At 35.4% G+C, this 72089-nt stretch overlaps 2 protein-coding genes across 2 annotated transcripts; both read left to right on the forward strand.

Moving 5' to 3' along the window:
- The first annotated feature begins 22672 nt into the window (after positions 1 to 22672).
- Positions 22673 to 29580, forward strand: LOC127084877 (uncharacterized). The gene is made up of 9 exons (XM_051025391.1): positions 22673 to 22897; positions 25152 to 25223; positions 25896 to 25985; positions 26529 to 26571; positions 27295 to 27401; positions 28165 to 28260; positions 28687 to 28877; positions 29021 to 29090; positions 29189 to 29580. Exons 1-9 carry the CDS (start codon positions 22703 to 22705, stop codon positions 29297 to 29299), a joined length of 975 nt encoding a protein of 324 aa, XP_050881348.1. The 5' UTR covers positions 22673 to 22702; the 3' UTR covers positions 29300 to 29580.
- Positions 29581 to 41379: 11799 nt separating this feature from the next.
- LOC127084878 (GDP-L-galactose phosphorylase 1) lies at positions 41380 to 44453 on the forward strand. The gene is made up of 7 exons (XM_051025392.1): positions 41380 to 42076; positions 42154 to 42272; positions 42511 to 42570; positions 42703 to 42945; positions 43253 to 43438; positions 43566 to 43814; positions 43933 to 44453. The coding sequence occupies exons 1-7, from the start codon at positions 41968 to 41970 to the stop codon at positions 44269 to 44271; spliced, it is 1305 nt and encodes a 434-aa protein (XP_050881349.1). The 5' UTR covers positions 41380 to 41967; the 3' UTR covers positions 44272 to 44453.
- The last annotated feature ends 27636 nt before the right edge of the window (positions 44454 to 72089 follow it).

Genomic DNA, 72089 nt, shown 5'->3' on the forward strand with positions numbered 1-72089 from the left:
GAATCGAATATCCATCCTTTAACAAGTTTGTGTTTTGGATGATGAGTGTCTTGGCATATATACCAATTCACGTTTTCGGTAGGTCACCTATTATATACCCCGGTATCCCTGGTGTTTCCTTCCATGTGAGTGTATTATCTACGTTCTGACGGTAATAGATAATATATCTCATGCGAGTATACTATCCACGTTCTGACGGTAATGGATATTATATCTCATGCGCTCTTTGGGTTTGTGTCCCTAGCTGAGTAAGATTCGTTTTCCTATTATGGATTCGAATGTCCATCCTGTAAGTCGATTTGCTTTTTCAAGCCCTCCTTTCGGATGATGAGTGTTTTGGCATATATACCAATTCACGCTTTGGTCAGTCACCTATCATATACCCAGTAACCGGTATCCCTGGTGTTCCTTCCTTTCTGCTCCCTATTATGACCTTGGTCCCCTGTGGAGTCAGATTTTCCTGAGTTGATGTACCTTTTTTCAGGTCTTTCTCAGATGTTTGGCTGATTGATATCTCTCACCCTTATACCGGTCTTAGATATTCATTCTTCCTGAGTTTGTTACCCTTATACCGGTAACACCTCATTGTTTATTGCTTCCCCGGGAGAGTCTCTTTGTTAGACACTTTTCCAGTGGAGTTTCCTGTTGTGATTTTTACCCTTTTGTTGTATTGGCATTTTCCCCAATATATGCAATTTTCCCCGGCAGGGAGGTTCTTTGTGAATCATTCCTTGGTCCGAGTCCGGATTTTTATCCGAAGTATCCTTTGTGGATAGTTTGAGTCAGCTTGTGCCTTTCCAATGGATGTGTCTCCCTTTGGAATTTTCTTCTTTTCCCCAGTGTGAGTCCTTCACTTCCCAGTGAGGTCTCTAGTCCAGTCGTGTCTTGTTCACGCAGTGTCAGTTTTGTTCCCCCTAATTCAGAGTCGTGTCCTGCTCGCGCATTTCTTTTTCTTTTTCTTATCCCCATGAGAGTCTTGTTAGAATCTCTGTTCCTGGTGAGTATATTACTCCGACGGATCGTCTTTTCTTCTTTGTGGATCATTATTCCCCACAGAGTGTTTTTCTTTTGCATGCATACATATGCATCATGAGGTCTCTTAGGGACCAAAATTTGTCTCATTACTGTTATTTAAGCTCATTCTACCGCGTCGAGATGAAGATTTCTAAACTTCACTTCTCCGGCTAGAATGACCTTAAATAGGGGCATCTGTAAGACCCCAATTTTGTCCCTAAGATCCCTCATGGCATCATATCATACCATATCATGGCCTCAAGGATCATTGTCCACCTTGCTTGCTTTCTTGTGGGTAGGTCATCTTTTGAGAGTGGTTCTTGATCACCAAGCATGTGTTGCATTTGTATATCTTTGCTTTTCATTTGTTTACTAACCAAAAGTACAAAAATATGTCATCTAACTTTGTTACTTGCAGATGAAGCAATTACAGGTCAAGGCAGTCAATGCATTTCAATGAGCAATAGATGGTGGCTATTCTTGAGAATTTGGACCCCATAATCATTCATAAGAGTTCATATGAGCTATGACATCATTTTGAATCAGAATCCCAAGTGGTAGAGGCTTGAATTTCATCTGAGCATAGCCAGGTCAACTGAAACCCTAGCCAGTCAACTGCTCAGTCAACTGTGGATTTTGGAGATGGGAAGAGCCTAAAAATACTTCATTCATGTTCAAACAAGTCTCATTTGACATTTCAAACATCAACATTGAAGACAATAAAGTCATGTCAAAACTTTCCAAAAATAGAAAGTGACCTATAATTTGAACTTTCCAAAAATGGAAAGGTTTTCATCCAACTTCAACTTCAAATTACATGACCAAAAATGCTTCAAATGAAATTTTGTTGAACATGAAAGTTGTATATCTTTCTCTCCCATTTCCAAAATGTCCAAGAACATCAATTTCTCATTTGTGGTTGAAGAGATATGATCAAAACATGGCAAGGTGTACATGGAGCTTCAAACATGCATAACTTCTCAACCAATGCTCCAAATCATGTGGCTCTTTTTGCTAAATTCTTGTCATGACCTATAATTTCATAATCTTGCATTGCATTGCATCATTTCTCATCACATGAACTTTTGCATTTTCACTTGAATTTTGGAGGGAAATTTCACAATTTAAAATTGGTGAATAATTTGGATATTTTGCAATTGCCAATGATTTTAAAATGTCATTTTAAGTGAAATTAGCTTGCATTCGTGCACTGTTCATGCACCATGCTCATGCATAAGGGTGAATTGCAAATTTGTCCAAACACCTCAAACTTTGCTAATTTCAATTACCATTTGTTAATCTTAATTAAGCATGACTAATTAGGAGTATATAACCTCAAACCCTAACAGAAAATGCTAACCACAATTCACAAATTTTAGATCTACAATTTTTCTCTCAAATTTCTCTCAAATTTTTCTCTCATTTTTCTTCAAGCAACTTGCATTTTCCTTGCCAAATTCATCATCTAGCATCATCATAGATCAAGATGCAAGCAAGAACCACTTGAATTCGTGCAAATTTGGAGCTGCTCAAAGCAAGAACTCAACAATGGTGAAATCTTAAATCTGTGGAATCGTGACCAATTGAACATCCAAACCTCATCCAATCCACTACACAAGCTTGCAAGAGAAAGATCTAAGCACTACAAGGCCAGGAACTCGTGGATTTGAAAGCTGCTCTCTAAGAGGTCAAGAATTCGACTCTCTCTTTTCTCAATTTCATTATGTGATTCTTGTAGATCATGTTTGTGTGAGCATTCTGAGCTAAAAATCATTTAAAACCATACCATATTCATGAAGTTTCGAGGATTTAAAGTTTGCATGTGGAAATTTATTTTGCTCAATCCATGAGATTTATGTTGTTAAATGCTTAATGATTCTTTGATTGATGATCCTTGATGCTTAAGCTACACGATGATATGCTTATTTGTTAATTCTGAGAAAATTGTTCATGTTGTTCTTGCTTTGTTCACTGTTCATATGCGTGTTTGGAGAAGATGGATTGCAGAGGTTTTGGCCACAATTTACTGTTGTTTTACACCACGCAAATCTGTTGCGAAAAGTTTTGCTAAAACCGTTGCCAAATGCTAGGGTTTGATGTTACTGGTTGCATGGGAGCGCCATGCTCGTTTCCTATTGGCTGGGGCGTTTCTAACTGAAACGCCGCGTTTAGTGTGGCGCCAATTTCAGAAATTCAAATTTAATTTCCATTATTCCAATTAATTCATTTTCTATTTCAATTTTTATTTCATTTTTCATTTGCATCTTCAAAAAATCATAATAAATCCAATAATGATCCAAAAAATATGGGGATTTTTGCTATGGTTCTCTCTTTTCCTCTAGTTTTTTATCAGCATGATAATCAAAGTTGTGCCTGGCCTAGATTTAATTTTGCCTAGGATTCTTGTACATGTGTGCATTTTGAACATTGCTTGCCTTTCCCTTTGTGAAATAATGAGTTTTAATCCAATGCTTCTGGAAATTTGCATGATGAAACTACACTCTTTCCTTGACATTTTGGTGTTGAGTTTACATTTTTATCATTTGTGGTTTCTGGTTTGTGAATTTTCTAAGTAGGTGTGACAGTTTGTGTCACACCTTTGCTTGTTCATCTTGTGCTATGTGTTTACCCTATCAAATGATGCTCAATTGTTCTGATTTTTTGCATGCTGATCATATGAGATGTCTTGAATATGCATGAATTTTTCCAGATTTTTGTGAATCATTTCTGATTTAATTGAGATTTTTCATTCTGTTTGGTCACATTTGGACTTTAAAATTGCCTTGAACTTCAATTGATCATAAAATGCATTTGGTAAATGATATTGATGTGAGACTTTTTGCAATGTGTCAATAATTGTTTGAAGTTTCATCATGTCGAATTTCAGCTTCTGTTTTGAATTTTTTCCTCATCTTTGACCCTAGGCTTTGACCTAGTGGTTTGCCTCTCATGTTTGAAGCTTTGTTTTCAGGTTGAACATCCAAGTTACATAGTTGTTGATGCTTCAACACTTGAGCAATTGATGCTTACTTTTGACTACTAACATTGTGTATTTTGTAGGGTTGTTAACTCATTTGAGCTTGACTTGTGGCTTATGCCTTTGCTTATTGGGTTTGACTGTTGATATTAATGTTGTCTGTTTGTCTGAGTTGTGTACTGATTGGTTTGATATTTCCACAGGTACATAAGTTGCTTAAGTTCATTTTGAACTTGCTTTTGCTTGGTTGCTTAACCACTTAGGTATAACCTCTCTTCTTCATGTAGTCTGGAAGACCTGGCCTGTTATGTGGTCAGGCACCTGTCTGAAGTCCTCCTTAAGAGGCAATGCTTGTGATTGTTTACTCTTTGTGCCAAGCAGGAAAAGTCCTTTGATAAGGCAATTGGCAGATAGAAGAGATGTGTAGTCCATCTCCTGCTAGTCAGTGTGTCATCCCTTTGCTCACATTACATGTTGATGCATTGCGGATATTAACCCAAGATCTATAGAGTCATTCACTTGTGAAGAGAGTTCCAAGTTTCTGAACTCCCACACATTCTATTATTTAAAGCTCTCCCAGGCCAGGGATAAGAGCTATGAGGCACACCCCTCATCTCCATTTCATCTGCTTCACCTTAACTCTCAATGTTAAGGTTAAGAGCACAACTTACCCCATTCCAGTTGACTGTAAAGTCTAACCTTGTTTGAGCCTAGTTGCTTGTATATAGTGTGTGCTAACTGAATTGATTGTTCTGCTTACTTGATTCATCTGTGCATATTTGCTTGAGTGTGCCTTAGTGCATTTATCATCATCATTTGTATATCATTTCATAAGCTTTGCTTTATAGCATTTTTTTGCTTTGTCCATGGAGGAGACAAGCATAAGTCCATTACTTGGCAGTTGTTCCAATGATATGGTGTGAGACTAGTGTAAGTCCATTGATTGGCATCTGGTATCATCGTTTGGTTTTAGGAGATTGGTGTAAATCCATTGATTGGTATCCGGTATCCGTGTTTGTTTTGTGAGACTAGTATAAGTCCATTGATTGGCATCCGGTATCATTTGTTTGTTTTAGGAGATTGGTGTAAATCCATTGATTGGTATCCGGTATCCACCTTTGTTTGTGAGATTGGTATAAGTCCATTGATTGGAATCCGGTATCACCTTGCTTTGTTCATTTGCTTACTGGCATTGTTGCCTCATTCCAAAGGACACACTTGAATCATCTACATATGATTTCAAGAGGTGAACATCTGAGAAGTTTTACTTCCTCACCCTCCCACCTTTTGTTTTCAAAACTCCCTTTTCACATGTTAATTCAAAAAAAAACTTTGACAACTATTGTGCAAACATTGTCATCTCTTTTCAAATTAGAAACCTAGGCTTTAGGCCTTTGATTTTTCCAAACTCCATTTCATAATACTTCTTTGAATTGAATTCTAATCATACTTTGACTATCTTTTTGTGAATAAATCCTAATTGGTTAATCCAACTCATTCAATTGTTTTGTGGCTTTGACCATTCTTGATAAGTTTTCATGCATTAGCCATAGGTTTGATTTATCCTAGTTGGTTGATGTTAATCTCACCTTGGTCCTTAGTGATTGAATTGTAAGACTTCCTTGCTTATTATAGGGTTAACCCCTCACTAGCAAGTTGAAGCTATTCTCACGTGGTGGACTCGTTATTTGTATAAGGTTGAGTTTTCTCCCGTGGATAACGAAAGACCTTAGGGCTTTTGTTTAAAATGAACCCACTCATATTTTGGAAATCTTTTAGCCGAACTACGGCGTTTTGATCCTTACCTTCCATGGAAAGGTACGTAGGCAACGGGTTCATCCGTTCAAACACAAAAATAATAACTTGTATATTCTTTTCTCATCCCTTCCATCATTGTTTGCATAATATGTCATAAACAAATAAACTTATTTATACAGCAAGTGTGAAAAGGGCTCCCTAGGAGTACCTAAGACGTTTTGGGTGCCTAACACCTTCCCATTGCGTAATTAACCCCTTACCCAGATTCTCTGATCTTTTCATTAGTTTTCTATGTGTAAAACTTCTTAGGCTTTTGTTCGCTTTTTAGCCATTCCTTTGGATAAATAAAAGTGCGGTGGCGACTCGATTCTTTGTATACTTTGCTTTTGATTTAGTCAATAAATCATAAAGTGACGAATACACCGCTACATGTTGCACTAGGAAGAGATCCTTGTGCCTGAGTACCTACTATTTGTTGTGCTATCTGACCCATATGAACATCTAGATTCTTAATAGTAGTTGTAGTGTTCCTTTGATTGTTCTTTGTCTCTTCTTGGAATTGGGTATTTTTAGCGACCATCTTTTCAATGGCTAATTCCTAATATGCCTTTTCAGAAGCTTGTTGCTGATACTGCTGTTGGAACTGATTCCCGTAGTTTTGTTAAGGTCGATACTTTTATTGGTTCTGATACTGAATATGGCCCTATGTTTGAACATTCCCTTGATAATTTCTCTAGGATAAGTTTGGATGGTTCTTCCACCATGGATTATAAGTATTAGAGTAGGGATTATTTTGCTTCAGAAAATTCACTTCTTCAATTTATTGCACAATTGTAACATAATTCATGGCATAATGAGGTCCACCACATATTTCACAACTTACAACTTGAACTGATTGAACTTGAGCTACCTATTGAGTACCTATATTCATTGCCTTGAGTCTTCTTTCAACTTCTGTAGCAACCTGGTCTTCCATCTTTATACTTAAAGCAATTAGTTTTAAATATATCCTTCCTTCTGACTTACTTACACTCCTATCGTACAACTCTAAGTGTTCATTTGCAGTAATGGCTTCTATTATCTTCTTGATACCATTGGCTGTTGTAAAGTTGGATGAATGATGACAGTTCGTCATTGCATATATTTAGTCAAAGAATCAGAGCAAAACAAGTAAAATTTGAGAAAATATTAAGAAGAATGACAAAAGAATGAGAGAAAAATAGCTAAGTGTGCAAATTGTGGACTTAGTGAAAATTTGAGTGAAAGGGGAGCAACAATGTGCAGCTACTAGAATAATGACGTGCACCATCATACAACATCGCACATGCGATATGGTATTTAAAGCTGCATCGCGCGTATCACACGCACGATGGTCACTTTTCTGGGTTTTTTTCTGACGTGTTCTGGTCCATTCTGACGCCTTTAAAAGAGGATTTTCTGCACTTTCACAAGGGTTACATAATTTGGATATTGGAGCACGATTTTGAGGGCACAAATGACGATTTTTAGAGCATTTGAAGCCATTGGAGGCCATCACTTCAAGGGACTTCTCATGTTATTTTTATTTATCAATTATGGTATTGCTAATTGCACTATGAATACCTAAGCTTCTCCAGGTTAGGTTGTATTATGATGAACCTATTTCTATATTGTTGGATTCTATGTTGATTTGACCATTATATGAACCTATTGATCCATAATCTTATTTAATGGCTTTTTGTTCATAATGTTTTTTATGTGAGATACTCTTTTAATTTGATTTTAGGCACATAAGTAATACTGACCATTCGTGTATATGTTGGACCAAGGGAAATTGTTATACTTACGCTGGGTGAATAAGGATATGAGACTTTGAGTAGTGGCATAGAGAATCAACATTCTATACATCTCCTAACCCTGGTTACGCTGAAGGACTAGGAACAAAAAGCTCCGAGTAGTGGTTAATGAGTTATTTCATGAGGGATTGGCTATAACGGTTTTGTTAATCAGTCGAGAGATTATAATGATTATATCATTCATACAGGGAATCAAACATCAACAATAGAGGAATATGGGATTCTACATCACAACCTGATCACTTTCGTAACATTGTTTACTCATTTATTTACTTTTCACACTGAAACTCAAAAACTCCCCCTTTTTACTAGTTTTTATAAGTTGCACACATTTTGTCTTGCTTGGAGGTAGTCCTTGTGAATTTGATATTTTTTATTACTTCGACACTATCGGTACATTTGCTGAGAAGTCATAAATGCGCCACCAGTAGCTATATCAATCAATTGTTTAGTCTTCAATTTGAGGCCATTAATAAACATTTTCATCTCTTCAGTCTATTATAAGTTGTGAGTATGACAAGCAACCAGTAATCTCTTCAATCTTTTGTTTGCATAATCTAATGATTCTCCCTCCTTCTATTTAGAATTCATGATATCATATCTTTTTCTGAGAAAAGCAGAAGCATGAAAATACTCATTAAGAAAAGTTGTTTCCATTTCTTCCCAAGTAGTAATACTTCTAGCAGGAAGCGAATAAAACCCTTCTTCGGCATCTTCAGCTAGGGTGAACGGAAACATTCTCATATTTTTGGCTTATTCAATGTACCCATTTATCTTCAAAGTAGTACTCATAGTAAGAAAGCTTTGCAGATGTTTATTTGCATCTTCATTAATCTTTTATGTAAAAGGCCTCTTCTCAAGGTGTCCGATGGTGGTCTGGTGTAACTGAAAATTTGCCACACTTACCGGTTGGTTTACTATAGGTAGACGACCACCTCGGGTATTTGATGTCCCATAATCCCCAAGAAGTCTTTCTTCAGTATTCTCAGCCATAACTGGTTCCTCTACTTCTCTGTCTGAGTATGTATCTGATTGGGCCGAGTCGTCTAGCTCTTGCTCAACCAACCTTTCTTGTCTAGCTTGTCTAATTCGAGCGTGCAATGTTTTTTCTGGTTCTGCATCAAAAAGGAAAATCAGCTGAGGGCTTTCCTTGCATACAAATATTAGACATATATTAGTAGTAACAAAATAATAGCTATGAAAATATAAACAAAATGAATAAATATGGGAAAAAATCTGTAAAAGTTGTTATGATTTATTCCTCAGCCTTAGGCTGGTTTACATAATGAAGATACAATTATTACAATTGATTTTCTCCTTAATGGAGAATAAAGGAAAATAAAGGTAGTATTAAATGCAATAATAAAACCAGAAATAATATATTTTCCAACACCCTTCCTCAAGTTGGTGCATAGATATCTATCATGCCCAACTTGTCTATCAAATGCTCAAAAGTAGGTCTTGCCAAACTTTTGGTTAGGATATCCGCAGTTTGCTGACTCGAAGTCACGAAGGGTAAACATGTGATTCCCACATCTAACTTCTCCTTTATAAAGTGTCGATCAATTATAATATGCTTGGTTATGTCATGTTGAACTAGATTATGAGCTATGCTAATAGCAGTTTTACCGTCAGAGTACAATTTCAATGGAATCTCAATTTCCATCTTAAGTTCTTCTATGACTCTAAGGATCCATAATCCTTCACAAATACCTTGATACATATCTCTAAACTCGGCCTTAACATTACTCCTTGCTACAACTCCTTATTTCTTGCTCCTCCATGTCACAAGATTACCCCAAACATAGGTACAATATCCAGAGGTTGATCTTCTATCTGTGACTGAACCTGCCCAATCGACATTGATGAACATATACATATTTCTTTCACTAGTCTTCTTAAAAAATAATCATTTTCCAGTATTTCCCTTAAAACATCTCAGTATCCTATAGACTGCCTCAAGTTGGTCCTTGAGAGAAGAATGCATAAACTAACTCACTACACTAATTGAGAAAGCAATATCAAGTCATGTGTGTGAAAAATAAATCAGTTTCCCAACGAATCTCTTATATCTTCCAGTATCAACAGAAACATCACCTTCTCCCCAAAGTTTAGAATTAGGATCCATAGGGGTATCTGCAGGATGACATCCACTCATTCATGTTTCTTTCAACAAGTCTAGAATGTATTTCTGATGTGAAACCATAATACCATTCTTTGACCAAGCAACCTCCATACCTAGAAAACATCTCATGAATCCCAGTTCATTGATTTCAAAGTCTCTTGCCAATTTCTCTTTTACTTTTGACATTTCCACTGTATCGTCTCCAGTAAGGACAATATAATCAACATAAACAATCAGGACAACAACTTTCCCATCGTGGGAGAACTTTGTGAACAAGGTGTGGTCAGCCTGTCCTTGGATGTACCATTGTTTCTTTATGGACTGAGTGAATTTTTTAAACCAAGCTCTAAGGGACTACTTTAATCCATACAAAGACTTATTTCGTTTGCACACATTTGATCCAAACTTATTTTCAAAGCCAGGAGGAATGTCCATATATACTTCTTCTTCTAGATCGTCATTAAGAAAGGCATTCTTAACATCTAACTGATGCAAAGGCCAATCCATGTTAGCATCAAGAGACAAAAGAATTATGATAGTGTTCAATTTTGCAACAGGAGCAAGTTTCTCTGATTAATCTATACCATAGGTCTGAGTAAAGCCTTTAGCCACCAAGCGAGCCTTATACCTTTCAATTGACCCATCTGAATTATACTTCACAATAAACACCGATTTGCATCTAACTGTCTTCTTGCCATCTAGTAGTGACATAACACTCCAAGTTTTGTTCTTTTAAAGAGCTTTCATCTCCTCAAGTACAACTTCCCTCCACTTTGGAATTTCTAGAGCAACCTGCACACTTTTTGGAATTTCTACACTTGATAATTTTAAGGTGAAGGTAGACATAAATGAAGACAAATTTGAATATGATATAAAATTGGACATGGGATGTTTAGTGCAAGATCTAACAGGTTTTCTAATGGCAACATGATCATCTATATCAGGATACAAAATACGACTCTTAGAAACAGAGATAGACTTATCTTTCCTTTTGTTAGAAAGTTGATTATTCCCCGGTTTAGATTCCTGGTAGTATTGAGATGTGGACTGGTCCTTTCCTTTATGGTGTTTTTTCATAAAAACCTTTCCTTTCCAAGTCTTGTTTCCTAATTCATATTTGTTTTCTTGAAGTAACTCATTATTTTGTGGCATTTCAATTAGATCATCATTATCATCATTTTTAGGATTCTCATTGTTTTCTACAAGAGAAAATGTAGGCTCGGATTCCCAAGGTTCCTTACTCATAACAAGAGTAGGATCAGATAAAGAATCATGTCCATTTTTTGTTGGTGCAAGTGTAAAAGTCTCAGAATTTTGTGATACTGGCAAAGATAAGTTATTTAAAAAAACTCATGTCCTTAATTTGAAACAAGTCTTTGTTTATCTCCCCCCTTGAAGAAGAGTGTCATCAAAAAATTTATTTTCAAAGAATGTAACATCCATAGTGACATACATTTTCTTATTTTTTGGATCAAAACATTTATATCCTTTTTGGGTTGGGGAGTATCCAACAAAGACACATTTTATAGCATGTGGCTCAAGTTTTTCAACATTTTTATGTTCATGAACAAAGGTTGGGCAACCAAAGATTTTTAAAGTCAAATCAATTAAAACATGAGTACTAGGAAAACATTCTTTGAAGACATTAATTAGAATTTGAAAATTGAGAATTTTTTAGGGCATTCTGTTAATTAAATACGCAGCTATTAAACAGTAGAGCTCTAGCAACCTCTAGTAAATGTCTATTTTTCCTTTCAGTCACTCCATTTTGTTGAGGAGTATTAGGACATGAACTTTGATGTAAAATCCCATTTTTTAGAAAAAAATCATCCAGGATAGTGTAAAAATATTCGTTTCCATTATCACTTCTAAAGACTTGGATATTTGTTTGAAATTGGTTCTGCACCATTTTAAAAAAATTCTTTACAGCCTGACAAACATCTAATTTCCCATTTAACAAGTACACCTAACATACTCTTGTATGGTCATCTATAAATGTGATAAACCATTTTTTGAGAGAGAACATACTTGTACGGTTAGGGCCCTAAACATCATTGTGAATAATAGAAAAAGGTTTTGATGGTCTATAAGGTTGTATTGAAAGCTGGGAACGATGATGCTTTGCAAACTTACATGTTTCACATTTAAACGAAGAAAAATTCTTATTGTGAAATATCTTAGGAAGCAAGTGTTTTAAGTAACGAAAACTAGGATGACCTAATCTTAAATGCCATACCATAATGTTGTCATCTTTATTATTCAAAATAGAAAAAGACTCAAAGCAGGAACTTATTGTTTTTAAAGGTAGAGTTGTGATGCAGATCCAATGTCAAGGTAGTAGAGTCCTCCACTCTCCTTAGCACTGCCAATCATCTTCCTCGAGTTTAAATCATGAAAGACACAGTGAGATCGAAAAAAAATAGTTTGACAATTTATATCTTGGGCTAATTTACTAACGGACATTAAATTACAAGATAAATTTGTAACATGAAGGACATTAAATGCCATACCATAATGTACAGTATGTTTAGTTGCTCCGTAGTGAGTGGAAACTAAGACGGAGGGGGTTGCTGCCCTTGATCAGAATTACTAGCCTGAAATGCACAACCACTTTTCTTCTTCCAGTTAGGAGCTTTTCCTTTGAGCTTCCAACAAGTTTCACGTGTATGCCATTCGCGCTTGCAATGATCACATCAAGGAACTTTGTCTGACCTTCTTCCCTCGTCAAGGTTTCTAGTAGCCAGAGTCGAGCCTTCATATTTAGAGCTTCGTGGTGTCTTGCCCATCATAATTCCTTGTCATGCCTCCTCCTTTCGTATTTCTGCAAAAGTTTCATGAAGAGTTGGCAATGGTATTTTTCCTAAAACTCTACCTCTTACGTCATAAAGGTCTTTATTGAGCCCAACGAGAAACATGAATACACAATCATTTTCTTGCCTCTTGAGAAACAAAACACTGTCTTATGTACACCTTCAATTATCATCTTAACAAAGATCTAACTCTTGCCACAGTGTCAACAACTCATTGTAATAAGAAGTTACACTCATGTCACCTTGTTTCGCATGCCATAACTTTGATTTTAAACAAAAAATTTGAGAGGAGTTTTGAATATCAGAGTATGTTTCCTTAACATCTTCCTGTACATCCTTTGCAGAAGGTAAAAACATGTAAGGCTTACTTATTCCAGTTTCAATAGAGCTTACCAGCCACGCAATAATCAAGGAGTTTTCTGACTTCCATTATTTGTAACGAGGGTCTCCTATTGTCGGTTCAGCTACTGCTCCTATTAAGAAACCAAGTTTCCCTTTGGTATCCAATACCAACCAAACGGTTTAAGCTCATTCGTTATAGTTATTCCCATTCACTTTAGGGATATTGACCTTGAGGGAGTATGAGGAACCCTCTTGATCAATACCGTCTATGTTGGAATAACTGTTACCAAAAACAATGTTGTTCCTATTTCCATTGTTGTCGTCATTACTGCCATTATTTATGACCACCGACGGTTCCTCTCATACATCATTTCCACGCCTGACTCCCGACCCAGGTTGTGGTTGTTCGCCACGGTTAGATCCGATGTAGGCTTGTGATGGTGAATGCCACATGTTGTTGTTATTCGCCATATGAGGCTAAATGGGTATGTGAATCGAGTCGGGTAAGAAAGCGGGTCGAACAAAAATAGGTTGAGGAAAGCTTCACGGTAACCCCTAACCTAGTGCTCTGATACCATATTGGAAAAAATAGGTAAAAGCTATTATGATTTATTCCTCAGCCTTAGGCTGGTTTATATAGTGAAGATACAATTATTACAATTGATTTTCTCCTTAATGGAGAATGAAGAAAAATAAAGGTAATATTAAATGCAATAGTAAAACCGAAAATAATATATTTTCCAACAATAAATAAAACTGAAATTAAAGATTTTAGTTGCAAAGCAACAAAATTTTAACTAAAATAAAACTTTGAACTCTATATCACCAAATTAAAGTCATTACAAGGTATAAATTTAGAATTGTATCATAAATCAGAATCAGGGACACCCCATAGCATTGAGGGTTTTAGCTAGGGGTGGCAAACGGGCATGCCCGCCCCGTTTAGGCCCGCCCTGCAAAAGCCCTCAAAAAAACGGGGCGGGGCGGGGCGGTCATAGTTGAGGATGCGGGCCTAAAACTTAGACCCGCCACAAAAAAAAGTGAGGGCGGGATGGGGAAAGCCCGCGGGCACTGCACTCTTTAAGCCTAAAAATGCAAAATTTTATGTAAATACACGTGCCCGTAAAAGTCCGCGAAAAAAACGGGACGGGGCAGGGCGGACACATTTTAGGGTGAGGGCCTAAATCCTTGGCCCGCCCCGCACAAAAGTGCGGGCAAAATGGGCATGCCCAGCGGGCCGAGCCCGTTTTTCCACCCCTAGTTTTAGCTACTCATAACAGTAAAGAAAAACAAAATAGAAAGCATAGACATTACAAATTAATGGAAGAAAAGAGGTCTTCAATTACTAAAGTTCATGAAATCCTTGATCCACCATGAAGTCTTCAGTGCTCCAACCTTCAAAACGCGTTTTCTATACTAAAAAATCGTCTAACCCTTGGAAATTCACGTTTTTCTGCTAAATAGACAAAATTCGGGAGTTTTTCAGATTTGGGCCATACCATACGCATATGGCCTCTACCTATACGCATATGGCTTCTTTTTTCACTGTCTCATACGCGTATAGCCCAGGGTATGGCGTATGGCCCAGTTGAAGCCATATGTGTAAGGCTCTGGCTATGCAAAAGAGGGTCTGGTTGGTTGGCCTCAAACGCGTATGGCCTTCCCATATGCGTATGGGCAAAAGCTTGATTTTTACACCTTTCCTGGTGATACACGTATCCTGGGAGGTGTGGATGAGTGGTCATACGTGTATTAGACCCCTCATACACGTATGGACAGGAAATGTGCAAAATCTTCTTTTTCTCTCATGCTCATGCATCTTTGTCTGGTTTCTTCTCTGATCGATTTCCTCTTGAATTTTCAGACATGTAAATACGTGTAACACCATCTCAAGCACGTCAACTAGCTCATAATCAATAAAAATCTCACCAGATCAATACATGATAAAATTTATCAAAATAAGCTTAAACTACTTCTTGAACTCGCATCAATTCATATGTTTTAGCCATTCAAATGACAATAAAACTAACACAAATGGTGACTGATCAATGATATATATATATCTTGCTTTGTGTTCATGTCTTTTTTACTATTCCATATGTTGATATATGATATATATGATATATATTATGTTGATATCTAAAATATAGAGAACCAGTAGAACTGTCCCACAATGTACACATGAAGATTTTGATGATCAATTACTTTAAAGAAATGTTGTACATGGTGCAAGCACAAAAGGAAGTTTTTAAGTCGTCTCTACCGATAATGAGATCCATAAGAAGTTATTGGCTCCTTCTGGACAATCATATACCAAAATGTTATGTCACCTTATCGACACGGCAAAACTAATTCCTCTAAAGGTAGAACATGATGGAGAGTTAAAGTGTTTCTATGTTGATCCTAAAGATATAAAAGACATCGTCATTAGAAATTAGTGGTCGGACATAAGGTCACTACATGTTTGGTGCACGTAAGTATATATAGCTGAATATCTCATTATGGTTTTATTCATTCACTGGATACTTACTTTTTGAATTCCTCACTTATTTTGTTAATTTTCTTTAACCATTTAGATACATTAACCGTGTTTGTATAAATATAAATAAATAATATATTTATGGATTCTTGGATCTAGTTGACATTTGATTTACAAACAATTATGCAAAAAAATTAAAGAATACATAACATCACACTTAGATGAGAAAAAGTCTGTTACTTAGCACTATTTATCCATGAGTGAGTAATTTTGAAACTGTGGTTTTTCTATTATATATAGTTAGTTTCCACGTTTAACCAAATGCTAATTATATATGTTTGTGTATATTCCGTGAATATTTTCAATTGGTCATCATATATCTTTTGATGAATATGGTAACTACACAATGTTCCTTACACCATCCACCTGAACCTAAGATGAAACAAATTATTAATAGATAACTTTATATTTATGATACTTTTAGTAATATTTTCTTTGACTTTATAATTAGTTTAGCGTGTAATGTTTTTAAATAATTTTTAATATACAGGGTTGTGGAGCGACACTATATTATAAACAATTCTAAAAACAAGCTCACATTTTATACGTCTAAGGTAAGTGGATTACTTGATATATATATATATATATATATATATATATATATATATATATATATATATATATATATATATATATATATATATATATATATTCATGAAATATTTTAATTTATAGACGAGAAGACAAACGGAGGGATACAAGTGTGAGTATTATATAATGAAATACATGTAATGTTTAAACATTGTCTCTGTCAGCATTGTTGATTCTTGGTATCAGGTGTATATTATGTCATGAAATATTTATAATAACATGTTTTTAACTTAAGTTTGCTATTATATTTCAAATCATGCGATATTTTTAATTTTTTTCACTTTTTTTGTAGACATTTAATGACAAGACACCCTTCTCCCCCGATGACTTAAACGATATTCGTAAACGTTGAACTTTTATTTTTAATGCGCTACTTAAAAATGATGCTAATGTATGCCTTTGCCTTTGGTGTTTGTAAATATATGATTTTGGATTAATTTGATGTTTGTAATATATGACAATGATATATACATATTTGTTTGTAAATAATATTTTTGACTTTGATGTAAAAAATATTTAGGTAATATATGTATAAAGTACAAGTACAAAAAAATACAAATTTGTAATATATGGAAAAATAAAATAAAAATATTTCACCACAGTTATTTACAATAAACGTTGTAATGAGTATCACACCAATTAATTAGATACCATACAATCATTGGATTTCAAACCCGTGACCTTTATATATATTGCACAATGATTGTTTATTCTAACTATTGTGATATATAATACACTACCTAGTTTATCACAACGGTCACACGCCCATGATGGACAACAACATACTTACAACCATACTCATTACTATGAAAAATACATACAATCACGGTTGACAAAGATATATAATCACAGAGGACCAGCAGTTGTTAAGTAGTGTGTGGTTGTATATGTGTTACTTACAATCACGGTCTAGTGACTGTTGTAGGAAATTGAAATACGTGCTACCTATCACCACAATTGTGATACATAACCATTGTGAAAAGTTTAAAGGTCCTTACTTCGATTCCCATCAACGTCATTTTTGGGATTTAAACTATTCTAGGTAGCGTTCAACATATAACCACAGTTGGATTTAGAAATCGTGGTGAAATTACTTGCTTTTTATATATATATATATTTCTACTTTTATACATTTTCCCATTTTTTTACCTGTATTTTTGTGAATCATATCAGACCAAAAACAACAACATGCATTTGTGAATCGTATCATACCAAAAATTGTATTACATCAAATTTAAAAATTATATATTACATCAAAACCAAAATGACACAAAACAACCTACAATTTACACATCATTACATCAAATAATCGTATCTTGATGTTTTGATTTCTTGTCTCTCGGTGTCTTGACTTTAAACACCTATAATTTCAAATAATCATACTTGTTAGTAAATAAACTTAGAAATTATAACTTACAGTAAACTATGAGTAAATAATAATATACTTACTTATTAATTTTTCCATATGCCTTCTTTATGATCGTTACGAATAGCATGCGCATCATCTCTATCAACTTCATCATACGAGGTAGGCACTTGTGTTGTGTAAGAAGGAGTGGAAGGAATATCAAAACTTTCATCACTACGAGGAATGAATTTTCCTTGGAGAACAATTGACAAGCTCCCTGATATGTTCGAAGGGTCATTCACATAAAAAACTTATTTTTCTTGAGAAGTCATGATGAATGGTTTGGTCATATAAGTTGTCTTGCCTAAGTCAACCCGGGTGAATCCTAAGTCATCAATTTGTATACCATCATTATTGAGAATCCACTTGCATTTAAATAAAGGCACTTTGAAAATAACATAATCAATATTCCAAATATCCTCAATGATGCCATAGAGCACTCTAGATGCCAATATATGATTCTTATCTTTCGAACTAGAGAAAAACATGAATTTAGCCTCAACCATAACCCCACTATTTTGCATTGTATTACGATCATCTTTTGATTTTGTATAAAAGGAAAAATGACAAATGTCGTAGGTAATCCAAGTTATCACATTAAATTTTGACATGTATGACAACCATTTAATTGTCTCTATTGGATACATCCACCTTAAATAAACTAGACCACACAATAAGATTTCTCTAACTAGATGAACAAGTAAGTGAATCATAATGTCAAAAAAATGATGGAGGAAAATACATCTCCAATTGACACAATATTATGGCAGCCTTATCTTCTAATTCATCTAATTTTTTGAAATAATTTTTTTTATTACATATAGCATTGAAGAATAAGGACAATCTGGTTATAGTTACTCTCATTTTTGGTTGGATGCCACAGATAGCCACTGATAGAAGTTGCTGCTTCGAGACATGACAATCGAAGATTTTAAACCAATTAACTTGAGATATTTCATTGATATAAGTTTATTGATGTTTGATGAGTAACCTTGGTGAACTTTAATACCATGCAAACACTCACAAACCTTGGGTAACCTTTGAGATCTTTCCTTTTTAGATAGAGTGTGACATGTCGGAGGCAAATAAGTTCATTTTCCTGATTCTATTGGAGCCAACTATTTTCGTATACCCATCGCTTCCATATCGAGACGTGAATTATTACTATCTTTAGTCTTTCCTGGAATGTTTAGAAGTATTCCAATCAATCCATAACACACATTTTTCTCCACGTGTATCACATCAAGACAATGTATTACATTGAGACTTGACAAATATGGAAGTTCAAAGAACACATACCTCTTTTTCCATATATTTTCTCAACGGGCCCTTTTTTATTTTTCTCTATTTCCAAAGACAACATTAATGCGTTTTTGTCATTGATAAACTTCATCCCCGGTTAAATGTTTAAGAGCCATATCAAACTCCTTATCTCCATTAAAAGCCTCCCGCAATCTATGATAAGGAAGACCGAGTTTTAGAAGTTTTCGATGCCCAAGGTAAATGATATTTTTCCAAATTCAAGTTGGTGATAACAAGTATTATATTCACATATATGACACACTTTATGTCCTTTGACACTATATCCATCCAAGTTGTTTATATGCAGGAAAGTCGTTAATTGTGCAAAATAACATTGCACACATCTTAAACTTTTCACCGGAATATGCATCATCAACCTCAACACCTTCCTCCTATAAAAGTTATAAATCTTCATTTAATGGACTTAGATAAACATGTATGTTGTTTCTAGGTTGTCGTGATCCAGAAATCATCATGCTTAACAACATATACATGCGCTTCATGCACAACCAATGAGATATGTTATAAATCGTGAGAAGAACATGCCACAAAGAATGGTTAGTACTCAGATTACCAAAGGGGTTCATTCCATTGGTGGAAAGCCCAAGCCTAAGGTTTCTTGGCTCAATGCCAAAATCCATAAATAACGAATCAATTTTCTTCCATTGCAAAGAATCAGCTACACGGCAAATGTTTCCATCGCATTTTATTTCATCTACATGCCATCTAATATACTTTGCATCATTCGCATTAGCAAAAATTCTCTTGAATCTTGAAATTATTGGCAAGTACCATAACACTTTAGCAGGAGGACGCTTCCCACTAACATTGTCATTGTCATCATCATTGTTGTCCTTCAACTTGTAACGCAACACACCACATTCCAGACATTGATCCAAATTTTCATACTCTTTCCTTTATAATATGCAATCATTAGGGCATGCATGTATTTTGATATACTCCAAACCTATTGGACACAATATCTTTTTGGCATCATAACAACGATCTGACAAATTGTTATCTTATGGTAGTATTTGTTTCAGGAAATCAAGCAATTACGTGAAACTTTTATCCGACCACCCATTTTTTGCCTTCCGATTAGACAATTTTAACACCGCAGACAATCATGTAAAACTCTTTCACCCCTTATATAAATGGGTGTCCTTATCACTACATAAAGTATCATAAATATGGACCTTTCTAAAATAAGATTCTCCAATATCACGGAACATATCTTCTAGTCGATCATCCATATCTTCATCTTCATCAACTTCGTGAATTTGTGACTCCATGTTTCGCTTTATATCAGTTTTCATCAAACTATGATCCATAATAAATTTTGAAATTTATATCAAAAGAATAATGTGAATGGCACACCAAAACCTAAACCTAAAGGATATTCATAACAATAACATAACACTAAACCTAAAGCATATGCATATCCATCACAATGATATAATATTTAACAACAAAAACGCAATGCACTATGAAGTAGGAACAATATGAACACTATAATATATATGTTCATTGTGACTGTACTATTCTGACGAAGTTGACAAAGTTAAAAAATGCAATGAAATCAATGAAAATCAATCATGAAAATTAACAATAAAATCAACAAAAAGGAATAAAAGTAGTGAACATCATCCATGAAAAGTAACATACCATCCTTCAAAGAGGAGGAAGAGACCAAATGAATGAAGACGATGAACACAAAATGAAAATGATGAATATTTTTGTTCCAAAAGAATAAAGATGGTGAAGATTTTTGTTCCAAATGAATGAAGATGGTGAAAATGAAGAGTTTGCTATCTTCGTCGTCTGGTTCGCATAGGGCATGTTATAAAAGAAATAAAGAATATGTTTTATTTTAATTTACAATAAAACCTTTCATTACGATTGATAATAACAACCGTAGTAAAATACATAACATGCTACCACGGTGGATAAATAGAACCGTAGTTAAAAAAAATTCAATTTTTGTTTAACTTATGAGTTTAAAGGACACACACTTTTTTTAATAGGAAAAATAATAAAATCTTGCTGATGTGATTCAAAGTTTGTAACACTTAATTTATCACCATAATTGTTACAACCTTAATGAAATATCTTCTAATAAAAAAAATAAAAAGCCAAGTGCTTCCAATTTTAGATATTACAACTGTGGACTGAATGACCGTAGGAAAATAATGTTTTTAAAGATATATTTTGTAGTAGTGACCTTACCTCACAACGGTTGATCAACCATGATGGTATTCCTTTTCCAACCGTCGTGAAATGAGTTTTCTGTAGTAATGAAAGTATCGCATGAGGTACTCCACTTAGAGTTTCAAAGAGGAGCTTAAGACTAAATCATTTCCACTTTACAAGAACTCGTGCTTCAGAGAATATGTATTAGCATATTTGCGAATGATATACAGGAGGCAACTCAAGATGCACTAAGGGCGGACAAATAATATCCATCGCCCATAGCAGGGTTATTAATCGTCTATTTATCATAATGTGCGCCTATTTATCATAACGCGCCCAACCCCGATAAACTCACCCACTTATGAGAACGTGGAAATGACATGTATTTATCCCACAACGACATGAGAGGCAATCGAAGAAGGAAGCCACGTTCTCTAGAATCGTAGAAGAAATAACGACTCCACTTCCCATGCTCTTGAGAGGAAGAGGCGATAACCATCCTTTTAGGCCCCAAGATCCAAGCCTAAGGAATTCCTATAAATACTTCAATCGTTAAGTTGAGGAAAAACATTTAATTTACTTAGCAATCACACACACACACACACACACACACATAAATAATTGTTATTTTTGGTGGATGCAAATAAATGAATATTGACCCAAATATAACAATATACATTACTTTGACTAAATATACAACATATAATATAATACTCTCTCTATTCTTATATATATATATATATATAGATAGATAGATAGATAGATAGATAGATAGATAGATAGATGGATAGATAGATAGAGAGAGAGAGAGAGAGAGAGAGTTTAATTGAAATACACTGACAATGTAAAAAGATTTTACACCGTCAGTTAATCATAGACGCTGGATATTAAAAGAAGTTTGACTTTTATTTTAAAAATCTATAAAGTAATATAAATGGATGATGTTGATGAATCGACGGTGTAAAACTTTGTACACTGACAGTGTATAGTATATATATATATATATATATATATATATATATATATATATATATATATATATATATATATATATATATATATATATATATATATATATATATATATATATATATATATATATATATATAAATTATTTTTAATTGTCTTTTTCAAAATTTAAAATAGTATTAATTTTAATTTTTCAAAAATTTTCCTAATAATCTATTGTAAAAAAAGATTCCTAATAATCTATTGTAAAAAAAGAATAAAATTGAATTAAATAATAAATAATTAAAGATATTATAAGTAAATAATAATTATTGTTTGAAAAATAAAAGTATTTAACTTTTTTGACATATATAAAATGTTAAAAAATAATAATTAAAAGGGATTAATTATTATATAGTGTAAAAAGATTTACACTGTCGATTCATCACCATCACCCGAACGTATTATTTTATAAATTTTTAAAATAAAAGTAAAACTTATTTCAATATCCAACGTTTAGGATTAACTGACGATGTAAGTTTACACTATCAGTGTATTTCAATTAAATTCTAATTAAAAAGAAGAGATTAATTGAAATACATTGTCAGTGTAAAATGGTTTTACACCATAACTTAATTATAAACGTTGAATATTAAAAGAAGTTTGACTTTTATTTTAAAAATTTATAAAGTAATACAAACGAGTGATGGTGATAAATCGACGGGGTAAAACTTTTTACACTAACAGCGGCGTATAGTAATTATTCTCTAAAAAGAAATGAGAGAGTATATATATAAATAAATATAAATAAATTGTAATAATACTGTATAAGAATAGTGCAAAACGTGGAATTCATTTGACAGATGTCGAATTTGCCCCATTATCTGTCTGTGAACTCTGCATTCGGCGTTGGTGCTACTGCTATTTCTCATTCTTCCGTTGCTAGCTCTCAATCTTCCGCCGGAAACAGGGATCGTAACATGGCTTCTTCTGAACAACTCGTTCTCGAGCTCAGCAACCCAGAGCTTCGTGAAAATGCTCTTCTCGAACTCTCTAAGGTATCATCATCGAAGCCTTTTTCCCTTTCATTTCCTTTTCAAATGTAAACAATCTCGAAAATCTCCGTTTCATTGTGATTAGGGTTTTTATTTATTATGGATTAGAACTGTTTCGATTTGCATATATGTTAGTTAATTGTTGTGACATGATATTGTTACACTGTTTATCTCTGTGGTTGTCTGTTGATACTTTATTCTGGTTTTCATTTTTTTAGTTTTTTTTTGGTATAAAACCGGTATCCTCTGCCCGCAAACTGCAGAGACTAATCCCTCGAGGTGAGGAGGATCACAATGTTTTCATTTTTTAGTTAATTGTTCTTGTTATAAGTTTTTGAATTATACTTTTTTTTTGTTATCTTGTGGGTATGTTTTTACATTTGTTTTTAGTTAATGATTATTGATTTAGATTTCACTATAAATTTATAATGAGATCAATTTGGTGGGACTGAGAATTGGTTGTGATGGCTCTGACTTATGGATCATTGATTGCTCCTTTGTTGAAGTTAGGGTTGCATGGGAGATGTAATCATTGTTTGATCTGATTCAGTTGAATCTAATTTATTATGATTCAATTTTTGAACTGGATTTTTTTTTGTTTAGTTAAACCTAATTTATTCTGAATTCTGATTTGCCAATCTTGATATCTCAATGGATAAACTAGATATGTCCAGTCTCGAGTCGGATCAAGTGTTAAACTACAGATTTTCGAAGTGTGTTAAAAGCTACATGTTTCTAGAAAGGTGTGTTTTAAAAATACAAGGTGAGGCTTAGGTCACATTTGAAAAACTATGGGCAAGTTACTCACAACCAAAATCAGCCACGTGTACTTCACTAACTACGTCAAACATTGACGTAGAACTTGAAAAAAGTTAGTGAGTACGTGTGGTTGATTTTAATTTGCTGTGGGGTAATTTACCCACAATTTTTCAAAGGTAACCTAGAATTTTTCAAAATACAAATGTCCAGTCTCAGGCTCAAAAAAGCTGTGTAAAAAACTACAGATGTTCAGCTTGCGTGTGGGGGGCGTGTTAAATTGCATGGAGTTTCATGGCAATTACAAAATTTGCTATTTTACCCCTTTATTGTCTGTCGTTTTGTGATCTTGAGCTGGATCTGAATTGCCAAAATCAGAAAACCTACATCTTCAAAGAAACATAGATGGAAATGGAAAAAATAACAGTTGTATCAAAAACTGGTATTCGATACCTTTTTTTCTCTTCCATGTAAGACACGTGGACCGCATGCATCAAAGCATGACAGTATAGTGACGTTATGTTAAATTGCCGTGTTGTGTTTTCAAGGATGAGATAAAGCGAGCGGGTAAGGTCAGAAACCAAAACAGAAGATATCAACAGCGCCAAGCTTTTCTGGTCCCTGGCTATGAACGGTGCTTGGTAGCAGTGTAACCCCTATTTAGGGTACCATTGCCCAGGGTTCAGCCACTGCGGAGAATGACACGATGCCCTCTGCTGCCGCGTCCTTAAAACTTGCAACCCGAACCACCTTGAAAGTTCACTTCTTGAGCTCTGCAAGGTTACTGTTTTTCTTTTTATTTTTAGAATTCCAGATTAGAGTTGAGATGGTATGGATTAAAAACAAAATTGAAACTCCATTTGTTTTTATCTTTTTTTGGTTTCAAAGAGGGTTAGCAGCAAGTCTCACATACGCAATGTTGTGAAGAGGGGTTTTGCGGGTTCAAACCCACGTTTCAACACATTAAATGTTCCCACAACCTTTTACTTACCATCTCAACCGCATTTATGGGATTGTTTTTAAATTTTTTGGTAATGCGCCGTTAGGTTGTTTTTAATTAATTTACTGTTGCAGATATGGATTGAAACTTTGTTCTAGCTTCAAATGTTTGTTAATTGTGAAGATATGGCATTTATATTATGTTTACGTGTTTCTTATTATGAGGTTTGTTGCCGTGTCGGGCCAATCTGACTTTGTTTTTCTGTTTTGCGTGTTTTTTGAAGCTTTCTTTCCCTTGTTTGTTGTTACAATTTTGTTTTTGAGTAAAGTATGATCATTGGCTTTGGTTTGTGCATTATTTCTTCCTTTTGTTGAATTTGGGGTTATCTCCGAGATGAAATCATTGTTTGTTAATGGATTGATGCTGATTCACTATTTAATTTTAAAATTCGTGATAAAAGACACCTATTGAATTATATCATGATGATTTGACTTGTTTTCTGTCTGTTTGGTATTGCTACTGCACTCAAGGGTATCTCATTTTTTGTTTTATGTATTGCAGAAGAGAGAGCAATTTCAAGATCTTGCTCCCTTGCTATGGAATTCATTTGGTACTATTGCAGCACTTTTACAGGTATGCTATGTCTCTAGTACTATATATTCCCTGTCTCTAGTGTTTGGCTCATCTTGTTATTACCTTTCGTATGAATCTGAAATCAATAGAAGCCCCTAGTCGCTAAGCGAAACCCTGCCCTGTTGCTTTGAGTTTTTTGAGTAGTGGCAAAATTAGTTATAGCATTAGCATTTTGGAGGTTGGCTGCTCTACTCTGCTATTCACCATTGACTACATAAATTTTTACTTCCTTGGTTTTTAATATATTTGGGCTTACATATTTCTCTATTCTCCCCCTTTTTCTTCGTTTTAGTCTGTTAAATATTTTGCTAACCTGCTGTTATACTTGGTTTCAACCATTTCAAAACTCTAAATCTAAAAATTGGCCATCCTACCTGCTCCCTCAATGCATATTAAAATTAGTTAATATTAAAATGTTTGTAGTGTCCGCATTCTCTGCAAACTGCACTCAGTTTCTCCACATTTATTTTCGTTTTATATTTTGTTACCTCAGCCTGCTCTGTATATTCCCTTTCAGTTTCTCCCACTCTGTGTTTTTCATTTTCTTTGCATTAACATCCTTGACAAAACTTATATCTCATTTCATTTTTGAAGCATTGGATCTTCTTAGTTTTGTTTTCCAAACTCAGATGTCTTCCACTTACTAGAATTTGATGTTTTGTTTTCTTTCAGGAAATAGTATCGATATACCCAGTGCTATCACCACCCAATCTCACTCCTGCACAATCAAATCGAGTGTGCAATGCTCTTGCTCTTCTTCAGGTTAGAAAAGTTTGTCTACCTCATTCATTGTATTTGTCTGTGACTAACTTGATTATATGATTACTCGTATCTTAAGTCACCAAACTATGAAATTTGAACTTTTATATCATGTGTTTAGTAAATACATTTTAGTTGAATGTCAAGGAGGCATAACACATAAAAAGCATACACACACCAAAGTTGTTGCTTGTTGGTAAAATTTCAAGAAGGCATAACACATGAAAAGCCTAACACTTGTTAGAACGACGTTTGTGTGTGTTATGGAATATTACACGATATATTGTGCGCAGTAGGTTATCTGTATCCGACCATTCCACCTGCTTGCTTCTCAAGATAGGAGAAAAGAAAAGAAGACAATAATGTGCAGTGTTTTTTCAGTTACTTAAATCTTAAGTTCAGATAATCAAATGATTATAAAATGTACCAGCCATAACTATTATACTTTTTGTTTTGTTGTCTTATCTTCATTTGATACACATCATAAAGAAAATGAAAAAAATTGATACCACTAAGGTTTTTTTTTCTCCTTTTATTTTCTTACAGTGCGTAGCATCTCACCCGGACACAAGGATGCTATTCCTCAACGGTAATGTTACTTTTCTCATTCATCCGATGGACTTTGAATTTCTGAATTTTTTTTATCATCTATATGCATCAAATATTCTGATAGTGGTTGGATTGGAATAGCACATTCTTAAAAATTAAAATTGGCATTTTTTATTTTGCTGAAATGCTTTGGGAAATGGTGTTGACTTCTCTAGATTTGGTTGATGCCGTTTCCATCTAAGTAATACAATTAAGTGGAAAGAGTCCTATGGACATGAAACACACGAAGTTAATGTACTTAATCATAGACTGCATATGGATGAAGGCTATGATGGGATGCTATGCCTAAGGTCATACATCTAACAAATAGCTTCTATGAGTAAAAATGAGTGTGCTAATAAATTTTAAATGCAACTCACATGACCTCGCTATTGCCTTTCTAACCTTAGAACTTACCATTTTGCTCAAACTGTCTCCTATTATTTAAAGGTTACCACATCTGATTCTCTTTTTTTTGGACATACTCATATCTTTTCTTTGTTGTTTTTGAATTTTTCTTACTTCCGATGTCTTTACAATTTTAAACCGGCAAAACCAGAAGCATTTGGAAATTGGATGGTACAATACTTTTTCGTTTTATATTGAAAATAAGGAGAGTGCTTTGACTCCACATGATCCATTGTTTTTATTGATTAAGGATAGTTCATAAGTGTGTGTTGTATTCGTATAATGAACTTTTTTGCTTGCTTTTTCTTTTCTTCAGCTCATATTCCATTGTATCTGTATCCCTTCTTGAACACAACAAGTAAGTCAAGACCTTTTGAGTACTTGAGGCTTACTAGTCTTGGTGTCATTGGCGCATTGGTGAAGGTACTTTTTCCTTACTCATTCTGATGTTAGGTGCAAATAACTTCAGTTTTTTTAACCAGTACACAACAAATTGTCAAAGATTTATCACAAAATCCTTGACACAGATTTTTACAATGGAATGAAAGTCCAACTTGTTTGATGAGCTGAGAACTATGGGAGGGGAACAAATTAAAAGTCTCCAACTATTTATATTCCACTACAACAAAGAAGCTTTATCCCACTAAGTGGGGTTGGCTACATGGACCAAACCACGCCATAATGTTCTATAAAACATTATGGTTTTATCCAACTCGTTAATCTCGAGATCTTTCTTAATAGTTCTCTTAGTGTTTTTAGGTCTTCCTCTACCTCTAGTTGTTTGACTCTCTTCCATCTGATCTACTCTCTTGCTACAAAATCTATATGTCCAAACCACCAAAGTCTATTTTCATCATTTTTCTACTATAGATGCCACCCCAACACTCTATTATTGTCATTTCTAATCTTATCTCGTCTAATCTTACTACATATCCAACACAACATTCTCATCTTTGCTACACTTAGTTTATTTTTGTGTTGGTTTTTTACTGCCAAACATTATGTCTCGTACAACATGTTGGTCTTAAAAAATGCCCGAGGCCATTTTTTTAATTATTATTATTATTATTATTATTATTATTATTATTATTATTATTATTATTATTATTATTATTATTATTATTATTATTATCTATGCTAATGTTTTTCAATTCTAACAATTTAGTCTGAATTTTTTGTTTACCAGGTTGATGATACTGAGGTTATTAGTTTTCTGCTTTCTACTGAAATAATTCCCCTGTGCCTGCGCACGATGGAAATGGGGAGTGAGCTCTCCAAAACAGTTGAGTTTACTGATTCTTGATTGCCAGTCCTGGGCAAATTTATGCAAATACAGTAATTTTCTGGCGAATCAGACTTGATTACAATTTCCTTCGTGATATTGTAGCCAAAATTTTCCTGTCTATGTTCGATTCGCATGTACCTTTGCATGTAAGGTTGTGTTTATTTATTTATATTTTATATTAGTGCTGTATTGGACATACATACAATGAATCTGCTTATGCATTCAGACCTTGGTCATTAGGATCAACTATTGAATACAATTCTTGGTCATTAGGATAAACTTTTGATTTTTTGCTGTATAGATTTTAAGCCACCTGTTTATTTGATGTTGCTGCTGTCTGGTTTCCCTATTACTGTTATATGAGATATATGAGATAATGATAAAATTGAGCATGATAGTCTAATGAAGGCTCTGCTGCAACAGGTTGCAACATTTATTGTTCAAAAGATTCTGTTAGATGATGTTGGCTTGGACTATATCTGTACTACTGCTGAGCGTTTTTTCGCAGTAGGTCGAGTTCTCGGAAATATGGTGGCAGCTCTCGCTGAGCAACCATCATCTCGTCTGTTGAAGCATATCATTCGATGCTATCTTCGCCTGTCTGATAACCCAAGGTTTGTTAGTAGGATTGCAACTTCATGCTAGTTCCTTCATCCCCTCCTCCCTTTCAACTGAAATTTCTTCTTTACACGCCCTTTCCTTTCCTTCCAAGTTTCAAATGCCATCTTTAATCAAACTCTTGGTCTTGTCAAAACAGGGCTTGTGATGCACTAAGAAGCTGTCTTCCTGACATGTTAAGAGACGCGACTTTCAGCAGCTGCCTTCGAGTAACTCCTTGCTGCGATTAGTTCATTATGTTATTCAAATCACATGTTTCAAGCTTTTAATTTGTTTACACTGATTGGTCTTGGTTTTATGTATTCAGGAGGACCCTACAACTAGGAAGTGGCTGCAACAATTGCTGCACAATGTTGGAGGGAATCGGGTTCCTGCACTGCAAGGTGGAGGAGGGTTTGATCATCTAATGGTGAATTGAGTATAAGTTGTTATATTGTAATATTGTTGGAATTTGGTGAGCTTATTGATGCTCTAGAACTATATTGGAAGACTTGTGTGTAAAATAAATTTACTATTACCTAAGGTGATTCTTTTCACCTCCGTGAACAGTACATTCCACATTTTTGGGGAGTATGTACAGTTTCATATAAAATAATTCAAGTTTAAGATACATAATTGGGAAATGCCTTTTTATGTTTAAGGATTATGCAAACACCATTTTCATTGAGGTAATAAAACGATTCCGAGGGTTGTTTGTAATTGTTTATTTAGTTAGTATATTTCAGTTACGGTGGTAATTTCATATTTACATTATAGACTTCTTCCATACATTAGTTTTTGCCATAGTTCTATGCTGTTTGGCTATGCTTTGCTAATGGCGGTAAAAAGTCCGTTAGAAGGATTGTGACATTTGTAAAGCACACATGAATTGTTAAGGTTAAACCATCATTGTCAAAGAGATTTGTTGATATGGCAAGTGTGAAAGATATCATCTGACTTGGTGTTTGGAGGGGTCAAAATGAAAGCAAATCTAACTATCACCAAATTACCTCTCTGGTGACATTCTTAAAGAGTTTGATAATTTAAAAAGGTTGCAGTAGCATGATAGTTACAAGGATGTGAAAAGCTTCAAAATTTGCTGCATCAAACAACAATATCAATATTTAAGGAGAAACTCCCTCATCTATAGGGTCCTTTAAAGCATTCAAAATTATAATATTGCAAATGAAACTCTATCTTGGCTGTTTCCTACATCCTTGAGATAATTTTTCAATTTGGAGGTTTAAAATTTCCAACCCTACCCCATATTTAGAGTACCCCATATTTAGAGTACTTTTACTGTTATATCATTGTATAAATACTAGAAAATTTTGAAATTTATATATTTTTCCTGGAAATGTGTAGGCTGTATTGGAAATTTTGGAAATTTTCATTTTTGTTGCCGCTACAAAGACACGTAGACACATGTGTTAGACGAAGGCGACTTATCTAGTGGGGGAGTGGATAGATCTCAAGTTAAAAAACTTTATAAAAGTTGTTTTGAAAAATTTAATGGCTAATGGAAGTGACCAGGATCAAATCGTCTAATCTGAACCGCTATCAAAAAGTCCGGATATGCGTATATAGAATCAAGTTATGATAATGAGAACAAGTTGATCAATATACTTTTAACAACAATAACTTGAATGCTACAATAAAAACGAAGTCTATTTCCAATGATAAAATACACAAAAACGTAATTGAGACAAATTATCGAACATCTTGTGTGCAATCAATTCCATTTAAAATTTTGTATGATTTTATTGATTTGAAATCCAACCACATTCTAATAGGATTTTTTTACCCAAATACCCATGTGTTAAAAAAATAATCCAAAATAACCCTGTTTTAAAAAAAAAATCCAATCTACCCCACTTTGAAGAGGAGGCGCCAAACCAATTGGCGTCTACTCTTAAACTTAGAGAGGAGGCGTCAATTGGATTGGCTAGTGTTCCTTGTGTTGCCAATCCAATTGACGCTTATGTGTTAAGCTTTAAAGGAGGCGCCAATTGGTCTGGCACCTGTGCGTGTTTTGGTAATTTTTTTTGAAAAATATTGTACATGATAGATAAAGTCGAAATTGGACCAATTCATATTAATATTAATACCCGTTTACACAAAAAATAGTAATGCCAATGACCGAGATCACCTAACCGACCTCCGGTCCCACATCCCCTAGCTATCCGAACTCGTGGCCCTAACCCACGTTGATGATTCACCCCAGGTGTTTGAGTATCTGAGGGCCCAAGAACATCACCACTAACTGCAGGAGATTGTCTCAGATAGTCGGACAAATCAGCGTAGTCTTGTGTATGCATCGAAGGGGTACCGCCATAGCTGAATTCATGACCCATGCCAGAGTAGTTGGGTCGTGTTTGAGTTGTTGGAGGGCGACCGGGACGATTGAAGGGAGACATTGGTGTGAATGATGCGTCGAGGAAAGGTTGAAATGATTGTTGTGGTGTTTGGTAGCAATATGGTTGTTAAAGGTTTTGGTTTTGAGATGTTTAGGCTCTTGGCTATAGTAGGAGAAGATACGGTTGGTGTTAAATGATCGTTGAGTGTTTTGGCTAAGGCAGCTATGATAGGATGATGTGTTGGGTGCAAAGCGATGTTGAATGTCTTGATGATGATCTAGTTGTTGTTGGTGGTACGGGGTATGCTCTTGGTATTGTGGTTGGGTGTTTGGCATGTTAGGATTGTAGGTTTGTGTGTTTGTGGATCGGAAATTTTGATGGATTGGGGGTTGCGAGTAACCGGTCTGGAAATGTTGTTGGAGGTTAGATGTTGAGCCTTTTGGTGTGTAAGTTGCATGGTGTGGGTCGTATAGGTACATATCCTCGGCGATGAACTCAAATTCAACCGATCTGTACCAAGCCATATATAATTACGACTTGATTTTTCTTCAGTTGGTATCACAACGTCAGTTAAGACATGGTCATGGCGGTGCTTCCATTTGCGACACTCAGATCTAGCGAAGCTTTGCCATGAGTTAAAGTTCCATTGATCGTAAACTTTGCGTAGATGCCATTCTCCTAGGTTTGTCGGGGGATCTGGGATGCGTTGAAGCATACCGAACTGCAATTTAACACGATCATTATTGTGCATCTCCATAGTGGTGAATCTTATGATCGGTGTACATGCAGTCTAAACGGCTGCGTCTTGTTCGTTGATTTCATGGTCATGATCCAAATTTAGATATGGACGCAAAATGAATTGAAATGTGAACATATGTTAGAATATAAATTTAGTAGAAGAAATTAATAAATTATTATGAAATAATTAGGTTAATGACCATACATCTGTCGGTCGAAGGTGATTCAAGAGATTGCGATACTAGGTAATACAGTGTCTAGGACATCTGTTATAACTCATACCACGTGTCGACCATCTGCACCATAAAGGTAAAAATATTATTTAGAGATAATAATCGGTAAAGTAAGTAAATATAGTCCATTTTAAAGAAATTACTTTTGTGCATACGGGAATATGAAAGAGTTGTTGTTGACGGGCACTAGGGATGGTAGTCTGGACCAACCCCATGCTTGAAGCAAAACAACACATCCAGAAAAGATAGATGTGTATTTGTGTGAATTTTTACACAAAGAGCTATAAAGATAAGCCAAACAAGCAGATCCCAAACTGTAACTTCCTATTCTATCTACATGTCTTAGTAAAGGTAAATACATAACATGCATACTAGAACCACTACCTTCGGGAAATAAAAATGAACCAATTAAAAGCATAATGTAACATCTAGTTTTTATTATTCGAGCCTCTTCGGTAGAATTCCCATCTAATTGTAAGCTGTTATAATATGCCTTAATGCGTGAAATGATTATACATTGACCTCTCGAGTTATCATCTAACAAATCAGCATCCAAGAGGTTCATGCAAATTGAATTCAGATATTTGGTTTTACCATTTACCGCCTTACATTCGATAGGCAATCCCAATAACATGTAGACGTCTTCTAGCATCACGATACATTCACCAGTTAGAAACCAGAATGTGTGCTTCTCGGGATGCCATCTTTCACATAATGTAAGAATGAATTTATTATCCACCTACCAAGACATTATTTTGCTTATATGTCCAAAATTGGCGAGTTCGACATACAGTTGAATCATCGGGTTCATTTGTACAAATTCGTGGACCCGAGTTCGAAACCTAGAAACATCCTATAAAAGAAACAACAAAATACGTTACTTTATAAAAGATAAACAACAAATTAAGTACCGTTATTAAAAATTATTCTAGACAAATAATAGAAGAATTAAACGCTTACATAAGTTGATATGTTTGCAACTGTGCCCCTGTGCGATTCACCCATTATGAGGAGAGACATCTTGTCGGAGTAAATGTTGAAAAAGTGGTTGTTGCAGATGAAAGAGTTGTTGTTTTTGAGGAAGAAGTGAGTGTCGGTGAGGAAAAAATGTGAGACTTTCTTGGCTATTTATAAGGTGTGACATGAAAAAGTATGAATGCATGGATAATGGTGATTGCATATGCATGCCAAATGGTTTAGCGTCCATGTGCAATTGTCACATGCTAGCGCTAATCAAAGTGGAGGCTCCTCTAGGCTTACATGCATGCTACATCTTAACCTAGTCGGGCGCATGCATGGCTCTGCATGCTTAGTTACGAGGTCTGCATGGAAGACAAGGTGGTGCCAATTGGACTGACACCCATGTATAAGCATTACAAGCTAACGCCAATTGGACTGACGCTAGGGCTTGCATGATTGACACATGACTTCCCTCTAGCTTGCATGCTTGACACATAACTTCCCTCTTTTGGGCGTTTGAACCGTGCATTAAAGGTTTTACATTCTGCAAACCTATTTTTCAAATTGATGGAACATGGTTATACGACAAATACAAGGGTACTTTGCTTATGGCTGTTGCACAAGACGACAACAACAATGTCTTTCCCATTGCCTTTGCTTTGGTTGAAGGTGAAATCGCTGGTGGTTAGGGTTTCTTTCTTCGACATATCAGAACACATGTTGCTCCACAAGCCAATCTCTGTTTGATTTCATAAAAACATGCTTCTATTGAGAGTGCTTATAATAACCATGATAACAGATGACATGATCTTCCTTCTACCTATGTCTACTGCATTAGATATATCGCACAAAACTTCATAAGTGCAATCAAAGATAAGAACCTTCGCAAAAAAGTGGTGAATACTGGGTATCCTCTAACTCAACCGTCATTTCAATATTACCGTGATGAAATTAGATTGTCTGATGCAGATGCAGGAAGATGGGTGGATAACATACCAGTAGAGCAGTGGGCAAGGGCATTTGACGGAGGCTGTCGATGGGGCCATATGACAACAAACCTTGTGGAATGCATGAACGACGTATTCAAAGGCATTAGAAATCTACTAATATCCACTTTGGTCAGAACAATCTATTATAGGTTCGTTTCTACCTTAACAACCAGAGGTGAAAGATGGAGTGCAGTGTTAATGTCGGGTCAAATATTCAGTGAATGTTGTATGAAAGTGATGAAAGAGGAAAGTATCAAAGCTAGCACACACGCGGTTACAGTCTTTGACCGTCATAGAGAAAATTTCATTGTACAGGAAACAATTGACCATAATGAGGGGAGGGCAAATTTATCCTATGCTGTCAAACTAAACATAAGTTGGTGTGATTGTGGAAAGTTCCAGGCCTTCCATATTCCTTGCTCCCATGTCATTGCGGCATGCGCACATACTCGCCAGGACGCTTACAACCATCTATCTGATGTTTACAAGGCCATTACCATCATGAATATGTATACAAAAGCTTCTCAGTGCTACCAATGGAGGAATGTTGTATGAAGGTGACATAGTTTTTGCTTTCCAATCGTAAGACAACAATTTCTTATCATAATCATTCCATTGATTTTCCGGTTTTGGCATGACGACGCCTTCACCATTGGTCATTGTACTTTCATTAGGACCATTGATGAGGACGTCCCATACACCCTTATCAACCGAGTTGATATGGATACACATACAAACTTTCCAATAGCCATAATTTTTGCCGGTGAAAATTTATACTTTATTGTACGCCCTTTTAGGTTCGATAGCCATTTTCTAATAAGCAAATCTTAAGCACGAAATTAACCAGAGCTCGTGATACCACTTATTAGACGATAAACTTAGATCGAGAGGGGGGGGGGTGAATAGATCCCGAGTTAAAAACTATGACAAAAAATATTTTTGAAAAATTTATGGCGCGGAAGCAAGTTAAAATATCCATAATCAAAATCATCTAACCGAACTCGCTATCAAAAAGTTTGGATATGTGTAGTAGTTACAGCGGTATGATAATGATTCACAAATTGATCAAACACAACTAATCACAACTAGTTGAGTGCAAAGTACTAAGGAAAGTCTACTTCCGATGATAACTCACAAAAAAAAATCAATTGAAGCAATTTGTCAAACACTTAGTGTGCAATTACTATTGTTTGGAATTTTATATGATATTATTGATATTAAAAACCAATCACAACCTAAGGAATTATGATCAACTCAACGACACCAATTTTAAAACGTAATAAAAAATTATTACAAACAATTTGATCAAACGATTGTTGAAATTGACAATTTGCAAACAAAAAATTATATATATATATATATATATATATATATATATATATATATATATATATATATATATATATATATATATATATATATATAGATAGAGAGAGAGAGAGAGAGAGAGAGAGAGAGAGAGAGAGAGAGAGAGAGAGAGAGAGAGAGAGAGAGAGAGAGAGAGAGAGAGAGAGAGAGAGAGAGAGAGAGTACATAATGATTTGTTTAGACAGTTCCTTAATCAATCTCGATATTGGTACGTCCGCCCTCAATTCGAATTCAAATTCAAATTGAGATAATGTAATATGTCTTACTTTGCGAATGTATGAATACAAGAGAGATGTAGCAATCCAACCCTAAATATCATAAGTTTGATGTTGATTCTAACACCTTCTCTTACCTTGATCAAATCTTGATCAAGTAACCAACAATGCCGCTTCGATTCACTGTCTCATGCTACTTCTTTGCAAGAAACCCCTTGTTCTTCAAAGCTTTCACTCGATCGAATCCCAAAGTTGAAACCCAAGATTTACCAATGTGATTCATCGTCCCACGCTACTCCTTTGCAAGAACCTCTCGTTCTTCAAAGACTTCACTTGATCGGGTCCAGATTGCGTAATCTTGTTCAAAACCTTCAAACTCTAAACGATCTTGAAGGAAAACCCCAACTCAGTTTTCTGATTTGAAACTCTCAAAGTTCTCAACCCAGTTTACAGTACAACAAACCTAAATTGAACATTATCAACCCTAATCTAGATGACACCCAATCAAAAATTATTATGTGTAGTTTGATTATGTGTATGCATAGAAAATGTTGAAGATGATGAGAATGCTTTAAAATCCTGGTTTCATATAAGTTTTACTCTCTAGAAACCTTACTAGAAAATGATGTGTGTACCAAGTATATATACGTAAATAAGTGAGAAGCAAAAGGAATGCAAAAGGAATAAAAAGCAATGCAATTTTTCAAGATTTTTTATCTATAGGTCGACCTATACAAGTCATGTCCCGACCTGTACATGTTATGTGCCGACCTATAGAGGCGGCACATGGAATAAAGCTTATAGGCTTTAAAATTGCAGCACATGAGTCGACCTGTAGAAAAAAAAACTTCTATAGGTAGACCTATGATGCGTATGTGTTGACCTGCATATATTTTTTCACACAAAAATGAATTTATGATGCATAAAATCCTTTCTTGATGCGTGAATCTTTGCTAAACCATTTCCAAACATGTTGTCATGCTTCCTAATGCTAAAATGCACAACTAGATTCAAATGATATTGTCCAATGTACATAAACGCTAAAGTATCATAGTTTTGACATCATACAAAACATATCTAATGGATAGTTGCACTCATACAGATCTTTCTTACGAACCTCTAACGGGATGGCATACACAGCAGAAAGGTGTCAAACTTTTCCATCTTTTCAGTGGTTGTTTGAGAATGTATAAACTAGAAGTGGCATTTCAAAACATGGACTTACAACTTATCATATTTCTATCTCGTGGCGATACCATCAGCAAAACCTCTAACTTCATAGAAAGCGAAGCCATTATATCCCAATCTAGAGAAGATACGGTTGAGGTTGCTAGGGTCAGAGCGAGTTTCCATGATGACTAACAAATCAGGTTTCTTTGTTTGGATGTATGTATTACAAACCCTAAAGAAAGCCGTATTGCTTGCTTCATGACAATTCAAGAATAAACAAGAAATATTTTGATTGATCATAAAACAGTAGGGAAAGAAACAAAATCCCTTAAGAACTGCTTGGCACCTCTGGTACCCCAAACTCCCCAATCCTATCCATACCACCATTCTTCTCTTGGCAAGCGACAAAATTGTATAAAATTCCATCATGTTTGAGAACATTATTGTATGGAGAAGAAGTAGAATCCCTTTTGGTCAAAGTTGCTCCAAGTTAGAATTTTGTTCATGAAAAGATCCATTATGTTTATTGTGAATCATAACCTGAGGAGAATCTACCCGAGCCGCTATAAGGATTTCATCCATTGACTCTTCCTCTAGGAGACGCTCAAGATTGTCCTTAGTTTTCTCACGCCCTTGTTCCTTACCCTTACCCTTGTTGATTCCTTTAGTATAAATCTCCAAATGTTTGACAAAAGGTTTTAATTTTTTGTTTTCTCTAGCCCTTTGTCTTTTCTGAACTAGTGCGTTTTGTCCTGCAGGATTTGTGACTTTCTCTAAAGGCTCCTTACTTGGAAGTTTATTACTGTTGAGCAGGGAGCCATCTTCAATCATCCCTGACTTCTGAGAGGAGTCTTGAGGAGGATTTTCACCTATGGCATTAGAAGTGTGAGGCTCATCATAGGTAGACTCTTTAAAAAGGGCTTGGAATCTAGAGGTTTTGCTGTTGGAAGTATCTCTGTTTCTCTTGTCACTCACACCATCTTTGACATTGTCTGTTTTGGTTTCTACCATGCTTGGCCTTTTGAACAACCATTCGTGGACCTTTAAGCTTCCCTTGTTCCATCCCGACTCTCTATGTAATTCCTTCCATTAAAGACGCCCTTGTTTCCACTATCCTTGTTGGCTCCAACCCCCACTTGGACTTCATATCCTTCAGCAGTGTGTCTATATTTCCCACACTGAAGACATGATATGTGCAACCCTTCATACTCAGCCTTGAAGTGCCTACCTTTAATGGAAAACATAGCCATAAGGGGTTTAGTGAGGTCAAACTGAATACACAATCGAGCATATTTCCCCCTTTCTCGAGACAACGTATTTTTATCGACCTTGATGGATTTCCTTATCCCGTTATCAATGAATGTGAGTACTCTTTGATCATAATACTCAATAGGACTGAGATTCTCACCCATACAGTAAGTTGCTTCATATTATCATTAGAGGGCCAGAAATTGGGACTCCATTCTCGCATTGTAAGGTAGTGGTCATAAATCAACCACAAACCTTCAAGAAGTGTAATAGCTTGATCTTCTAGACTAGTAAGTGACAAGATAGAATTCTTGTCCAACATCAACGATGTTGAAAACTCCTTTTTTTGGCCCACATTAGCTAAAGGCGATTTTCCAATGCCCTAAAACCAATACTTTTGCCAAGCATCTTTATGATGACCGTTTTTTCCCAGGCTTAGCTATTCTTCGATCTTCCAAATTACAGAGGATAAACTCAAGGCATTCATATCCTCATATCTAGTTTTCTTCAACACATATATTAATAGCATTCTCTTCAAGCTCTTACATATCGATTTCTTCTTCTTCATTGAGTTCCAACTTCCCGTATGTTTCCCCTGTCACAATATTCTTGTAGGAAATCATTTCAGGTAGACCATTTTTGGGAGGAGATGATTCTTTTCCGGCATTTGAAGTGCTAAAATCCTCCATGCTCTTGTTGCTGGAGGGGTCACCATGCAAGATTTCCTCCTCTTGCATACTAGCATTTGCGAGCGCAAACCCTAAATGTGGCGAAACCATAAGTCTCAGGAGGTTGAAGAATGAAAGACGAGATTCCCACGGAGCAGAAAGATCACTGTCTTCCTCCTTAGTGCCCCTACCAATCAGGTCCCTAACCATAGAGTTAGGAATTTAAACCAAGATCGGAGGAAAACACTATGGAAGGTGACGAATCTCCCTGTAGATTCGGATGTTGGAACTAATCTCGTCGTACTATGCATGATGAGATGCCAAAACTTCCTCCTTGCATTAGTCGCCACCGGGCCGGAGATGCAGGCAAGCATACGGGAAAACACACTATTAAACCCTAACAGAGAAAAAGTAGTAGTATACTATTAATATTGTGTTTGTGTTAGCATAAGTAGCATATACAGTTGCACGAACCTTTTGAGATATTGCAACATTGATTCACCCAAACTATACGTGGTTTTAATAATAATAAAAGGGCAAAGATAATCAGAAGCATCATCAATATAAAAAATATTAGTAAAAAAAAGATAGAAATTGTCAAAAAGAAAAATTGATCAAATTTCTAAATTGAAAGAAAAAAAATCAAATACAAAGATCATCATCTAAAAAAATTGAGTTGTATAAACTCGTTTTATTCCACATTTTATTATTATTTTTTTATCAATAGTATGTAAATAACTAATATTAATTCTTAAGCTATTAAGACAATGTACAAATACAGTATTTACAAATCTTTTCGTATATTTTAATTTTTTTTTTACTCATATTTTAAAATCTTTTAAAGACCTAAAAAGCTTATCATATTTTTTGTTGTAATTTTTTGAATTTCTGTCGTATCAATTCAATTTGATCTTATAAATTTTATTTTTTCTTATGTTGTCAATTCCACTAATTAGGACCTTTCGTCTAAAATTGTTAAAACATCAAATAATTTGATATATATTATGTTTGTGTGGATCTGATTAATCATCTATTTGAATAAAATGAAGATAAAATACTGATTTCCGACGTTTAAATTTATAAATTCTATAACTTTTTGAAATATTATATTTAATATTTATTTTAAAAATCAACACGTTTTAATTTTATTTAAAAATCAACACGTTTTAATTTCATTTTTTTAAAATTTTAAACAAACGCATTCAGAATTATTAAATGTGCACTTTCCATTAAAAAGTAACACTTTAAAATATATTTTGTATCCAACAAATTGATAGTTTGTTTTGGTAACAACCAAACTCATAATTTCATTCAAAAAAAATAATTTTTATCGATAAATTATTATAACAAACTTCTTCGGCCTTTTCTACTTTAAAAATAAATAAATAATATTAACAATAATAAATTTTAGAGAAAAATAATGATGCATTGACAATATACTATCAATTAATAATAATTATATATCTCGTCAAGTTAGTTTATAAATTTTAAACTATTTATATAATAGATTTAATTAAAATATACTGTGTAAACGGATTTTATACCGTCAGTTAATTCTATACGTTGAATATTGAAATAAGTTTGATTTTTTATTTTAAAAACCTATAAAGTAATGCAAACGATGATAATGAATCGACAATGTAAATCTTCTTACACTAATGTATAGTAACTAATCCCTTATATAATTTAATATTTTAAAATATTTTAATTAGATATATATATAATATTTTATACTACATTATCATTATACTTTAAATTTTATTGATTAAAAGATAAATATAGAAAACAATAATTAATAAAAAGTATATGCGATTGATTCTTGTGATTCTTAAAAGGAAAGGTTTTAGAAGATCCACATATTCCTTCAAATGTGATCTTATGCAAAAGGAAATATAACAATAAGATTCAATCATAACCACAAAACTCTTACTCATTTATTTTATTTGTATTTATGTTGTTTTATTTCTTGGGATCACAAAACGAGTAGCTATCACCCGCATGATCGATCCACGCATTCGATCCGCGCACCCGTAAAAAAATATGTATTAAATTTAGATTTTGTGTCCGTTTACTAGTTTGGCATGTCCCGTCCTAAGCTCGTACAAAAGGACAATTTGTCCCGCCAGTCCACCAATCTAATTATCAAATACTCATCGGTCGAAGATTAATACTTGAACTATAATTTTAAAATATTTGTTGATATTCTATTTTATATATTTATTTATGAATATATACAATATTTTTTAAAATAAAATTTATTGCAAAATATACTTTATAAAAAATTAAAAAAATGTTTTATACAAAATTATTTTAAAAAATAAATAAAAATATAAAAATAAATCTATAAATTAATTTATTAAAAAATGAAAAAAATAAAAAAATAAAAAATAAACGAGTAAATTCGCCGTTAATCGCCTATCAACCCACCCTTAATAGAGTGAGCTAGAATTTTAATTTAAATTTTACTTAGCATAGTTGTCCGCTACATCTCTTTTTCTGACGGAGTTAAGAGAGTTAGGATGGGGCGGGCAACTCTTTTGCCACCATAATTTTACTTTATCTTATTTTATTTTGTATTTTTTATTTATTATTTACTATAAAACAAATCACTGGTCCTCTTCATCGGCACCAACTCATAACAAAATAACAAATTAACAACCCTAATTTCAAAATTCATCCCTTTTCTTCCGAATTCCTCACAAAGCTCTCAAATTTCTCTCTTTTCGCCATTTCTTGTTGCGGGTCGAATTTTTGTGTGTAGAATACACAAGTGATAGGAAAAAGAAGAGATTTTTAGGTTGTGTGGTGTTGAAAACCCGAAAGGGTGTTGAAGCATTGTAGAAATCATCACGGCTATTCAAAGGGTTTCACGGTTTCTGTCTCATGCCCGTTGTGTACGACGCAAGGGTTGTGTGATTGAGACCAACCCTTCGCCGCACGGCGGGCGTGGTGCTTTGCCTTCTGAAGGTGGTAGTCCTTCCGATCTACTTTTCCTTGCTGGTGGTGGTTCTATTCTGTTTTAGGTTTTAGGATTTAGGTTTTAGAATAATTCAATTAGCTTCTCTTGTTTAAGATCTAGTTTGAAGAAAAAAAATATTTTTGTTAGTTGTTTTTGGATTTGGATTTGGATTTGGTGAGAAGTTTATAGAGAGACAGAGAAGATGTTGAGTATTAAGAGAGTTCCTACTGTGGTTTCCAATTATCAAAAATATGAGGATGATGCTGTTAGTGGTTGTGGTCGAAATTGTCTCAAGAGTTGTTGCATTCAAGGTAGTGTTTTATTGAATTTTGATTTTTGTAGTTGTTTTGTTTGAATTATGCATGATGATGCTTTTTTTTGGTAATAGAGGCTAAGCTCCCTCTGTATGGTTTCAAAAGGAGTGGTAAGGTTGAGGGAGAGGACTTGGCTCTCCTTGCATGCAGCGAAGGGCGTGTGGCTTTTTTGGACTTGATTATTCTTGGACAGGTAGTTATGGAATTTTGGAGTTATGTAAGAAACACAAACACTCTCATTAACATGTAAATAACAATAATTGAACAGAACTATATAGATGTTGATGTTGTTTTAGTTGTTGTTGTTGTATTGGTGACGGTGTTGTAGAAGTGTGAGTACTACATAGATGGTCATGAATAAGATTTAGGTATTTATTGTTGTATCATCGTGTTATGTGTTTGATTTGAGTTTTGAATTTTTTATTGTGTAGTGGGAGGATCGCATGCAGAGAGGACTTTTTCGCTATGATGTCACTGCCTGTGAAACCAAGGTTTTAATATGTTTCATTACTTATTACTATTGTTGTTATTATTGTTGTTGTTGTTGGTTATTTTCTTCCGGTTTTGTTTTGGTTATATTGTTAATAGGGGACTTGGTTTCATGTTTTTTTTTGGGGGAGTAGGTGATTCCGGGTGAGCATGGTTTCATTGCTCAGTTGAATGAGGGTCGCCATCTCAAGAAGAGGCCAACCGAGTTTCGAATTGACACGGTTCTCCAGCCTTTTGATGAAACAAAGTTCAACTTCACTAAAGTTGGACAAGAAGAAGTCCTGTTTCAGTTTGAGGCTAGCAGTGACAGGGATGCTCAATTCTTTCCCAATGCACCAATTGATGTTGAGAATTCTCCTAGTTTTGTTGCCATCAATGTATGATTATCGGATTTTATTTTCTCTGTAGGACCTTTTTGTAGTTTAGGTCATTGTTTTTAATTGCAGTCTTTATTGGGGTTACATTGTGATCCCTTCATATTGCGAGAAATTGGAGGCAAATGCAACCGCAATTGTTGTCGCAATGAGGCCGTGTAGATCTCCCGTTGTGGTGTGGTCGCGGAGATCTCCAAACCCTTTACAGGCTGCAATTTGCGGTTGTCGACTACAATGTAAAACCATGCTTGAGGGTTCAGTTGAAATAGGTGTTTATATGTTTTTGTTTGTTTATGTACTCTTTTAACAGGTTAGTCCCATTGAATATGGGCATGTGCTGCTGATTCCTCGAATTTTCGAGTGTTTGCCCCAAAGGATTGATCAAGCAAGCTTTTTGCTTGCCCTTCACATGGCAGCCGAAGCAGGAAATCCATATTTTCGACTGGGTTACAACAGCTTGGGGGCATTTGCTACTATCAACCATCTTCACTTCCAGGTACTCGTTACTGTACAAATTGCGAATATATTATATTTCCACCTTATTTTTCACATTGATTATTGGCTTATTGGATTTCTTATCTAGTGTTCCGGCAATAACAAAAACATGATTTTGATTAATCCAGGCATATTATTTGAAGCTGCCTTTTCCTATTGAAAAGGCTCCTACTAAGAAAATCGGCAAACTAAATGGTGATGTGAAAATATCTATATTGTTGAACTATCCAGTCAGAGGACTTGTCTTTGAGGGTGGTCATGCATTGGATGATTTGGCAAATACTGTTTCCGAAGCCTGTATCTGCCTTCAACACAACAATATACCTTACAATGTTCTTATTTCTGACTGCGGAAGGCGAGTTTTTCTCTTACCACAGGTAAATTTGTCTACGAATCTATAGCGGGTTGTACTCCCGCCGTAGCTGCTATTTATAATCACTAAACCATAGTTTGCACAATTGATATTTTCGGTAACTAATTTAATTTGAAAAACAGTGCTATGCAGAAAAACAAGCTCTTGGAGAAGTGAGCACTGAGCTTCTTGACACCCAAGTTAATCCGGCCGTGTGGGAAATCAGCGGACACATGGTGTTAAAGAGGAAGAAGGACTTCGATGAGGCTTCTGAAGCCAATGCTTGGAGGCTTCTCGCCGAGGTTTCTCTCTCTGAATCAAGGTTTAAAGAAGTCAATTCTCTTATTTTTCAAGCCATTACATCCGATGAAATTGAAGTCACGCTCGTGCCTCAATGCGTAGAGAAAGCGGATGTTGTAAGCTCAAGCACTACTCAGCCTTCTATGGTGGCTGGTTCACACGAATGCCTTGTTCTTCAGTAACTAACAAGGCTATGATGAATAAATTGTCAGTCATTTTAATTTACTGTTCTTTCTGCTATATGCATTTATATGTTTGAAGTTTGAGTATTGTAATTGTTTCAAAACTTGATGGAATAAGAGGTTTGTATGATAGTGTGCTTCTCGCGGTCTATTGAAAATAATGACACAATCTTTTGAGCTTATTGACAATTGCTATTATTTTTATGTAGTTTACTCATCAAGTTACGTTTGAATAGTATATATATTCATTTTTATATGGGTGTAACACTTCAATTTTGCTAGCTACATAATCCCATACTAGTGGAAAGCATGACACGGAGAGGAAATGTTTATAGTCCCTATAATTATCTTTTTAGCAAATAAAATCATACCATTTAATTATTACTCTTTAATATAAATAACAATATTCTCTCTGTGTTGAAAGGGGGGGAAAGTGTTTTAGTACTACTTTGAAGTATCTAGAAGAAATATTGTAACTAATTACTTAAAAGACAAAAAAGAGACTACTATTTCTTAGTTGTCTTTTTGGTCAATATTGTCCGGCAAAAGATTCGAGTTTTATTTAGCTGCAAAAATATGATGTCAGGGATATAATATGTGGTCAACATTGATGTGCATATGAGGCGGGGCAGCCTTTAATCTATAGTCAATTTTTTTTTTATTTTATATTAAAACCTCATCTTGAAAAACGAAGTATTAAAAAGGGAGCTTTTCAAAAAGCGTTCATAATGCCATTAGAAATGAAGTCAAAAATGGTGAGAGAGTTGCAATTGAAACCAACATTGGTCATGTAATCGCGACAAGTGTTTTCTTCTTTATAAATGTGTGAAATGAACACAATGGCACGAATAACTGCACTGAATTATGCAAGGTAGAAGGAAGACCATTCAACCTTGTTAGCAAAAGCAAGCACAAAATTCCATTGGACTGTTTTGAAAAATCCCATCACAACTGGAGCAGGAAGAGAATGATGGTGGTAAGTTCCATCAAAATTGCACTTAAACTAATTCAGATGCGGGAGATGCCACAAGACTTCTTTTATTTGAGGAGCACGTAATGGCCTAACAACAAGCTTGAAGGCTCTGATGATTTGGAAATCATCCACAGAAGATGAAGCAGTGACTTTTGAGTTTGTCCCTATCAACACAATCTGATCTTTGATTTTGTTTATTGTGTGCAGCAAGCTATGAAGTCCGGACACGGACACGGGACACGACACGGACACGGACACGAGGATCTCGTTAATGTAAAAATCATAGGACACGGACACAGTTATATATATTTTGTAAATTAATATAATAATGCAATTTATGGACAACATTTGTAAAGAGTTTAAAATGAGAAGCAAAATTTATATTTATTTAAGATAAAATAATAAAAAATTCTTTCAACACTTTCAAACATATACCTTGTGATAAAATAATAAAAAATTCTTTCAACACTTTCAAACATGATATGATATTCATAGATACCTTGTGAAAACCGAAGCAATGGTGCGCAAAAATGAAAAATAATCGAAGAAGATAAAAGAAATTTGTGGAGACAAAAGCAGTGAAATATAAAAAAATAAGGAATCCTAATTGTGTTGTTTTAAAAGTGAAGAAGTGGAATATGAAAGCTAAAAAACCTATTTATTTTTTAAAATTTTTAAATTTTTTAGTAGGGTTTTTTTCTAATAAAAATTCTGGAATTTTCTGATTTGACTTGTGTCCTTTATTTGAAATAAGGTGTCGTATCCGTATCCGCAGTAATTAAATTTTTTTTTCTTCTGTTGGACGCTTCAAAAACGTGTCTAATACGTGTCGTACGAGTGTCATACGCATGTCGGTGTTTGACACGTGTCCGACACGGTGACGTGCTGTGTGAATGGCGTGTCAGAGTTTTATAGTGTGCAAGACATTAGGAGACTTACCTTTAAATTTTTCAAAATTTATCGTTTCCCATAGGTTGCTTAGGATATAAATAATTGAGCTTTGAGAATTAAAGAACATTGTCTTGATCAGTTAGTAATGCAAGTTGTCCACCAATCTTTCAAAATTTGAGGAGGGTTGGATATGTTGATAATTGTGTAGAACAAGAGCCAAATTTTCTTCAAAAATGAGCATTCAAAGAACAAATGCTTAGAGGTTTCCACATTCCTTTTGCAAAGACTACACATGGAGGTGATGTGGTAATCCATATGCCCAAGATTATCATCGGTTGGGAGCTTGCCCATCATCAGCTTCCAGATGAAAATAGATTTGGAGGGAGGGATATCATTGTAACAAATAATTTTGCCCCAATTATGAGAAATTGAAAGAGTTTTGAATTTGTAAGCATCTTTCAAAGTGAGGACACTCGAGTGATTCGGAGGCCATATGAACGAGTCCTCAAAGTTAGTGTTGCATAACATGTTAACTTGCAATCTATGCTGAAGGAAAGGAAATAAAAAGTTTTAATCATTTGAGAAATGGTAGTCACCATTTGAGATGAAATCTGCCACTTTCGTATAGAGAGGAATGTCATGAGATTTGAGAAATTCACTGCTTGTTTCAAGGATGAGGGAAGTGCCACACCATGCATCATGTTAGAATTAGGAAAGAAAGAGAAAGAGGAATTTTGTTATTGTATTCATTCTGTAAGAAGTTACAGTAGGTGCTTATATATACTAGCAAGAGTAACAAACTATAACAATAAGAATGACAACTAAGCATATTGGCTACAGTAGAATATAATACTATCTTATATCTCTAATATTCCCCCTTAGAAGCTGAGGGTGCTTCAATCAAACATCTTTTGTTGAACACTTTAAGTTTGTCACGAAGAGGAAGGAACTTTGCTGCAGAAAGGGGTTTTGTCAAAGCATCTGCCCACTGATCTTGAGCAGGAACATGAGACACAATGAGACTTTTGCTGAGGACTTTTTCTCTCACAAAGAAAATGTCCAGTTCCATGTGTTTTGTCCTGTTATGGAGAACAGGATTATGGGCCAAGGAAACTGTGCTTAGGTTGTCACACATAATTTTAGGAGTGTGAAACTGACATTGAAGTTCAGTGAGGAGAGACTGAATCCATAGCACTTCTGCAGCCAGTTGAGCCATGCTTCTATATTCTGCTTCTGCACTGGATCTTGCCACCAGTGGCTGCTTCTTTGACCACCAAGAAATCAGATTTGGGCCTAAAAACACACAAGCACCAGATGTTGACCTTCTGTCATCAGGGTCAGCTGCCCAGTCAGCATCACAGAAGCCCAGAAGAGACATAGGTTGATGCCTGAGAGCAGGTTGAAGAAGTAATCCATAATGAAGTGTACCACTTAGATACCTTAGGATTCTTTTCACTGCTTTCCAGTGCTCCTCCAGAGGGTTAGACAGAAATTGGCATACTTTATTAACTGAAAAGGATAGCTCAGGCCTAGTTAATGTTGCATACTGAAGAGCACCAACAATAGAACGAAATTGGGTGGGATCTGATAGTGTGTGAGAGCCTACTTTGGACAGTTTGCTGCTAGATATCATGGGAGTTGGCATTCCATTTGCAGTAGACATGTTAACCTTTGCAAGCAAGTCAGTCACATATTTAGTTTGAGAAAGAAGTAATGATCCATTAGAAAGATGTGTCACCTCAATGCCTAGAAAGTAGTCCAGCTGTCCTAGGTCCTTGAGAGCAAACTTGTTGTTGAGACTTGCGATAAGATTATCAATGAAAGAAGGAGAATTTCCAGTGATAATGATGCCATCCACACAAACCAACATCATTATAGTGAGGCTGCTAGTGTGGAGAAAGAACAAGCTAGGATCACACTTACTGGCCTTAAAACCATGCTGCATTAGGGAGCTTTTGAGCCTATCAAACCAGGCCCGGGGAGCCTGTTTTAGCCCATACAAGGCTTTGTTGAGCTTGCAAACAAGAGACCTGTTAGTAGCTTCAAACCCAGGGGGTTGAATCATATACACCTCTTCCTCAAGAAGGCCATTGAGAAAAGCATTATTAACATCTATTTGCTTGATGGTCCACCTGTTTGTGACAACAAGGGTGAGGACAGTCCTGACAGTAATAGGCTTCACCACTGGAGAAAAGGTTTCAGTAAAATCACTGCCAGCCTTTTGATGAAACCCTTTGGCAACCAATCTTTCCTTATACTTGTTGATAGAACCATCCGGGTTCTCCTTCACCCGAAAAACCCATTTGCAGCCTATGGGCCTCTTTGACTCAGATGGAGACACCAAGGTCCATGTCTGATTTTTCAAAAGAGCTTGATATTCTTCCCGCATTGCCTGGAACCAGTGAGGGGAAGCCAAAGCCTGCTTAACAGTAGTAGGTTCCATATGGGTGAGTAAAAGGGTGGGATGGATTTTGGGTTGCACAATCCCATTTTTGGCTCGAGTTGTCATAGGATGGACATTGAGAGGATTGAGAATATGAGGACTGGGAACAGTACTGACAACAAGATTAGAATTAGCGGCAGAATTGGAACCAGACCTATCAGAATTAACAGAACCTGGTGAGGAGGATGATGAGATTGTGCTGGCTTCAACTAAGTCAGAAAAGGCAGGATTGGGTGAAGGGGAGGGAGACTGAGATACATTTTGTTGGCTTGAGAGAGGTAAAAGGCTGGATGGAGATGAGATTGCAGTAGCTGCAGCCGAATGGTAATTAGAGGTTGATGAAAACTGCCTGTTAAGGGAAGAAGCAGTGGGACTAATATGTTGGAGAGGAGGAACACGGTGAGTGGGAATAATGGGTGGAGAGGCAGCAGATGGGAGCCAAGACATGTTAGAGGAAGTAGAGGAAGTGGAGGGATGGAAGAGGTCCAAATAAGGAAATCTGGATTCATGAAATAACACATCCTTAGAGAGATAAATATTTCCATCTGCTGCAAGACACTTGTATCCTTTATGGACAGATGAGTATCCCAAGAAAATGCATTCCTGAAATCTAAAAGCAAGTTTAGGACGTAGGAATGGGAAGCAAGCACAACCAAAGACACGAAGACTAGAGTAGTCAGGAGGTTTTTGCATTAAAATGGAGTAAGGGGACTGGTTTTGCAATGAGGAACTAGGCAACCTATTAATGAGATAGGCTGCAGTGACAAAGGCATGATCCCAATACTTGAGAGGCAGCTTGGAATGAGCAAGCAAAGCTAGGTCTGTTTCAACTATATGACGATGTTTGCGTTCAACTATACCATTTTGATGATGAGTATAGGGACAGGTGAAGTGATGGACAATACCTAACTCAGTAAGATATTTGGTGAAAGGCTTGAACTCACCACCTCCATCACTTTAAACTCCTTTAATTTTGCAATTAAATTGGAGTTCGACCATGGTTTTGAAGTGAATGAATTGGGTGAGGGTATCAGATTTTAACCAAAGAGGAAAGACCCAAACAAATATAGAAAACGCATCAACACAGGTGAGAAAATATGTATAACCACCTGAGGAGTGAATGGGTGCAGGCCCCCATAGATCACAGACAACAAGTTTAAAGGGATGGTGATAAACAGTGGTAGAGAGGGAGGATGGAAGTCGATGAGACTTGCCCAAGCAGCAAGCAGAACATGAGGCAGTGGGAGGTTTATGAGGAATTGGCACATTGCATATTTTAAGAACTTCAGCAAGAGCTTGGTGATGGGGGTGGCCAAGTCTTGTATGCCATAATATATATTTGCTATCAGAGATGGAGGTGGAACAGGGGACAGATGAATGAGAATTAGAAATATTAACAGTAGAAACATGAGCTGTAGGAGAAAACTGTAAACTAGAACCAGTGGTAATTTCATTAATATAGGAAACAGGATTACAAGAGGAGATACAATTGCTAGAAGCAACTGAATTACAAGTGGAACTAAGATTATTACAAGAGTTATAACTATGAAACTTGGACAGAGACAAAGCAGGATTGATAAAGCTGTAGAGTTCATCGGATCCAACAGTGCCACGAAGAAGAACTTCAGAAGAATCCTGCGATTTAACAAGACAAACCTGAGGATGAAACTCAAAGAAAACACGATTATCTTGTGCAAATTTACTGACACTCATAAGGTTCTTAGTGATGTGAGGAATAAGAAGAAGGTTATGAAGCATTAGAGATGAGTTAGGATGATTGGATAAAGGGAAATTCATGGAACCTACAGAGTTAATGCACAAACCTTGGCCATTTCCCATATACACTTGTTAAGCTCCATTCAACGAGGAAGCATCAGACAAATTTGAAGCATCAGGCGTGACATGGTGAGACGCACCTGAATCAGGGTACCACAACTGGTTGCTGAAGCCAGAATCTGAACCTGTGAGAAAAGCTTGTGGTTGAGGATGCCTAGGTGGTGTTGGCCGTGGAGCAGCAGGATATTCAAAGGAGGGAGGATAAGAGGGAGCTCGTGGTGCCATCATGTAAGGATTGAAGGGAGCTCTTGGTGAGGAAACGGAAGGAGCACCTGAATAAGAGTATATGTGGTAGCATACAGAGGCATCATGTCCAGATTTATGACATATCTGGCATGAAACCTTCCTAAATCGACCTCCACCACGACCGGAACGGCCACCACCACGACCATTACGACCACCGCGTGAACCATAACCATGATTTTTAGAGTTGGCAGTCACATGACTAGTTCCAGTAGGAAAATTAGGGTTCAAATCAACACCGGAGAGCTCAGTTGAGGGTGGTGCTGATGGCGGCGAAGCCTGTGTGAGATTCACAGTCACAGATTCCGTGAGAACAACTTTACGATTCTTTTCAATACGCGATTCGTGAGCAAGAAGACTCGACTCAAGTTCATCCAACGAACATAGATCTTCTTTGCTATTCATCGCAGCAACAATAGGATCATATTCTTCAGGGAGAGCGTCAAGCACAACTTCAATTAGGTTACGATGAGGGACATGATCTCCGATTGAAACCAAGGACTCACTGATTTCACGAACACGGACAACAAATTTCGTGATTGTGCGGGATCCTTTCGTCAGGTTTCGTAACTCAGATCGTAGTTGACGCGCCTTAGTGGTGAGCAAGGTGTTGAAGTAACGATGAACTTCAGACCACACTTGCCATGAGTATGTGCAATCCACGAGTTTTGGAAGGAGCGAATCGGAGATCGTAGAAAGCAACCAGGTGCAGATGAGCGCATCCTGTTGTTCCCAATCAAGAAACTCTGATTTTGCGTCACCGGTAACAGGATCGGCACCAGGAGTAAAACGTGGAGGCACAAGCGGCGCCGTCACGAACCGCTGGAGCTTGTGGCCGCGAATCACACCGTCAATTTGTTGTTTCCATTGTTTGAAGTTCTTATCATCCAGCTTAACGGAGATGAGATGAGAGAGTTTGACATGAGAAGAGGGAAAAACGCCCTCAGAATTAAACGGTGATGCCATGGAAGCGCTAGATTGCAAAAGAAGCTCTAGATACCATGTTAGAATTAGGAAAGAAAGAGAAAGAGGAATTCTGTTATTGTATTCATTCTGTAAGAAGTTACAGTAGGTGCTTATATATACTAGCAAGAGTAACAAACTATAACAAATAGAATGACAGCTAAGCATATTGGCTACAGTAGAATATAATACTATCTTATATCTCTAATACATCATGCAAAAAAAGAATTTCTTTCCCTTTCCCCAAGGACTAGGTGGAATGGTGCTTTAGAATGTGTAACTCATGTTTGATTGTTGACTACAAGGAGGAGAAAATATGGTGTCTAATAGTGCCATATGTTTTTAAAACTCCACCTTTAGAATGATAACCCACCCTTCCTTGCTAGTAAGCAAATCCCAACTAATTTTCAAATTTGCAGTCTCATTAAAAATTAGGAGAGATCTCAGGCCTAAACCTCCATGAGCTATACGCATGTACATCTTTTTCCAAGTAACCACTACAAGCTTTCTCTTGTTAACTGCTCCACTCTATATGAAGTTTCTAGCAGTTTTCTCAAAGTCTCTCAATAAAGTAACAGTCCAGGAGTAACAAGTAATAATGTGAGTTAACATAATTTGGATGAGTGTCTACTAACATGACCCAACCAACCATTGAAAGAGTGAATCCTTTCTAGGAAGCTGATTTAGATATTATCTAATCAACTGTAGGCTTAAGGTACAAAGCTTTAACTTTCCTTTGAAAATGGGTACTCATAAATGCATGAAAGGTATAAAACTTCTAGAGAAGTCAATTAGAGTTATGAAGTGCCTTATTCTTGTTTGAGATAAAATTCTAGAGTAAATGAAGGATTTTGAAGTGTTTACATTTTTGGCTAGATGCAATAGAATACTTACTGAATAAGTCCATTAGAGCTTGAATGTTAGCAATAAACCCTTTGCAAAAAACCAAAATGTCATCAACATATAAGACATGAGATAGGATATAGGTATTTTTGCTACTCTTGATCAGCTATAGAGGCCATTCCTCCACTAACTTTGCAATGCTTCTACTTAAAACTTCTTCAGCTAGACAAAACAACAAAGGAGATAGACGATCTCCTCACTTGACCCCTCTATTGCAATTGAAGAATCCATGACCAACTCTATTAATTGAAGCTAAAGGGAGAGGTGAGGCAAGAGGTAAGAGTAGCTTGAATCCAAATATAAAAAGTACAATTGAAGCCACACCTTTTGAGGACATAGATAAGAAACTACCAACTGATGACGTCAAATGCTTTGTCAATGTCTACCTTGAGGGCTAGGTCCCCTCTATAAGATTTGTTATCCAGATGATTGATAGTTTCAGAAGCAATGCATATACAGTCCATAATTCATCTCCCTTTGATGAACCCTCTTTGATCTTTAGAGACAATAGTTGACATGAAAATGGCTAGCATATCAGCAATGATCTTAGAAATAATATGGAATTTGAAATTGCTAGAGTTATGGGCTTAAACTTATCAATGGTGTCTGCATCATTGGTTTTAGACAGTAGAATAATGATGTTGGAGTTGTACTTATGAAGGATCCAAACTATTTTGAAAAATTGAAGAACTGCATTGTGTCATATCCTAATCATGTCCCCCAAATTTCTTTATTCATCTCTTCAAGCATTACATAATTTCCCACTACATTGCATCTTTTTGAACAATTTTTCTTTAAGTGTTAATTCATTTTAGCATATGCATCTTAATACATTGTATTATTGGATTCCATCTTCATTTAATAAAGTCAAAATAAAACTCAACAGAGATTGATTTGGGTGGAGGATAAGGTTAGGTCCCATTTTTGTATTTTCATCTATTGGGCATACATCATGTGCATTGTTTTAGCCATTGAATAAGTTCAAGTCTCATAATTCAATTTTGAAATAGAGTTATATTTATATTTCACCACATTCATTTGATCTTGCATTTGCCCACATGACCTTGCATAATATTCATTATATTTGAAATAAGAAAATGGAATTGAGTTGAGATTGCATTGAGATTGCATTTGCATACTTTGTACATTTGGTCATCATTCAAGTTTAGGCAAAACTAAAGACAAGTTATCATTTTCCATTACAATATCACTATCATCAAACTCATTTTCCCAAGCAACATCTTAACCATCCAAATATTGAACACAAGTCAAGTTTGTTTCTACAAAATAGAATTCCATTCATTATTCATACAATAACACCATTCACCACATCCAAACAATTACCTCAACATCAACATCCAAACATAACCACATTCCATTTTTCAAACAACAATATCGTTACTATTCACCATCATCATATCATCATCATTCCAATTTGAAAAAAAAAAGATTATGTTAAATTCAAACCAATATTCCATGACCATATATAACCACATCATAATCATCATTTAATAATCAAACTCAAGTTTCCATGACATCATCCCATCCGTAGAAGATCAAAATCAAATAAAATAAATTGAAAAAGAAAGAAGGAAAAAAATCAGCTACGAAATTGCATAACATTGAAATGCAAAAAATTGTATTTAAAATTGAAATGAAAAAAAAAAGCAGCATACATCACTACATTAATATCATTACATATCATTAGGCAGTCACGCATAATATATTCATATCATGCACCCTAATTCCTTGCCCTTGGATCTTGTTTGAATCCCTAACACTCTAATCTAACGCATATGATTGGGTCAATTTTTTAAATATCTTGGCTATTAGATTGGTTGAGCGTCCATTACACCTTCTAGCCCTGGGCCCCGTAACTTTATGCGCCTCATTTCTTTTAGAAAATTTTACCTCGTACCCCTACAATTGTATCCATATCCCTACAAATGATTTTTTTTGACCAAAATATCCTCGTATAAATAGGGTATATTTTTCAGAAATGGATTTCTTTTTTCATTTGGGCTTGAAGACTTCCGAAAGAGAATTTTTTGGCATTGTAAATCGGAACACTGAGAGTAAGTCTTCCTGTACAAAACGTATACCGGAACACTTTTTCAAAGACTTTCGGTTCGCTGCATTTTTGGAGCATTGAACCGGAACTCTTTAAGAAAGTCTTCCGGTTTATAAGTGTATGTACCAGAACTCTTTCTTAAAGACTTCCGATTTGCATGAACTAAACCGAAACTCTTTTAAGAAGTGTTCCGGTAGTCAACCTTCTTTTTTTCACAACAGAACTCTTTTAAGAAGTGTTCTGGTGCGTTTTATTTTATTTTATTATTATTATTATTGTTTTTTATTTTTTATTTTTAATTATTTTGTTATAATATTTTTTTTGTAGTGGTTCGAAGACGAGGTGCAGATAGTAGGATTTCAGACCGCAGTTTAGGTCGGGGTGCATCTTCATCTGCAGCAGCGCCGACTGGATATCCAGAAGGGCCGTACGATACGTCTCTTTTGGTAAAGTACGAGCATCATGTTGCTCGCCATTTATGGTTTGGTAAGGTAAATAAACGGGATATATTTGAAAATGAATAATATTTGAATATTTTATATTATGTTTTCTAATATGTGTTTTAATTTTTTTTAGGAAAGTGGTCCGAAGAAAGAGTTAAAGGTTGCTGGACACGGACTAAAGCTGACATCGAGGGTTCCACTAGCTCTTCCATAACAGGTGGAGAGTTGGGTATCTAGATCTGGGTTATCTTCACTTCAGAGAACTAGTCTGAACAAGATAGACACAAATATGATATCTGCATTTGTGGAAAGATGACATCTAGAGACATCTTCATTTCACATGTCGTTTGGTGAAATGAGCATTACTTTGGATGACGTCTCAAGTCTGCTTCACTTTCCCATCAGGGGTGTCTTCTGGAGTCCTTAGGATGTCACGGAAGAGGTTGCTGTTGAACTTGTTGTTGACTACTTAAGAGTGTCACGGGGTGAGGCACAATCACATATTCGTAGTTATAGGGGTTCTTATTATAAATTGGAGTGGTTTTACGATTTATTCGTACATCATAGAGTTGCTTCTAGCTGGGCATATGCGACCAGAGCATATTTGTTGATGTTGGTGGGTTCCATAATTTGTGCCGACAAGACCTTTACACTTGTCGAGGCACGATACCTCATACTGTTTACGGGCTTAGATATATGTTCGGGATATAGTTGGGGAGCATCTGCACTGGTTACCCTATACATATACCTTGGAGATGCGTCCATGTTCAGTTGCAAACAGCTCGGTGAATATCCTACTCTCCTACAGGTATATAATTTAATTTCGTTTATTAAGTGTTGGATTCATTTTATAAAGTATGTTAACTTAATTTATTTTATTTATTATGTTTTTATTTTGTAACAGTGCTGGATTCACGAGTACTTTCCAACTGTTGGAAAAAGAGGAGAGAATTGGAAACCAGCTGATAATTATGGTCTTCCTCGAGCGATGAGATGGTCCTATAGGCAAGGAGTCCTGAAGGTTGATGATTTACGACCTATTTTGGACGAGCTGACACCTGCCGACGTCATATGACGTCCATTTGAGGATCATAGAGCATGACGTCAATTTGATGAGTTATGTCTTTACAGGGAGTGTTTAAAGTGGGGTGACACAGTTGTTCCATACTCGCTTGACAAATGTTTACGTCAGTTCGGGTACAAGCAGTATGTTCCATCCTCACCTCTTGATTGTTTGATGGCGGCTGATATTGATGTTGATTTGATTGGTTACCATCAGAGCGTTATTGCTGTGATCCGTCCAACTACCCTGACCACCACTCCATCTGATATAGAAGATGGTTATCTGGAGTGGTATTATTGTGTTTCGCATCCACGTTTGGTCCCTCCCCATCGTGACGAACCAAGAGAGGTACCAGTTCCTGTTTATGACGCAGGACCATCTGATCCTAATTGGGCTCGTGTATCTACATTGATTCGTCGTTATCTGAGACAGGTTAATGCCGAAAGAAAGATCCACAGTTTGCTGATTTATTTGAAGCTTTGCATATTTCTCGTTCACATTGACCAACCCCAAGTCTCTGCGAACCATTGACCAACCATCCTCACCATATCCATGCAATGACTCTAAATCCACAATTACCATCTGATTCAACATTAACTACATCTTTAATGTATTACCTAATATGATTAGGAAATTGAAGAGTGAAATGTTTCTGTGATTGTGGTTGCTTCTTTGATAATTTTAACTTCTTCGAAGTCTGTGATGGTTGAGATTGCCTTTGTGAATATTGAGATGCCTTATCAACAATGGCAGAGCCAGATAAAAAAATTTGGGATGACCGCTAACGTAAAATAAAGATTATAAATAAAATATAAATAGTATTTTAAATAAAACATTAAAGTTAAAATAAATACAAAGTTAATTACTAAAAATTTAAATTACATGACTTAAAACTACCTTAAAGTAATGCTTTACGCGTTCCGAGTGATTTGAAATCGTCAATAATTGACTCCGAACTAATGCTTGCACTAATCTCCCTTTCAATATATACTGTCATGCTATCTCCAAGAAACCCATCATCCATCTTGTTTCTCAACTTAGTCTTAATAATTTTCATTGCTGAAAAAGACCTCTCAGTTGTGGCCGTAGAAACGGGAAGAGTCATGATAAGACGAAGTAGTCTATCAATCAAGAAGTAAGTTTCAGCCTGTCCAGATGCAACCAAACATGAACATAGTTCTTGAATAGTTGATAAATTATTCAAGTTTGATGCTTGACGAGCAACAAATAGAAAATGTTGGAGTTGAAATTGCAAATTCTTCTTCTCTTGATCACTAAAATCCATAGGATAATATTTTTCAACTAAAGAACAAATAGTATCAATGCTAAAAGCTTTATATCCATCCTTAGGAGATAAAGAACAAGAAAGAGTTAACAAATCCATTGCCTGCTCACTGAATCTGCTATTCAACTCTTGTAACTGTTTGTCAATGGTAGTCAAAAAGATTTCAACTTTAAAGTAATGTTGAATTGTGACTTGATTCTCTTCAAGACGGGAGCGTCCAAATCTTGTTGTTGAATGAACATCATTAAGATCAGGAATCTCAATACCATGCTTTTCACAAAAAGATACCACTTTAGTAAATAATATATGCCAACCATTTTCTCTAAAACCTTGAATAAGATGTTTTGTTGAACGAACCAAGTTCATAGCATTAACTACATCTTGATTTTTTTTGTAAGGCTTGACAAAGCATATCTGTTATTCCCATGATTTCTTTCATCAAGTGCAAAATAAATATAAAATCAAATGCCTTCAAGTAATTGTGACAACTATCTGCATCCTCACGTGTAGCATAACTCCCTCTATCTTTTGAATTTTTTTTAAAACTAAACAAGTTGCTTCATACATGTTTATCAAGCTAGAAATTGAATCGTAATGTGATCCCCAACGAGTATCTCCAGCTCGTTTCAATGTACCAACTTGATTTGCACCTTTACTAGTTACAATCTCATCAATCTCTAACAAATAAGCAATTTCTTCTAATTGGGCAGCTTGCAACTCATCATGACGCTTTGTAGAAGAACAAACAACATTCACAACAAAGATCAACTTCTCAAAAAATTTATGAACATGTTTGACTTCTCTTGATGATGTAACTAATGCAAGTTGCAATTGATGAGCAAAACAATGAACATAGTATGCATAAGGACAATCCTTCATAAATAGGGCTTGTAAACCATTCCATTCTTCTCTCATATTGCTAGCACCATCATACCCTTGGCCACGAATGTTAGAAACATCAAGGTTATGTCGAGAAAGTATATCACATATTGCTTCCTTAAGAGTTAAAGATGTGGTGTCTTTAACATGTGCCACATCAAAAAATCTATCTTGTATTAAACCAACTTTATCAACAAATCTTAATAAAAGAGCCATTTGTTCCTTTTTTGACTCATCACGAGCTTCATCAACAACGATACAAAATTTGGAATCACCAATTTCCTCACGAATACTCTTTTTCACCCTACTAGAAAGAATTTGCAAGAGCTCTTTTTGAGTTTGATGTGAAGTATACTTGCAATTTTGTGGAGCATTTTCCAACACAACTTTTGCAACTTCATCATTGTAGGATGCTAAAAGTTTCAATAACTCAAGAAAGTTACCTTGATTTCTTGATTTGCTACTTTCGTCGTGACCCCTAAAAGCACAAGCTTGTAGTGTTAACCAACGAACAATGTCAATTGAAGTCTTGAGTCGTAATCGATTATTCATTCTTTGACTTGAACTTTGCACTTGAATAACATTTCTAATATGACCATCTTGAGTCAACAAGTCTTGACAAGCTTTCATTGCATTGTTGTGTGGTGAGCAAGGATCCTTCCCTATGTGTTTAAGAAAGGAACAATGTTTTCCATTCCTAACTTTCTTCCAATTTCTAAAACCCATAGAAATAAAGACAAGTGATCCGGGACGTCCACTGAGTTTTTTTGCTAAAAAGGTAACATGGTAAGCAATATGCGGCATCTTCAGATGGTGAATATTCTAACCATGATGGAAATATGCTAAACCAAATATGTTGAAACCTTCTCGGATGATCCTCGTTACCGAACAAATGATAGTTTTCTAAATGAATTTGATATGGACCCCATTTTAGATAAACTCTTCGTATTGCATCCACTTGATTTGGTGGATATTGCCAAATCGGAGGACGCTTTCCAGGATCGCGTTCCAAAGAATTTTCAAAACCATGATGCTCTTCAATTGTTGGATTCTCAAGAACTGTTTCAGATTCGAATGTCGGGATTATAATTTCTTCATCTCTCTCTTCTCTTTCAATTTCACATGCTTTCCTTTTGAAAAAAGAATCAATTTTCCTATTATTCATCTTTACTCTTCCTATAATATCATATCAGATCCAAAAATCAATTTAGAGAACATAAAAATTAAAAGAGAAAAAAATCAATAAACTTAATTAATTTACTTTAATCCGTTTTCAAATACCGGTAACTTCACTATTAGAAATTAGTAGCAACAATGATTAAATAAACCTTATTACTATGTATAATTATATTTGTAAATTACAGTGTTATGAATTGACTTAATAAACCTCATATAGATTATTTTAACATATCAAGAAAGAAGAACTCTAAAAATCTCAAAAACACAAATCAAGCAATCACTTTAATTTGTTACTTTTTATAAAAGAAGAATGAATAAAGTTTTTTACCTGTTAGATGTCGATCACTTTAATCTGTTCCGATTCCGGTGCCGGTAGCAAACCCATATGAGAAAGAAAGGAAAGGTATGGGCTTTTTACCTTATCTGTATTTTAACCTAACTTTGAATGAAAAATAAAAAATAAAAAATAATTTTAATTTAAAATAAGGATGTTTTAGTAATTTAATATATATGAATTAAAAAAAAATAAAAAGTTGAGGGGTGGCCGTGACCTTCCCACGTCCCCCCTCAGTTCCGCCACTGCTTATCAATATACTCATGATACGAAGGGTCCATATAAACATCATATTCTGCTGGTTTTTTCCCTTTCTTCTTCACTCCTCCTTTGGTTTTTAATTTCTCGGGTGGTGGACACAATGGAGTCATTGTGGGGTATACAAGTTCACATACCCTACTCTTTAATACCCCTTTCCCAATAACATCTAATGACCTAAACCGTTTCCACAATTCATCTATTGCACAAGTCATATCCACCTCTGATCTATCATCTGCACCTACCTCTAACTCAACTTCCATAGTTAGTTTCCTCTAATGAACATGAACAACATCTATGGGTATCGGTATACCACCTAGTGCGTATCTTCCTAACTCACAAGCACAAGGTAACCCATAAGATGTTCTAAGAGTACAACCACATATTTTCCTGTAAGTTCCAACATAATCAACTCTCAATAACTCTTCAGCAATACGTCTCAAACAGCTCGAGACACGGAACCGCGTAAATAACCATAAAATGGACTTATGTGTACATGCTCAACTTCGTAAAAACTCTTTTGAAAAGAAGCTCTAATGTTGCCCAGTTGTAACCTCAAGTTGTTGTTCATAGTTTCCCAACATTTGACCATGTCACCTATACTGTTTCCTAACATCTGCTTTAACTTCCAATGAGCAGATTCAACCCTAAAAATATTAAAAATAACACATAAAAAAAAATACAGAGAAAAAATATCACATATAAAAATAACATAGAAAAAATTATAACACGTACCGATTAGTCGTTGTGTTACCCAAATGTAGCACTCGATTAATCCATGCTCCAACAAATCTATGTATATGTGTCTTTCACATAATTAATAAATCCACTATAATCAACACATGCTTGCTCAAGTTGATGCAACCGTTGACCATACTCAACCTCATCACTAGCCCAAACAACTTCCATCCATAATGTGTCTATCGTCTTTTGCAGGTCTTTCACCACATGTTGTTTGCATTTTGCACTAACGTTTTTGTTAATGTGAAATCTACATAGCAAATTAATCGACCTGGGAAACACAATTTCAATTGCTCTTATCAAATCAAGATCTCTATCTGTCAAAATCACTTGTGGACACAAATCTTTCTTCACAAACAATTCTTTTAGTTTCTCCAATATCCAATAAAAATTCTCTGTCTGCTCAAACTCCATATACGCAAATGCAACAGCAAAAGTCAACTCGGTTGATGTCATGCCAATAATTTCAAACAAAGGTTATCTATATTTGTTTGTCTTGTAGGTGCTATCCATAACTAACACAATAGGAAAAATATTCAACAACTTAACTGAATTAGGATGGGCCCAAAATATCTCTCTCACAACTTCCGAGTCATCCTTTTTTCTACTCTAATACACATAGTCTGCATCCTCAATAAGCTTAAACAAATGTTGTATCTCACTTTTTAGGACCTCTTATCTCTTTTTGTATCACACTCTTATACTTGTATACTTGCGTAATCCGAGTGACATTCTCAGGATCTCAGTCTTGCAAGGAAAGCAATATGTGTCTAGGTGGTACATATCTCTTTGTCAAATCAGCGATGTGTTACTTCTCATTTGTGGTCAACCTACCAATAAAGGAATGACCTTCTAATCTATCAGGTAAACCATGATTATGTAACCCACATTTTACATCAATCTTCCAACCAGACCCATCTTTCGTCGGAGTCGACCTGATTTTAAATGGGCATCCACATTTCTTGGACGCACTTTGGATTCCACTATCAGTATTCTTGTGTTTCCCACCTTTATCACAACCAAATATTAATTTGTTACTTCTCCCTCTCTTGCCTGTTTCAGTATCTGAACGAGTGATAATAACAGTTACTTTATTATCGATTCTAACCTCTTTAATCTATTTGATCACCTCTTCTCGTGTACCAAATATTTTAGTCGTTAAAAACGCATCAGAAGTATCTACACATATTTGGGGAAAAATTTCCATTCCTGCACAATAAAAAAATTTCAAAAAAAAAGTCAAAAAAAAAATTGCAAACCGGAAGTCTTCAAAGAAGAGTTCCGGAATACATAAAAACAATACCGGAAGACTTCAACAAAGAGTTTCAGTATGTGTCACTTTGTTTACCAGAACTCTTTCAATAAGTATTCCAGAACGTTTCTTTTTTATTAAAGAACCGAAACTCTTTGTTGAAGTCTTCCGGTTTACTGATTGCAGTGTTCAGGATGTCTTTCGTTTAGTCTTCCGGTTTGAAAAAAATACATACCGGAATTCTTTTTCTAAGAGTTCCGGTGCGAGGGTGAAATGTGTAATTTTCGGAAGTATCAATTGAATGGTAAAAATGAAATGGTAAATTGGTTAAAACCAGTTAAGGGTAAAATTTGTATTTTTAAAAAATTGTTGGGGTATGAGGCTAAACATAGGGGTATGAAGTAAAATTTTCTTTCTTTTATTCTATTGTATTTTTATTTGTTTTTTTTATTGGTCTTTCTTTTGGTTTGTTGGGTGGGCCTAGCCCATTTTCCTTTTACTTATCCATAACATACCCTTGTTGCATGCACACCCCTTCCCGTTGTTTTCATTTTATTATATGTTTAATTTTATTTCTATTATTTGATTAATCATAAAATCATTTAATAATTAAAATCAACATTTTTAAAATAAAAACTCTTGATCAATATCAAGCCTTCTTTCCAAAATCAAATTCAAAACCTTTTCCATACCAAAATCAAACTAGTTTTCAAATCAATGCAAATCAAACACTTGATAAATGTCAAGTTCATTTCCAAATCAAATCAAAGACATATAAATTAATCATGTCAAAGTTTTTCATAAATTAGGTGAAAAAATATTAGTTTGGTGTATGCCACTCTTTTCCCTGAGAATTTTGATACGAGCCGTATAGCTCGACCATTCGAATATTCGTCATCTACTTAAAACTTAATAACTCGATCAAATTCAACTCATATATTTCATGGATGAAAAAGGAATAGTCGAGTGTATACCTCCTTCTTCCTCGAGTACTTGGATACGACTCGTTTAGCTCGACCATTCGAGTGCTCGTCATCTTTAGGGAATTCTAATCTGATTCGTACCAAACCGTTTTTACAATCAAAATCTTGAGCAATCTCATTTTCATAACAAATCAGATGAAAAATGATTAGTTGGACGTATGCCTCTTTCTTCCCCGAGTATTTGGATACAAGCTGTATAACTCGACCATCTGAGTATTCGTCTTCCTTTAAAATACAATAATTAACCGATTTTAGTTCATGATTTGGTGGATGAAAAAGGACTAATTGGGCGTATGCCTCTTTTTTACCCAAGTATCCGAATACAAGCCGAATAGCTCTACCATTCAGATGTTTTTCTTCCGTCAAGGGATCATGGCTCAATTCACCTCACAAATTTTATAATAAAAACTAATGAAAAAGAATTAATTGGGTGTATACCTTTTCCTCCCTGAGTAATTGGATATGAGCCGTATAATTGACCATCAGAGCATTCATCATCCTCTTAAAAACAATTCAACCAATGAAACCATCTTTTCATGCCTCCACATGATCGAAAATCTTTTCACAAACTAACAATGTTTTATCCATTCTATCTCAATACAAAAAAATGCTTAAGCCACCCCCGCACAAGCATATAAACAACGTCCAACTACTAGAATGTGACTTAAACATCCGTTCAATAAAATCAACCAACAAATACATGGTTTTCTAGCAAGAACTACATAACTTTTAATTCCTCATCACACCTAGGGATATGTAGGAGTGAGATTCAACGTCTCATAAAACACTATAATAAAAAATCCAAAAAACATCTTTGTCTTGCCAAGAACTGCATAACTTTGAATTCCTCATCGCACTTGAGGATACGTAGGAGCAAGACTCGCAATCTTGTCAAACACCCTAATAAAACTTATTTTAGTACTTTTCTTTTTCCTTTCCAACGTTTTAAAATTAGAAGAAAACAAATAACAAAATTTAACACTCTTATTTGCAAAGCTGACTAAATGGTTCTCGTTGAGTATAACAAATGTGAGGGGTGCTAATACCTTCCCCTCGCATAACCGACACCCGAACCCGAATTTGGTTGTGACGATCATTTTCCTTTTATTTTAGGGTTTTATCGATATTTTCCATTTCCTTTGGAATAAATAAACTTCGGTGGCGACTCTGTTAGCATCTTGAGTGTGTGAATGCCCGTGGTATTTTTCGCGCCTCGACAGATGGTGACTTTGTTAGGGAAAAGCCTTTGCTAGAAAGTGTAGCCTAATTTAGTTAACTTTGAGAAGAATGTTTGCATTATTTATTTGCTTTTTATTCTACCTTCTTTTTGCCTCTTATGTGTTATTATCTTCCTGTTGTGGATTGGATTATCTGGTTATTGGAACTTCGTGAGATAGGCTCTACACCCAAGTCTGAGAAAACCCTAAGTTTAAGATGGTGGCTGTGTAGTATTGGCCTGCAAGATGTATTCCTCCTTGGGTTGGTACGAAGACCCCACCTAGAGTAGATCCTCTTGTGGGTATTATTGTTTAACGAGTATTCATTACAACGACAATATTCTCAAGAAGGATCCGTGATGCTAGGGACGTACTTAGAACCTTGGAGTCGATGGTTGTGTAGTATCGATCTGCGAGATGCATGCCTCGTGGGGTTGATACAAAGACATAACCTATAAGAGATCATCCTAAGGGTATTACTGTCTGATGAGTATTCGTCAAGGCGACAATATTTTCAAGAAGGGTCAATGACTCTAGGAACTTGAAACCATAGAGGCTACTTGTGGGGTTATTGATCATGAGATACCTAAATATCCTCTGGCCGATACTCAAATTATTCAAGGCAGGGTATACCTGTGGTCTCGGGATTTGTATTGCACTACATCTTAATAACAAAACATTTAGCATATATATTTTTCCATTTTTAGGGAATTTAAAGGCTATCAGTGTTGCAAGCATTCAAGAAGTATGAAGTCAAACACAAGAAACACATATTCCTTCAAATTTAGATCTCCCAAGTTGGGTAGCTTACAATAGTTGAGTTCTCGGTTGCCTCCCATGAACAAAGTTAACTTCGAGACAAAATATGGGAATCTCATTGGTCTTCTAAACCAAAATGTAAACCCACTTGCAGTCTTAACCTTGGCTCAATTCTACGACCCTCCGTTGAGGTGCTTCAAATTTCAGGACTTCTAACTAGCTCCCACATTGGAAGAGTTTGAACATATTGTAGGTGTCAGTATGAAGAACAAGGTTCCTTTCTATGGTTCAAAAGGGCTTCCAAAACATGAGATCATAATTGATTCCCTTCACATGCATAAGAGAGATGTGACTCCTAACTTGGAGACTAAGGGAAATACTCATGGATTTTCAATCAAATTCTTAGTAGAGAAAGCCTCAACCTTCAATAATGCAAATAATTGGAAGGACTTCAACGTTGTGTTAGCTTTACCCATTTACAGGATCATCTTATTCCCTAATATTGACGATTTCATTGATATGACGACCATTTTCATATTCCTAACTAAGAATCCAATCTCTGCCCTGTTGGATGATGTATTATATTTTCTCAACCTGATGCATGAGAAGAGAGGGATAATGGTCTTATGTTATGCTTCTTTTTTATACATATGACTTTTGTTTCATCTCCCGAAGAAAAAGCCTTTTATGGAGGAACAAGGTATTATCCGTTGGCCTCATATGATGGTATCCTTTAGAGAAAATGATATATCATGTTATTCTCGAGAATATGATGGTACCGAGATAATCTTTAATTTTGGGGACTTCCCTGACATACCTCTCATAGGAACCTGAGGGTGCATCAACTCTAGCACAATTTTATCATTGAGATAACTCGGGTATCCAATGGAGTGCCCACAAGAGAACAAGTTGTTAGAAGCATTCATCCTGCATGATATGGGGGGAAGAAAACCCAATTATGTTAAGGATAATCAGAAGAGTCTGGGGAAGAATTAACATAAATGGGAAGAGTGAGCTTGGGAAGAAGAATTGTATTGCTAGAGAACCGTATTGCCAATGGGTAAAATAAAGGGTGCAACAAATTAAGCTGCTTTTCAGCATGGAGACCCCTACTCCAACTCAAGTTCCTGAACCTACACATGTTCCCATAGAGGAGGATGAAGAGCTCAAAACTCAAAAGGGAAAATAAAGAGTTACAACTAAAACTCAATCGAGTCACCCTTGAGAAAAATGAGCTCAAATTCAATCTCAACCAAAGAGAAGAGCAACTCAGTAAGAGTGAAGAAATGGTTGAAGATATAAGGAGAAAGAGGAAGTGAGTTGGTGATTGCCTATAAGGGGCATGGTACGATCTTGACTTCTAAAACCAACAACTCGAAGAAGCTCAACAAAGAAATAGGGAGTTGAGAGACCTTTGGGAGAAGACATTAAAGGGTCAAAAAGCAATGAGAGAAGGATTTAGCATACAAATATAAGAAATCAACAAATTGCTCAAGGAATCTCAAGCCCGTGCATATCACGAGAGTCACCTTTGAGAAAAAGCTAAGTGAACACCCAAAAATCTCCCTGCCAATCTGAAGAAGACCTAGGAAGAGTTGAGAAATATTAAATCCTACAATCACTATCTGAAGGAAGCCTACGAAGCTTTGAAGAGTGAGGGTAGGCAGTGGGAAGCTATGGTCTAACACCTGGATGGTCTCATACAGCAAGATCAATACACGATCCTTCACATCCACCAAGAGTAAGCAATGTGGTATGGGTAGGCATGGTAACAGGGCGGGTTGGGGGCAGTTTTTACCTCACATAAACCCAAACCTGAATCCCCAAAAAATCCTCGTTCCCCGCCCCAAACCCAAATGGGGATGGAGAATCAAAACCCAAACCCTTCCCAAATGGGTTCGGGTATCCCTGCCCCGCCACTATTCATTTAGTGAAATCAAATTTTTTTAATAGAAATATTTATTTTTTCCAAAATAAAATTACATTAAAAATAATAAAATAAAACAATCTAAATAAATTCCATACATACATTTCAAATATTTTAAATAATAAATTCAAATTAAAATATCAAAACATTGACCACATATTTCGTATTGTAAATTATCAAAAGTAAATAATAATGTACATAATGAAATAAACGGGGCGGGTTTGGGGTGGGTACTAGTGTCCCTATTACCCGACCCGTCCCCATATTGTATACTCGGGGAAAACCCAAACCCGAACCCAAACCTAGTCAAATCGGGTTTTTCCCATCAACTTCGGGGCAGGTTCGGGTGGGTACCCGCGGGTACGGGTTATGTTGCGATGCCTAGGTATGGGAAGTGTGTCCATTTGGTAGAGTTTGCTAATGCTCTGATCAGGGACATGCCTATGAATTAAGGGACGCCTTTAATGAGATGTAAATCGATGATAACCCTCAAGAAATATTTGATTTCATCATCTCGTGCAGAGTAATGATAAAGGATTTTAAGTCAGAGTTAGAACTACTTAAGAAGGCATGAGCCAATGATAATGGCTAATTGATCATGTACTTGTTTTATAAAACATTGTATTTTTTATGATCAATGAATGAAAGGCTTGGTCTTTGTACCAATTGTGATTGTTGTCCTTTTATATTGATCTCACGCTTTTGAATGCTCATAAACAACCAACGAATCCAGAAGACCCCCTTGAAAATAAATATGAACATAAAAACATTTTTGCATACATTCACATATTCACATTTCATCAGCATGTCTAGACACTATCCTATCCTGAGTAATGGTTGACAGGGGATCTTCCTTAAATGTCATTCCAAAAAGAACATTGATGAAGTTAAATGTAGAGAAGGTTTCTTTAAAACTTACTACTTTAATCGTGAAAGCTTTTGATGGTTCCAGGCGAGCAGTGATTGGAAAGGTGGATCTTCATATACGGATTGACCCTCACACACATTCCAAGTCATGAATATTCATCTACCGTATAACTTCTTGCTTGGATGTCCCTAGATTCATGTTGTTGGGGCGGTTACTTCAACTCTCCATCAAAAGCTTAAATTCATCACATGTGGCAAGATGATAATTGTGGGCAGAGAAGAAGATATTTTGGTGACCCATCTATCTTTATTCCGATATATTGATTTTGAAGGAGAAAATCTTGAAACTCATTTCCAAGCCTTGGAAGTAGCAAGCATTGTGGAAATTCATCCAGTTGCTATGAATAAGAAACCTAAAACCTCAATGGATTCCTAGAAGGGAGCAAAATCCATTATGGAGGCAGGAAATGCTGAAGGCTGGGGAAAAATACTAGAACTCCCCGAGAAGAGAGATTGGTTCGGGTTAGGATACCAACCATCTATGGATGAATAAGAGTTTCACACCCTGAAAGCTGACAAGGAACAAGTCCTGCCCATTCAAGAAACTTTCAATAGTGTTGGTCATATCCATGGTGTAAGACCCCAATTTTGACCCTAAGATCCCTTATGCCATCTTATCAATTGCATTGGCTTTGAGATCACACATTAGTATCCTCCTCACCACTCATTCATTGGGTTTGCATTAGGAGAGATCACCAAACATTTGTGATTGTATCATAATTTGTTTTTCTTTGTTTACTAACCAAAATACCAAAAATATGGCTAGCATGGTTTTATTTCTTTTGTAGGGAGTGTGTGCATCCACTTGTGCCTCATCAAGATCACATCTAGGGTTTGAGACCCTCAATACAAGGGATCAATCAAGGAAAGTATCACAATGGTTCTAAGCATCATATATGGATCCCTATGTTCTTTATTTGTCAATTTGATCAAGAATTCATCAAGATTTTGAAGCTTGTTTGCCTTGGAAGCCCTAATTCATCTAGGTATCTTGTGTGACTTCCTCAACAAGTTTCTTTAATAATTGGTCAAAGATATTATGGGATACTTCATTGAAATTCATCTTAAGAATATATAATTCTCCATGAGCCCCAAAGAGCAAAATAACTTCAAGTTTGCAAGTTGGTTCAAGGAGGTTGACCAGAAAAGTCAACTGGTCAAATCTAGGGTTCCCTAGACCCTATCTCCTACAATTTTTGTCATATGAAAATTATTCCAAGAAAGAAATTACTCTTTATGACATTACAAACAACTTTCATGTTGGCATCAAGATCTAATTTTGCTTGGAAAGTCATTTTTTATGGTGCAAGATTATAGGTCATTTTGTCTGTGTCCTAGATAGAAGGTCAACTTCTAAGGACCATAACTTTTTCAATTTGTATGATATGAAGGCCATCCAAGTTTCATGATCAATTTAAAGATGTATTATCCAAATTTTATTCTTTTAGAAAGGTCAAATTTCACTTGCAAGGGCACGTGCCAAGAGGAAATATTACAGGTCATTTTGGGCAATCATCATTGAATAAGTATTTTTCCTCAACTTCTAATATCCATAACTCCATCATGCAAGATCCAAATAGTGTCAAACTTGTTACCATATTTAATATGATTTAAAGAGATACAACTTTGAAGAAGGAACCAAAGTCATTTGAAGCTCATAGCAAAAGTTATTCACGGTGGAAAAAGTGGTCATTTGACTTTTAACTTAGAAAATTTTCAACTATGTTTGATTATTCCAACTTCCACCTTAAAATTAATCATGCTAAAAACTCCAAATGGAAAATGTTTCAACATCAAAGTTGTTCCCCTTCATGTTAGCTTTCCAAAAAGTCCAAGATCATGACATTTGGATTATTTATGAGTGACTTGTGCATAAGTGTAATGCATGGACCCATTTGGAAACTATCATGATCAACTTTCAATTAACAATGCATGGCTTCATGTTAAGGTTTTAACATCATTAACACACGAATTTGGACTTGTTCACATCACTTTTTGGGCCTTGCACACGGCCATGCAAGCATGCAACCACATTGCTATTTTTGGACAGAATTGGAAAGTGTGTGGAAAGAATCTTGCTATGCTATAAATACAACCCCTTCTACTTAGAATTAGGGACCCCTTTGCCCAAGATTTGATCCTGCAACATTCCCACCCTCCATTGATAGGATAACCTTAAAGATTTCACTTGAAATCGAACTTCAATTCACCTTCTGTTTTGGGATTGAAACTCCAAGGGTCCAAGCTCTTTCCACATCCAATTCACTTCCTGCAAGTTGATAGAAGCAAGGCAAGGCAATTTGGAAGAGAGATCGAGCTCCATTGTTGCAAACAGAAGGTGATTTTTCAAAATTTTCTCTTCTTCGATTCTCTCTCAACTTTCCACCATTTCTCATGATAATCTTGAGAGTGAAGCAACCAATTTTCCTTCCCAAGCGATGGATTGAAGCGGTTAGTCTTATTTCTACAAACATGGACCTTGGAGCGGTTAGTCTTAAAGTTCCATAACCTTTGAGCTCAATACCTTGGTTTTAATCGGGCTAACAAAAAACGTGTGAGATTTTAACACTAGGTTGATATCAAACCTGTGAAGCTTTTAAGTATCGGGTTAAGCTTTAACCTATCTTGGTTTTAACATTAGGATGACCAAGAACCTAGGAGATTTTATACGGGCTGATCTCCAACCTAAACTAGGACTAAAATACCCAATCCCAAATATAAGCTTTTTATAGGTTTAACTTTAACCCAATCAAATCCCTAATTGGACGATATTCAACCAAGGTATACACAAAAGGTTCCCTTGCTCAATTTACAATTCTACCCATTCCAACATTACAAAAATGATCTTACTCAGAAAAGGACTTTTCTCACAAAAGCACTTAGGCTAAAAACATAGTGTGATAAAGTTAAATAAATATATATATATATATATATATATATATATATATATATATATATATATATATATATATATATATATATATATATATATATATATATATATATATATATATATATATATATATATATATATATATATATATATATATATATATAGAGAGAGAGAGAGAGAGAGAGAGAGAGAGAGAGAGAGAGAATGAGAGATGGAAGTGTCAAAACATAATTATGGATAGTTTGAAATGAAAAATAGAACCTGGAGGCTTGAGGTTGGCTCAAAAGGAAATTTCATTAAACGTATTTTGTAACAATCTAATATATTATCACCTATGTCTAATCGATTAGAAGATGTAAATAATCGCGTGTAAGCTCTAAAAAAGGAAGTTTAAAATTTCTAGTCGTTGCACAAAATCAAGGCGCCTTCAAAATATTTTGGGCCTTAAGTTTTCACATTTCTAATCGATTGTACACATGTTTTAATCAATTAGAAAAGTAAAAAAATCTCCTATAGCTATTTTGACTATTCTCAATTCATCTTACATAATTTCTAGTTGTTTTTCAAATTATATTATTTTAGTAAAGCATTTTGAAAATGGGTTTTTTTGTGTGTGTGCTTTAGCCATATGTTTTTATGATAAATTCATTTTGCTTTTACAAACATTCACTCATTAAAATAAGAGATTGTCATTACTAAGTTAGGAGACCGCCATAATGCTTCAAGACTTTTCCAGATATTACTCTTTATGTTGACACATTTTGGAGTGGCTTGAGATGAGGCTTTAGTCGCATTATTTGTTTTCCATCATCGAATAGTCGAGTTTATTAAACCCTAAAGATAGGTTTGCATATTTACTTGTTTAATCGTTCATGCTTGACTTATTGTAATAATTTAGTTATCATCATCAAAAGTTGATGTCCTTGTTTAAAATCATATCACTTGAAAAACAAGGTTCCACATCATCTGCATATTTTCCAATTTTTTTACAGACTGACAACCATATTCGATTGAGGGGTCTGTGAAATCGATTGTCCCCTGCTTAATTTTCAATTTTTAAAAAAAAATCAGTCAAAATTTTGACCAATCATGTACTCTCTCTCTCTCTCTCTCTCTCTCTCTCTCTCTCTCTCCCCCTCTCTCTATATTCCCTTTAAAATAAAAAAGTAACCATTCTTGGAAAACCCTATAAGCCAAAATTGTTTCTCCTCAAGTAGCAAAGAGGCACGCCACACACTCTCTCTTTCCTCATATCCAAATTACCAAAACTCCATTAAAGCTTCAATTTTTCTTCAACATATTCAACGGTAACTCAAGGAAAATAAAAGGTTAAGGAAAATACATCAAGTTCTAAT

The sequence above is a fragment of the Lathyrus oleraceus genome, chromosome 5, assembly GCF_024323335.1.
Source record: "Lathyrus oleraceus cultivar Zhongwan6 chromosome 5, CAAS_Psat_ZW6_1.0, whole genome shotgun sequence".
NCBI lineage: Eukaryota > Viridiplantae > Streptophyta > Magnoliopsida > Fabales > Fabaceae > Lathyrus > Lathyrus oleraceus.

Bases quoted from the DNA above. Each gene is read 5' to 3' on its own strand.
- LOC127084877 (XM_051025391.1), top strand. From the start codon at position 22,703: ATGTCGAATTTGCCCCATTATCTGTCTGTGAACTCTGCATTCGGCGTT. The intron at 22,898-25,151 runs GTATCATCATCG...TATGTATTGCAG, and splicing joins CTCTTCTCGAACTCTCTAAG to AAGAGAGAGCAATTTCAAGA. The intron at 25,224-25,895 runs GTATGCTATGTC...GTTTTCTTTCAG, and splicing joins CTATTGCAGCACTTTTACAG to GAAATAGTATCGATATACCC.
- LOC127084878 (XM_051025392.1), top strand. From the start codon at position 41,968: ATGTTGAGTATTAAGAGAGTTCCTACTGTGGTTTCCAATTATCAAAAA. The intron at 42,273-42,510 runs GTAGTTATGGAA...TTTATTGTGTAG, and splicing joins ACTTGATTATTCTTGGACAG to TGGGAGGATCGCATGCAGAG. The intron at 42,946-43,252 runs GTATGATTATCG...CTCTTTTAACAG, and splicing joins CTAGTTTTGTTGCCATCAAT to GTTAGTCCCATTGAATATGG.